The sequence below is a fragment of the Primulina eburnea genome, chromosome 1 (assembly GCF_022965805.1).
Source record: "Primulina eburnea isolate SZY01 chromosome 1, ASM2296580v1, whole genome shotgun sequence".
In the NCBI taxonomy this organism is placed as follows: Eukaryota; Viridiplantae; Streptophyta; class Magnoliopsida; order Lamiales; family Gesneriaceae; genus Primulina; species Primulina eburnea.
Genome location: NC_133101.1, coordinates 37,291,867 through 37,363,955, shown reverse-complemented (window position 1 = coordinate 37,363,955; position 72,089 = coordinate 37,291,867). Strand labels below are relative to the sequence as shown.

Genomic DNA, 72,089 nt, shown 5'->3' with positions numbered 1-72,089 from the left:
TGACTTCTATAAGGAGAATGTAACTTTTAATTTGAGGAAGTGTTCCTAAATTAAAAGTTGGCCAAACGAGTAATGTATTTGAAAATTGTGATTTTTCATATACATTATGATGGACTAAATTAAATTAATTCAAGTGTTGAATTAATTAAACACTAGTGGACCTAGTAGAGTCCAAATAATTAAATTAATTCAAGTCTTGGATTAATTAAATAACATTGGACCTTGTAGAGACCAATTAGAAATAATTATTAAACTAGTGGACTTGAGTAAAATCAAGTAATGTTTAATTGGTCTCAAATATGTTTGAGATATTTAAATTAAAGTCAATGGGCCTTGTAATTATCACAAGCCCAAGTAAAAATCATGCTAGGAAGGTGAAAGGTTGGACACAACTTTTGACTTAAAGGTATGACATGAACATTGTAATATCCAAGCTTGGTGATCGGTATGGTTTAGGATTTCTTATGTTTATTGACTATTTGGGTATGTTTAAGTATAGTTTTGATGTTAAGGATGACGATTTATGATTTATAGTATTGTTGATGATATATGTTGTGTAGTTCGATTGTAGCGTCGTTACGTTTAAATTCATGATAATTCGTATGTTGCGCCAATTGGTATGAGGCTAATTGGAGTGGTTAGATAAAACATAGAGGTATAACTTTCTTATTTAGAGTTTTGTTCAAATCATTGTGGAAGGTAAGCCAAAAGTGCCCCGAAGTGTGTCGTGTGTTTCGACGTTCCTCCAGTGACACATGTTGGGAGATTTAGCATAACTTTTTACTCAGACCTCCAAACGATCTGACATTTTGAGAGGATCAAGAAAAGACATAGAGCTATAACTTTGTAGTTTACCATTTTTCCAAATTATTGTCGGGAAGAGGCGTTTCGGATGCGATATTTGGAGAAGCTGTGCGCAGAGTGCAGACCGCACCCGCGCTCCAAAGTTGACCGCACCCGCAGTCTTTATTTTAATTTTTTGGTTGAGTTGCCGAAAGAACACCGCACCCGCGGTCTGTGAACAGTAAAGTCGTGTTTTTGGTGTTTTAAGGTATAAAATAGTTGGAGACTTCACTTTTCTCTCATTTCTTTCCCATTCTCTCAGTTTCTTCAGAGCAAGGAAGCTAGGGTTCCTTTTTCTTTCATTTCCTTCATTTGATTCAAGCATTTTGTTGGATTATTGAAGTGAGATCAAGATAGTTTTGGGTTCAAGGAAGCTAAGGTAAGCTTTTGGTCTAGTTTATTCTTAGTTTTTGGTGTTGGAGATGATATGGGTTTGTTGATGGTGTTGGTTTATGGATAAATTGATATGGGTTTTTTATTATTGAGATATTGATGGTATTATATATGGTTTATTGTTGTAGGAATTCAACCAAGGGTTTAGATTGAAGGTGTTCTTGTTTGTTGTATGTGGAATTTCATTCTTGTGATCACATGATAATATATGTATGGTATTTCAATGGTTTTAATGTGCTATTCCCTTTATTTGATTCATGATTATGTATTGATACACTTGTTATATATATTGGAGGCATTTTATGTCTCAATTGTGAAAAATAGAGAAAGAGTATACAAAGTGTTTGATAAAATGCCCAAGAGAGAGTTCAAATGTTTTATGGATTGATAGATACATAATCAGATATTGCATGCAATTAGTTGATCAACGACCATAGGCTTATATCACTCAGAGTTATCGATTTATATCGATGGGATATAGGTACAGAGACAGAGATACTATATAGATATCAATCCAACAGAGAAAAGAGAAATACCATCTTATTGTTATGTTATTGCTATGTTATTCATGTTTCTAGAGTTGATGGTATTTATTGATTTCAAAGCCTTTTTTTCAGAGTATGCTATGTATCATTGCTATATAAGAGTTCCACTTGCTGACTTTTATACTCATTTCAGTTATTCATGTGATGCAGATAAGAGTGACGGACCAGAACGTTGATTAGAGCCGATGTCATATGCATTAGAGAGGGAAGGAAGAAGAGTATTTTGCTAGCACTTTGGCATGATCATTAAAATGATGTTTTGTCTTTTGTTGCATCGTTTGATTGATCATGTATATATATACTTTTGGTTGTAAATATTGAAAATGTGTTTATGTCAAGAGAAGTTTTAAATCATTCCTTCGTATAAGAGTAAAATTTTTAAATTCCGCTGTTATTTTAAGAGATCAGAGTAAGAGGTGTTACATTTAGTGGTATCAGAGCCCCGTTCTTCGGACCAATGCATATGACTTCGTCTACTTTCAACGGTCCGGGTATGTCTTCTTGTTCATCTATTCATTGTTATTGGTTGATATCTATTATGTGAGCACATTGTAGGAGTTATGCCACCTAAGATAAAGGCTTCAGAGGGTGATGATAGTTCTTCATCTAGAGTTGTCGACGAGTTCGGCCAGTTATTGAAAGAGTAAGCCAAGGTCCATACTGAGCAGATCCAATAGTTACTTCGTATGCAAGGTACAGGTCAAGGTAGAGGCCAAGGAAGAGACCTAGTGGTTCAAACAGTTGGAACCGATGGGGTATTTACTGCTTTCAAGAGAATGGATCCGCCTGAGTTTCCAGGAAGCACTGACCCATTGGTGGCTGTAGAGTGGATCAAAGCACTTGAGGCGATTTTGATCATCTCAACTATGAAGACAATGATAGAGTTGGTTTTGCAGTGTTTATGCTAGTCAAGGCTGCACGTATATGGTGGAATGCTACCAAAGTAGGTGTTGATGTTCCGGCAATGAAGTGGCAAGAGTTCACTGATCTCTTCTATGACAAGTACTTTCCAGATGCACTTCGAGCTAGGAAGGTGACTGAATTTTTAGAGCTTCGCCAAGGAGATTTGAATGTTGGTGAGTACATTCTGAAGTTCGAGGAGGGCTGTCTGTTTGCCCCATATATTGCCTCCAATGACAAAGACAAATGTGCTCATTTCATTAGAGGCCTTCTAGCAGAGATCAGAAGGGACATTAATATGTCGAAGGCGGTAACATTCAAAGAGATAGTGGCTAAAGCACTGTTAGCCGAGCAAGATGAGAAAGATATTGCAAGAGAGAGACAGGCCAGGCAGCAGGCTATGGCTCAGAGAAGTCAAGGTTCAAGCCAAAGAGGAAAAGATAGATTCAAAGGGAAAAGTAAGATGAAACCGAGTTTTAAAGTACCAGCAATTCCATTTGATCCAGAGAAGCCATTGTGTTCCAAGTGCAATAGGCCTCATAGAGGTGAGTGCAGGTTTGGTTCTTATACTTGTTACCGATGTGGCACTGCAGGCCATATTGCCAAGGATTGTCCGAGAGGATCGAGTAAAGAGAAGGTGCAGGGTCGCGTCTTCACCATGACGAAGGAAGGTATAAATCTTGATTCTTCTGTGATCTCTAGTACTATTTTAATTTCAGGCAGAGTAGCTACGACATTGATAGATACAGATGTTACTCATTCTTTTATGTCTGAATTATTTTTGAGATATTTGGGTATAGTTCCTTCTATTATTCCCCTCCAGTTTAATGTTGTATTGCCTTCGGGAGATGTGTTGTGCCCGACGTCTATTGTGTATTCATGTTCTGTTCAAATCGATGAGCGGGTGGTTTATGCTGATTTGATTGTTATTCCGATGGTTGCGTTTGATATTGTACTTGGCATGGATTGGCTATCAACTTACCGTGCAGTGATTGATTGTGTTGCCAAGACGGTAAAATTTGCAGATGATGGTAATAAGGAAGGTATGCTTTCCAGTTCAGGTACTTCGCTGGTTCTTCCTTTTATTTCGTGCCTTGAGGCTAAGAAGTTGTTGTTTAGAGGTTGTGATGGGTTTTTGGCTTCGATTGTTGATATGGATAGAATTGTGAAGTTGAATATTGATGATATTGATGTTGTGAGAGAATTCCCTGATGTATTTGAGGATGATGTGCCGGGTTTACTGCCGAACAGAGATGTAGAGTTTGTGATTGATCTAGTTTCGAGTACAGTTCCTATTTCTAAGGCTCCGTATAGAATGGCCCCTACAGAGATGAAAGATTTGAAGACGCAGTTGCAAGATCTTTTGGATAAATGTTTCATTCGACCGAGTTCTTCGCCTTGGGGAGCTCCGGTTCTTTTTGTCAAGAAGAAAGATGGGTCCTTGCGTCTTTGCATTGATTATAGAGAGATCAACAAAGTGACTATCAAGAATAAATATCCGTTGCCACGGATAGATGATTTGTTTGATCAGCTGCAGGGGGCTACCGTGTTTTCAAAGATCGATCTGCGATCTGGCTACTATCAGTTGAAAGTTAGGGAGTCTGATATCCCTAAACGGCGTTCCGGACCAGGTACGGTCATTATGAATTTCTTGTGATGTCTTTTGGTATGACCAAATCTCCTTCAGTCTTTATGGATCTTATGAACCGAGTGTTCAAGTCGTATTTGGATAGCTTTGTCATTGGTTTTATCGATGACATATTGATTTATTCCAAGAACAGGGAGCTTCATTCAGAACACCTCAGAGTTGTTCTTCAGTTGTTGAGAGAGAAGAGGTTGTATGCTAAGTTGAAGAAATGTGAGTTCTGGTTGGAGCAGATTTCTTTCTTAGGCCATATTGTCTCGAAAGATGGTTTAGCTGTTTGTAATGCCCGAGAATTTAATTACCGTAATCTGAAACTGAATTGGGTATGATTACCGTAATTGATAATTAATCTGGAATGATTATTGAAGTAATTGAGATAATTATAGACGGAACGGATCGGACTAGAACTGTAAGGCCCGAGATGTTATCAATTTTATGAGATCCCGAAAAGAAAATAAATTTGATGGTATTTTTATAATTAAGTGGAAAAATACTTGATTTAATTTGATGGCAATTTTGTAATTAAGTAGAAAAATACTTGATTTAAATTTGATGGCAATTTCGTAATTATTGGGGGGCTGATTTGCAAATAGTGAAAAGTTGAGGGACTAAAGTGCAAATATGGAAAGTTGAGTGGGACACTTGGCATATCATGCTTGCTTGAGATATATATTCTTATCTCCCTTGGCATCTACATGAAGAAAGAAACGAGACTTTCCAAGAAAATTCCTCAAGCTTCATTTTGCTTTAGAAAATTGGTTGTGCAAGATCCGGCCATCCGATTTTTAATCCGAGCACAGTTTTGAGATCTCCTCGTCAAGAGCTACACAAGGACGTAAGTTTTGTTACGTTTTGAGATGTTTTGAAAATATGATGTTGTCAGAGTTGAATATGATTCAGATATGGTGTTTCTGCTGCAGTAGATAGTGTATAATCGAAGTCAGATTGAAGAATAAACTGTTTATACAATTGTTCTGATTTTCAGAAGATATTGATTGAGATGGAACACTAGAATTGTATTGTTCTTGATTCAAGAATAGAGAAATAATTATTCTCATGTATTCTGAATAGACTAGTCAGTAGATATGTGAAATCAGATCGAAGAAATTATACCGTATGTCTGTATTATGGATTTCAGTGTTTCTTGAGTTGAAATTGATAGATATTGATATGCTGGAATTAGAAGAATGATAATATGGTATTGATTATGAGTTCTGATATGATATCTGTGATATTGAGATTGACAGAGTTATAAGACTGTATTGCTATTTCCGTCGAAACGTCAGCTGATTCAGATTGATCAGATTCAGTTATGATTTCGATTATATCGTGATATCATTGATATGAATTAGATTATATATTGTTCAGATATTGATCAGATTATATACTGAGTTGAGTATTGATCAGAACAGCTTGTGAATGGAGTTATACATTGATTCAGTGTATTTGATATTGTCATTTCAGATTTGATATGGACAGATTCGAGACTTCGTCTTCGTCAGATCAGGAAGACAAAGGTATAATTCATGTGATATTCGGGAAGCCACAACTCAAATGAGATCTCATTTTGAGTTTCCCAATAAAATCACATACTAGACTGTTATTTATACTTTGAGATGTTTACGCTTTGATTATAGAATTGTATTCAAGCATGTAAGATAATTGTGATATTCAGTTATGAATATGATTATGCTTTGTTTACAGATAGTTATTCATTGCATCTAAGATAGGAAAGTCTTGACAGCCATTGTCAGACTTCTAGACGTTCGGTGTATCTCAACTTAGGAGTAGCCATTACTCCTATTGTCAGCCGTCGATACAGCTCGGACCGAAGTCTAGGAATAAGACGTACAGTCGCCCGAGTGGTTGGGTAGGTGACAGCCAGTGACGTCTTATTCACACCGGGATCCCTAGAGTTATAGTTGAGTCGAGTCTAGACATGATTTGACTAGAACTGCATGTGTTTATAGATGTGGGTTCATAGACTATGAAACCCATTATTATTGCTTTCAGTCATGATAGCATGTGTTTATGATTTAGATTGTATATGCATGCTTATCTGATTTGAGTTGCATGTTCAGCTAGATTAGATTTCATAGATGATGAACTCTATTACTATTGTTATTGCTTTTATGCATGACAGCATATTTCATGAATTATTATGTGTATATGCATTTTTACCATATTTTATACTGGGATTTATTCTCACCGGAGTTATCCGGCTGTTGTCTTGTTTTGTATGTGTGCATGACAACAGGTGGGAGAGGATCAGGGTCGAGAAGACGACGAGAGAAGACGAGTTTAGCGTGGTGATTCCGGACTTGGATAGATTTGATTTTAATACTTGAAATTAGTATTTGAACCTTAGATTTAGGTTGTACAGTGTTGTACCTTTATACTGAAATGTAGTTTTATACAGATATGTATATTATTAGATGTCATTACCTTCCGCATTTATATTTTAAAAAGAAAAATTTTTAGACCCTGTTTATCAGAACTGATAATTAAATCCCAACGATAATTAAGAAGATGATTAGCGTCCGGGTCCCCACAAGAACACATAAGAAAGGTGTAAATTATGTGTGCAAATTTATGTGTTGGCGCACATGCGCGATCAAGATTGGCGCACATGCGCGAGAATCACAGTAAGGTTGGAGCACATGCGCGAAGACATGCGCGCATATGCGCGACACCTCCAGAAGCCTTGGCGCATATGCGCGAGATTAGTGGCGCATATGCGCGGAAGGTCCAGAAGGATTGGCACATATGCGCGACTTAAATGGCGCATGTGCGCGGGTTAGGCAGAATGATTGGCGCATATGCGCGACATAAATGGCGCATATGCGCGAGTTGGCAAAATGCTGGTGTAAGCTACCGGCGCATATGCGCGACATTGTTGGCGCATATGCGCGCAACGTGCAGAACATGCACTCCGCCACTTGCCTTGCATGCATGAAATGTATATATATATGTACAAACCGATTCTCTCCATCAGAATAAGGAAGAAAGAAAAGAAATAGGGGAGAAGCTCCAAGTTCTTCCGAGGGAGAAATTTAGTATACGCAAAATCCGTCCGTTCGATTTTAAATCCGAGTACGGTACTGTCTTCCTAGCAACGCAGGTTACAACTGGACGTAAGTTTTATTACGTTTAGACAAGATTTGAATTTGTGATATTGTCAGAATTGAATATGAATCAGATATGATGTTTCTGCTACAGTAGACAGTATCGAATTGAAGTCAGATTAAAGAACAGACCGTTTCTGTAATTGTTATGATTTTTGGAAAGATATTGACTGAGATTCTATATCAGAATTATGTTATTATTCAGAGTATGAATTATATTAACACAGATTATGAAGTCCAGTATTATATTTGTGATGTTCAGAATGACGGGGTTATTCAGATTGTATTGCTATGCCGTCGAAACATCAGTTGATTTAGATTAATCAGATTTCGATATGATTCAGATTGTATTGTGATATCGATGATATGAATCAGATTATATCTTGTTCAGATATTGATCAGATTGTATACTGAGTTGGGTATTGATCAGAACAGATTGTATATTGAGTTATTCACTGATACAGCGTATTCGATATTGTCATTTCAGATTCGAGATGGACATATTTGAATACAGGACTTCGTCTTCATCAGACGGGGACGACAAAGGTATAATTAATGTCATATTCGGGAAGAAACAACTCAATCGAGATCATCCTTGAGTTGCCCAATAAATCACATACTATATTCTTGTTTATGTTTTATCTAATAATGCTTGGTTTACTGATTGTATTCATGCATTAAGATAGGAAAGTCTGAGAGATCATCCAGACTTCTAGATGTTCGGCGATATCACAGCTTAGGGGAAGATCACCGCCCCTATTGTAGATGTGGATACAGATCAGGCCGAAGTCTAGGAATAAGACATACCGTCACCCCGATTGGGAGGGTATGTGATAGATCGTCTTATTCACAACGAGATCCCTAGAGTTATAGATTGAGTCGAGTCTAGATATGATTTGATTAGGACTGCATGCCTACATGGATGTGGCTCCTAGATCATGGGACCCATCGTTATTGCTTTCAGTTGTGCTAGCATATTTTTATGATTTAGATGGTTTATATGCATGTTTATCTGATTTGAGTTGCATGCTTAATTTCATAGATTATGAAATATATTGTGTTTCTACATGACGGCATGTTTTATGAATTAGTTTATTTATATACATGCTTACCATGTTTTATACTGGGATTTATTCTCACCGGAGTTATCCGGCTGTTGTCTTGTTTTGTATGTGTGCATGACAACAGGTGGGGAAGGATCGGGGTCAAGATGAGAAAGAGGCTGGACTAGATAGCGTGGTGATTCCGGACTTACTGTAAACTTGGTTTTATTACTTGAATTTTTGTAGTTGAACCTTAGATCAGATTGTAGTATTTTAATACTGGAATGTATATTTTATACAGACATGTATAGTATTTAGATTCCATTACATTCCGCATTTACATTTTTAAAAAGAAAAATTTTTAGACCCTGTTTTATCTGAATTGATAATTAAATCCCAAATATGATTAAGAAGATGATTAGCGTCCGGGTCCCCACAACAGGTGGTATCAGAGCTGATAGTTCCTTTAGACTTAGATTATCAGAACGATAGATCCTTTAGATTGAGATAGTAAGAGTTGATAGATCTTTTAGACTGAGATAGTAGAGAATGAGCGGGGTAGATTGAATTTTCTCTCCTTGCATGTGATTGCTAGCATGAGATTTATTTCAATGTTGACTACATTGTGCGTGCTAGCATGACTTATTGCTTTCCCTATTACATGTTGTTTGTTATCTGAGTTGATCGCAGCATGTAATTATTAAGCCTGAATCAGAACCGAGTCTGAATCAGAGGTATATGATCAGAGGAGGGCTGAGACAGATTGTATAGATTGTGTACTAATTTGGGTGATATTCAGATATACCGCCGCGAAGAATTTCAGAAAAGGGCAGTACTTCGTCTGAACAGATGAATGCATCAGAAACTCGGTTAGAAGAAAAGATGAAAGAATTTGAGTTATTACAGCCGCCGGTTCTGAATGGTACCGAGACATCTGAAGACTGTCAGAATTGGTTTGATGATATAGATATCTTGTTTGATTTACTTGATTGTACAGATGAACAGAGGGTTAAAATGGTGCCTTACCAGTTACGAGAAGCCGCCAGGAGTTGGTGGATTACCAGTACAAGAATGTGGGCACAGAGAGGTACAGTGATTTCGTGGGAGATATTCAGAACTGAATTTTATCGACGATTTTTCTCAGTCTCGTACCGAGAGGACAAGAAATTAGAGTTTGAGAATTTGAGCCAAGGGCAGTTAAATATTGACGAATATATTGCTAAATTCTCGACTCTACTGCATTTTGCTCCTCATTTAGCTGGAAATGATGAAGCTATAGTAAATCAATTCATCAGAGAGTTGAATTCAGAGGTAGTTGCATTCATGAATTTGCAACGACCTTACCATTTTGCTGACATCCTGAGTAGAGCGAAGAGAGTGGAGGCGAGTCTGATTAGACAATTGACAAGGTTGTGTGTGAAACAACCCCAGACACAGCAATCCCCTCTTTGAATTGAGCGTGGCAGCACGAGTGGAAAGCAAGATCTGCTGAAAGCTCGAAAGAAACCGTTCAAGAAGTTGGGAAGTGGTTCCTCTAGCTCAAGTGGTTCCAGTCCAAGCCATACTGATGTCTATTGTAGGACTTGCGGAGGGAGACATCCTTCAGAGCAATGCCAAGGAGTGCTTGGTAGATGCAATATCTGTAAACAGCTAGGGCATTTTGCTAAAGTTTGTCCCCAGAGAGGCTTCCGAAAAGGTTAGGAAACAGAGTCATTGGTGGTAATGACAGAAGAACAGATTCAGAACACGTCATAGGTACTATTCTTTTATGATTATATTGCATATGTATTGATACGTACTAATGCATTTTTATGAGTATCTATGAGTGATTAGCATGGAGATATGCTGTACCTATTGGGTTTATTGTACTGTAGTATTACTTTCCTTGATGGTTGAGGAAAATGATGATATCTAAGATTTTTATGATATATATATACTACAGTAAGATAAGAATGAGGTGAGTAGATTGTGATGTACTTGTGTTGTTGATGATCTGATTTAATTGCATTACTGATATGGAAATGGTGAGCAAGTACAGAGATATCGTAGAAATTGTCCCAGAAACGGTAAGATTCAGACCAGATCTGGCTGATAAACGGAGATTTTCCGATAAGGATTCTAGATTCAGAATTCCTTTAATAATTGTATTGTTGATGACTCGATTATTACAGAAAGGAACAGATGGTATCCTTATGTATTCAGTAGACCTACTGAGATCGAGTTTAGCAACTACGGATTTGATAGTTACGTAAGGATTGATTGATATTTTCCTAGATAAGATTTCAGATATATTTGATATCAGAAAGGTAGATTTCAGAATTGAATCGATACTAGGTAATGGTTATATATTAGAATTCAGTACAGAATGATATTGAAGATTAAGAGAAGGGTACAGATTGCTAACTCTTAGATTCAGAGATATTCTGATGATTTTATGCTTGTTATATCTATGATATTTGATATGTTAACAGCATCTGATTGATTAAATGGAATATTTGAAGATTTTATTGAATATTCAGAGAACCGTGATTATTGTATACAGAAATTAGTCAGGTATGAATCATAATTGAAACAGATTGTATTCAGAATATGTGATATATGCAGTTTGTATACCGATTTATGTGCACAGTTGAGACAGAAATCAGCGACTGTAAACGACACAGGTAACAGATATATCAGAATTAGCAGAAATGTCAGAAAGTCAGAATTGCTGAGTTTTACAGATTTCTTATTCTCTTATTCCCTTATTATGTTATATCTGCTTGCGTATTGTGATTGATCTAAATCAGTATTTGAGACATCTTATATTGTTTGGGAGCATATTTGTGGGGACCCGGGCTCTAACTCAATTCTTTTGGGATTTAATTGGATCTTTATTAAAAATGACGGGTCAAATTTTCGCTTTCTAACATTTAATCGAATGTTAACATAAGCGTCTTTTTTTTTTAAACAAACATCAGTCATCAAACATTACATGTCGTGATCTAGTAGCCTTACTTGTTATACATGTGATAAGAACAATATAACATCTCTAGTATCAACATGAACTACTAGTACAACATAAGAAGTCTTCTGCTACACCCGGCATCACCACGCTATCAACTCTCTCGTCCTCGTCGTGACCCTGATCCTGCCCCACCTGTTGCCATGCACACATACAGACACGACAACAGCCGGATAACTCCGGTGAGAACATATCCCAGTATAAAACATGGATGCATGCAATGTCATAAATCATGTACAAATGCATAACATAAATCAAGTAACATGAATATACATCTAAACATGTAGTAGAATACAAATCTGTATTCGACAATTCAAATCTTGACTCGACTCTTTTCTAATCTAGGGATCCCGGTGTGAATAAGACGGTCTGTCACCTACCCAACCACTCGGGGCAACGGTACGTCTTATTCCTAGACTTCGGTCAACTCTGTATCGAGGGTCTACACATATAGCAAATCTGCTCCTATGCGACGATACACCGAAATGTCTAGTGTTGGCAAGTCTGCCAATCTCTCCTATCTCAGGACTCGAATATAAATCAATAAACAAGGCATTACATAATCAATGTAATAACAATCTAGTATGTGATTTAGGGAAACTCGTATCAAATCTGAATCGAGTTGTGCAATCCCGTGACCACATGAATTATAACTTTCTTGTCGAATCGTCTGTCGAGATCTCGAATTCAATGTCAAACCTGTCACCTCAAATCTGAAACGGCAATGTGTAGACACCCAATATCAATCTCTAACTCAAAGCAACATATATGCCAATCAATAATAAATCTCGGTACAAATCTACGGCATAACAGCGTATTCTCGCAATACCGATCAACTCAATCTCAACAAACAATATATACTATAGCCACAACTCATAATATACTCATCAACACAATATAATATGCTCAATTCTTCCAATCAATATCAATATACATGCTGGAAATTCGCAAGGCTCGTATACGATGTCCGAAAATCGATCTGATAACAAATATACGATGCTCTATATATCAAGAACATATATTCGCAACAAAATCATAAGTTCCCCAACATCCACAATCTGAATCATGCTGGAATTATATCAAACTTACGTCACTTTGTAGCCGTCAATGCAAGGAACACAAATCTTACCTCGGAATTAAAATCGGATGAACAACTCTTGCATAATTCTACTTTTTAGCATGAAGAAACTTGAAGGATTTCTTGGGAGCTCTCGGTTCTGAATTCTGAAGAATGAAGGAGTGATGTGTCAACATAACATATATATACCTCATGCCATGTGTCAAGACCAAAATCGAAGGTGGCAATTTCGCATGCAGACCGCGGGTGCGGTGTCTCAAGAGCGCGGGTGCGCTATGCTCACGGCGAATTCACCAAAAATTGCAACACTATGACCGCGGGTGCGATCCTTGCATGACCGCGGGTGTGGTCTCACACCGCGGGTGCGGTTGCGCTAATACCGCGGGTGCGGTGTCTGTTCGCACAAATTCCTCAATTTCTGTCACCTACACCGCGGGTGCGGTAGTCTTAGCACCGCGGGTGCAGTGTGGCTTCGGCCATACCTTCAAAATTCTCATTTAAATGTCATGTATTCTTACCTCTATGAGTCTAGCATCAATGGAAACTGATAATTCTCGAGCCTTACAATATTCTATTTGCAGATGAGGTATGACAGATGATTTGGGCACTGTGAAGATTGATCAGTAGTCAGAATTATCAGTATTGCCAGCAATCGTTGTTTATGAGTTTTCTTAAACTCACTAGATCTGTATAGGTTGTGTGTATTTCGATAATCATAACAGAGTTTCGATCAGAGCAACCGATATGTAATTTGTGTGTGTATCAGATTGATTATCTTATGATATCAGAATATTTCAGAATTGTATAACAGAATTTGATATCTGTAGTCAGTGCCTAATACCAGGTAGGTATTTCTTCTTTATTTTATGTTATTAACTGAATTGTTTATATAGAATAGTTCGAATCTGAAAGCACAGATAGTGTCAGAAATGCACAGTAGTGGGTTCAGTTTTCATTCAGATGTTTGTGAATGTATTATATTCGAACAGATAGTTGTGATATAAACAGAGTAGATCAGTTATGGCAGAAATTGTACAGAAAGGTTGGCAGAAATTGTACTGATAAGTCTGAATTGCTAACAGAAGAAGACAGAAAGATAGAAATCAGAAGATTTGTTACAGAATATGTATATTGCTGAATAGCAATGGGAGTACATTGCTATGGTTTTCGTAATGACATTACAGCCATTTCCTTTAGATTTTGATATGATATGATTATGATTGACAGATTTCTCGATCTATATCTATCAGTTTGTACCAGATTACGTACAAACAGAACTAGATGACATAGATCGATGTCAAAGAAATAATCAGATGGATTAGAATATTGAATTAGATGATATCAGATTGTGATTTTGATGGAGTTGTACTTGTGATAGACTATATCATAAGCTCTCTTGTGCAAATTTATTACAGAATGGCAGATAATCAGAAAGATTGACAGATAGTCAGGGTGTAGTAACCAAATATTGATAGATATTTGCAGAGCTTTAGTACTGGATGTTAGTACTAGTTTATATAGATTATTGTCATTGTGTGACTTACTGTATGACAATAGTTATTGAGATAGTTTAGAATGGACAAATTTAAGAAACCAAGGTCGGATGATGACGATTGGTATTAGAAGATGAAGATTGATTATGTCCTAGATTGGGATAAACAGATGGGATAACAACTACAGGTGGTATTGTTTGGTTATAGACTGCGGATTGGCATATACGGATGTTGTATAGCCAGTAATGCGGGATTGATTCGGCTAGAACGATTTGAAAAAGGATTATGATATTATAATTCTTGAATTTTGAGTTCAGATTAGAATCAGAGATTGACTAAAGAAAGACACCACAGAATGATATTAGTGAAACGAGTTTGGATGTTAAACTTTATTATACATTTCTTCTAATAGATTTGGATTGCTTATGGAGAGTTCGAGGACGAACTCAGATCTAAGAGGGGGAGAAATGTAATGCCCGAGAATTTAATTACCGTAATTTGAAACGAATTGGGTATGATTACCGTAATTGATAATTAATCTGGAATGATTATTGAAGTAATTGAGATAATTATAGACGGAACGGATCGGACTAGAACACATAAGAAAGGTGTAAATTATGTGTGCAAATTTATGTGTTGGCGCACATGCGCGATCAAGATTGGCGCACATGCACGAGAATGACAGTAAGGTTGGCGCACATGCGCGAAGACATGCGCGCATATGCGCGACACCTCCAGAAGCCTTGGCGCATATGCGCGAGATTAGTGGCGCATATGCGCGGAAGGTCCAGAAGGATTGGCGCATATGCGCGACTTAAATGGCGCATATGCGCGGGTTAGGCAGAATGATTGGCGCATATGCGCGACATAAATGGCGCATATGCGCGAGTTGGAAAAATGCTGGTGTAAGCTACCGGCGCATATGCGCGACATTGTAGGCGCATATGCGCGCAACGTGCAGAACATGCACTCCGCCACTTGCCTTGCATGCATGAAATGTATATATATATGTACAAACCGATTCTCTCCATCAGAATAAGGAAGAAAGAAAAGAAATAGGGGAGAAGCTCCAAGTTCTTCCGAGGGAGAAATTTAATATTACGCAAAATCCGTCCGTTCGATTTTAAATCCGAGTACGGTACTGTGTTCCTAGCAACGCAGGCTACAACTGGACGTTAGTTTTATTACGTTTAGACAAGATTTGAATTTGTGATATTGTCAGAATTGAATATGAATCAGTTATGATGTTTCTGCTACAGTAGACAGTATCGAATTGAAGTCAGATTAAAGAACAGACCGTTTCTGTAATTGTTATGATTTTTGGAAAGATATTGACTGAGATTCTATATCAGAATTATGTTAGTATTCAGAGTATGAATTATATTAACACAGATTATGAAGTCCAGTATTATATTTGTGATGTTCAGATTGACGGGGTTATTCAGATTGTATTGCTATGCCGTCGAAACATCAGTTGATTTAGATTAATCAGATTTCGATAGATTCAGATTGTATTGTGATATCGATGATATGAATCAGATTATATCTTGTTCAGATATTGATCAGATTGTATACTGAGTTGGGTATTGATCAGAACAGATTGTATATTGAATTATTCACTGATACAGCGTATTCGATATTGTCATTTCAGATTCGAGATGGACAGATTTGAATACAGGACTTCGTCTTCATCAGACGGGGACGACAAAGGTATAATTCATGTGATATTCGGGAAGAAACAACTCAATCGAGATCATCCTTGAGTTGCCCAATAAATCACATACTATATTCTTGTTTATGTTTTATCTAATAATGCTTGGGTTACTGATTGTATTCATGCATTAAGATAGGAAAGTCTGAGAGATCATCCAGACTTCTAGATGTTCGGCGATATCACAGCTTAGGGGAAGATCACCGCCCCTATTGTAGATGTGGATACAGATCAGGCCGAAGTCTAGGAATAAGACATACCGTCACCCCGATTGGGAGGGTAGGTGATAGATAGTCTTATTCACAACGGGATCCCTAGAGTTATAGATTGAGTCGAGTCTAGATATGATTTGATTAGGACTGCATGCCTACATGGATGTGGCTCCTAGATCATGGGACCAATCGTTATTGCTTTCAGTTGTGCTAGCATGTTTTTATGATTTAGATGGTTTATATGCATGTTTATCTGATTTGAGTTGCATGCTTAATTTCATAGATTATGAAATATATTGTGTTTCTACATGACGGCATGTTTTATGAATTAGTTTATTTATATACATGCTTACCATGTTTTATACTGGGATTTATTCTCACCGGAGTTATCCGGCTGTTGTCTTGTTTTGTATGTGTGCATGACAACAGGTGGGGAAGGATCGGGGTCAAGATGAGAAAGAGGCTGGACTAGATAGCGTGGTGATTCCGGACTTACTGTAAACTTGGTTTTATTACTTGAATTTTTGTAGTTGAACCTTAGATCAGATTGTAGTATTTTAATACTGGAATGTATATTTTATACAGACATGTATAGTATTTAGATTCCATTACATTCCGCATTTACATTTTTAAAAATAAAAATTTTTAGACCCTGTTTTATCTGAATTGATAATTAAATCCCAAATATGATTAAGAAGATGATTAGCGTCCGGGTCCCCACACTGTTGATCCAGCAAAGATAGAGGCGATACAGAAGTGGCCTATTCCTACCACTGTAACAGAGGTACGCAATTATCTTGGTTTGGCGGGTTATTATCGTCGCTTTATTTCAAATTTTTCCAAGATTGCCCTGCCGTTAACCAATTTGACGAGAAAGACAGTGAAGTTTGAGTGGTCCAATGATTGCCAAAGTGGATTCCAAGAGTTGAAAGATAAGTTGACGACAGCTCCGGTACTTGCATTGCCCAGTGGTACAGAGGACTTTGTTGTTTATACCGATGCGTCAAAGAAGGGTCTTGGTGCAGTGCTGATGCAACATGGAAATGTTATAGCTTATGCTTCTCGTCAATTGAAAGATTATGAGAAGAATTATCCTACGCATGATCTGGAGCTAGCAGCTGTGGTTTTCGCATTGAAAATCTGGAGACATTATTTATTTGGCGAAAAGTGTGAAATTTTCACGGATCACAAGATTTTAAAGTATTTGTTTTCCCAGAAAGAGCCCAATATGCGGCAGAGACGGTGGTTAGAGCTTGTTAAAGATTATGATGTGACGATTAGTTACCACCCAGGAAAGCGAATGTTGTAGCAGATGCTTTGAACTGTAAGTCAAGTTCTTCTTTGAGTTCTATGATTCAGAAGCCATTGTTGTTGGACTTGTAACGAGAGGAGATAGCTTTAGTAGTATTGGGAACCATTGCTCGCTTTTCAGCGTTGGTCATTAGGGCTACATTGACGGATAGGATCCGTAGAGAGCAGGCCATTGATGTTCAGTTGTTAGAGTTGAGAGCTAGAGCAGAGGAGAGAGGTAATTAAGAGTTTGGAGTGAATGGAGATGGTTTGACGACATTCAGAGGCCGTATTTTTGTTCCTACTAGTGATGATATTCGACGAGACGTCTTGACAGAGGCACATACCGCGCCATATTTGATACACCCAGGTAGTACCAAGATGTATCAGGATCTTCGTAGACTCTATTGGTGGCCAGGTTTGAAGAAAGATATTGCCATGTTTATTTCTCAGTTCCTAACTTGTCAGCATGTGAAGATTGAGCATCAGAGACATGCTGGGACATTGTTGTCATTACCGATTTCTCAATGGAAATGGGAGCATATTACGATGGATTTCGTGACTGGTCTTCTCAGGACGCAGAAAGGTTTCAACTCTATTTGAGTTATTGTTGATCGATTGACCAACTCAGCGCATTTTTTCCCAGTCAAGACGACGTATTTCATGAAGCAGTATGCCGAAGAGTACATAGCAGAGATTGTTAGACTTCATGGTGTTCCTGTGTCAATTGTGTCTGATCGTGACCCTAGATTTACTTCAGAGTTTTGGAAGAGTTTGCACAGAGCTATGGGTTCACGGTTAGCATTCAGTACAGCATATCATCCCCAGAGCGAGTTATTCAGATTTTAGAGGATATGTTCAGAGCTTGTACTATAGACTATCCAGGTAGTTGGGATTCTAAATTGCCTTTGGTTGAGTTCACGTACAATAATAGTTACCAAGCTACGATTGGCATGGCACCACATGAAGCACTTTATGGCAGAAAATGTAGATCTCCCTTATATTGGGATGAGATTGGTGAGAGAAAAATGTTGGGTCCAAAGTTGGTCCAACAGACGGCTGATGTTGTTGCTGTTATTCGAGAGAGGATGAAGACATCACAGTCGAGACAGAAAAGTTATGCTGATGTGAGACGAAGACCTTTGCAGTTTGAGGTTGGTGATCATGTGTTCTTAAAGATAGCACCTCTTAAGGGTGTAATGCGGTTTGACAAGAAGGGAAAGTTGAGTCCTCGATTTATTGGTCCATTTGAGATTTTGGATAGAGTTGGTGATCGAGCTTACAGATTAGCCTTGCCGCCAGATCTTGATAGAGTTCACAATGTTTTTCATGTTTCAATGCTCAGGAAGTATATTGCGAATCCTTCCCATTTTCTTCACCACGAGCCATTGGATTTGACGCTGAATTTAACAGTACCATGAGATTCATGTTCAAATTCTGGATAGCAAAGTTAAATTATTGAGAACCAAAGAGATCGGCATTGTTAAAATCCTTTGGAGGAATCATTTGATTGAAGAAGCCACGTGGGAACCAGAGGATGAGATGAAAGAGAAGTATCCTGAGTTGTTTGCGCAGTGACGTCAATTTCGGGGACGAAATTCCTCTAAGGAGGGGAGATTGTAATATCCAAGCTATGGTGATCGGTATGGTTTAGGACTTCTTATGTTTATTGACTATTTGGGTAAGTTTAAGTATAGTTTTGATGTTAAGGATGACAATTTATGATTTATAGTATTGTTGATGATAGATGTTGTGTAGTTCGATTGTAGCGTCGTTACGTTTAAATTCATGATAATTCGTATGTTGAGCCAATTAGTATGAGGCTAATTGGAGTGGTTAGATAAGACATAGAGGTATAACTTTCTTATTTAGAGTTTTGTTCAAATCATTGTGGAAGGTAAGCCAAAAGTGCCCCGAAGTGTGTCGTGTGTTTCAACGTTCCTCCAGTGACACATGTTGGGAGATTTAGCATAACTTTTTACTCAGACCTCCAAATGATCTGACATTTTGAGAGGATCAAGAAAAGACATAGAGCTACAACTTTGTAGTTTACCATTTTTCCAAATTATTGTCGGGAAGAGGCGTTTCGGAGGCTATCGTTGGAGAAGCTGTGCGCAGAGTTCAGAGCGCACCCGCGCTCCAAAGTTGACCACACCCGCGGTCTTTATTTAATTTTTTGGTTGAGTTGCCGAAAGAACACCGCACCCACGGTGTATGTTGGAGCGCACCCGCGGTCTGTGAACAGTAATGTCGTGTTTTTGGTGTTTTAAGGTATAAAATAGGTGGAGACTTCACTTTTCTCTCATTTATTTTCCATTCTCTCGGTTTCTTCGGAGCAAGGAACTAGGGTTCCTTTTCCTTTCATTTCCTTCCTTTGATTCAAGCATTTTGTTGGATTATTGAAGTGAGATCAAGATAGTTTTGGGTTCAAGGAAGCTAAGGTAAGCTTTTGGTCTAGTTTATTCTTAGTTTTTGGTGTTGGAGATGATATGAGTTTGTTGGTGGTGTTGGTTTATGGATTAATTGATATGGGTTTTTGATTATTGAGATATTGATGGTATTATATATGGTTTATTGTTGTAGGAATTCAACCAAGGGTTTAGATTGAAGGTGTTCTTGTTGGTTGTAAGTATAATTTCATTCTTGTGCTCACATGATAATATATGTATGGTATTTCAATGGTTTTAATGTGCTATTCCCTTCATTTGATTCATGATTATGTATTGATACACTTGTTATATATATTGGAGGCATTTTATGTCTCAATTGTGAAAAATAGAATACAAGAGAAAGAGTATGCAAAGTGTTTGATAAAATGCCCAAGAGAGAGTTCAAATGTTTTATGGATTGATAGATACATAGTCAGAGATTGCATGCAATTAGTTGATCAACGACCATAGGCTTTGTGACACCCTAAAAACAAAGGTGCATAAATGTATTTTTATTAGTATGAATTTTATTATTTTCACTTTTAAAATTTTATCACATTATTTTTCGGTACAAATTTTATTTGTCCAAAGTATCTAGAAATACATTAAAATACATCACAATACACTTAAAAATTCATCAAGCAGTATAAAGTTCTCATTCAAAAATCAAATACCCAAAATATAATAAAATATTATAACTAAACTCAACATATATGTTAAGTAATTAATTACAATAATTATTAAGTTCAATATAAGATAATTAAGTTCAATAATTAGATACACGAATATAATAATATTAAGTTTGGATAAACATGAGATTTTTTCTATTTAATAAATAAATAAATAATAATAATAATAAAATAATTAAATAAATAAATAATAATAATAAAATTAATAACGATAACTATTACCACTAGGCTATAAATACTGCACTCCATCGCACCAGCTGAGAGACAGTAGGAAAAGAAGAAAGCACCCGAGAGAGAGAAAAACAAAGGGAAGAAGGAAGAGGAAAGGGAGGAGAAAAGAAAGAAAAAATAGAAGAAAATCTATAAACCTTTCCGAAAATTCCCAATAAATCACCACTTATTCACCTCATATCATAAAACAATATAGCGTTGGAGGTGACGTAAGAGGATGGACTGAAAACAAGGAAATCCAACAAAGACATTCCGCAAAACGGCAATGGTACCCCGTATTCAAGCTAGGTACTTTTCGCTCATTTCTCTTATAGCTACACACCAAACTAGAGGTCAGCTTGAATAACAAAGTTGTACCCCTTGTTGCATAGATGAGGTACATACCGCCCGTCATACCAAAATATTGCCGGAACTAAGATTTCCAGAATGCCGGAGTACCTCCGTTAGCCATACGACGATATTTAATTCTGGTATCGTTCGGTTAGGAATTTGACAAAACTTTCAATAAGAGAATTCAAGATCATAAAAAGTTACACATGCTGGAAAAAAACGGGCCGCGCGTGGCCACCGGACGGCCAGCCACGTGCCGGCACCATCGGCGCGTGTACCTCACGCGCCGCCGGAACGGCGGTTTTCCGACGACCGAACATTCCTGAGGTTATTTCCGACTTTTTGGCCAAGTTTCGTAATATTTGGATATACCTTCTAATTAATATGAATTTTTGAAACTTAATTAAAATCCACCGGATTAAATTTTGAACAAAAAATAATCTGAAAATGATCAGATAGTTACTTAAAAACTCTAACATGTAAATATCATTCATAATATATTTTTAGGCCTTGCTCCAGGAACTCGGAGTATTAATCAAGCCTAAAATTGTAAGTTATCAGGTGAGGAAATTACTATTCATTCTTCTATTAAAGCCTTTGGCATTTGGCCTGGAAATTTCAATAGCATTTATTTAATGTTCAAATATCCTCCACTGTTCATTTCAATTACTGATATATTTTCTTGCATATTATGAATGGATTGATATATCATGAATGAATGGAGTCATGGACAACGGATTTCGGTCCGGAAATTGAGTCCACTGGACAACGTGGCTTCGGCCCGGAAAATGAGTCCAATAAACAACGGGTCAAAAGTCCCGGGTATATGGTTCATCTGAACAATGCGCACCGAATATTTCGGTCCGGAGAATGGTTCACCTAGCTCGCAAAAAGTGCTCGATTAGAGCCACCAATGTTAATTTATGGAATTTTCATTTATCTATTATTTCATTGCATATCATTCATAATATCTAAATTTTTATGCCTATTATTTCATGCACAATTATGATGAAGTGTTATTTAAAAGCCATATACTGATTTAAACTCACTAAGTCCTCAAAGACTTAACCCTCTGTTTATCTTCGTCTATTGTAATTTTCAGACACAGGAACCCCCGAATTGGAACAAGAGGAAAATAACTGAAGCTGAATTAAGAGTATTTGAAAGTTGAGATGATCTGTTTATAAATGAATGTTAAAATTCCGCAGTAACATTATTGTACATATGAATGTTAGACTTCCGCTGTAAAATAATTGTACATATTTGAAATAAGAATGTAAATATTTGTAGATAATCCTTAAATTAATTAAATTTTTATCTACAATATCTTTCTAATAATAATAATGGTAAAAATAAAAATAGAAGTTCAATATATAAAGATTGAAGGTAAATGTGGCACCTAGTAAGGGAATTGTGGGGACCCGGACGTTAATTCATTCCTTAATCGTCTTTAGGAATAAATAATCAAGTATAATAAACAGGGTCTAAATTTTTTTTAAAAATACGAAGCGGAAACGTAATGTAATTAAATTCAAATTACATATTACACATAACCTAACAATTATTGTAAGATCTACAATAATTCCACTAGGTTCAACTACATATCCGTACTGAATCCTAAGTTGCTTCTGAAGCCCGGATCTCCACGCTATCTACTCCAGCCTCGTTCTCTTCTTGACCCTTATCCTGTCCCACCTGTTGTCATGCACACATACAAACAAGACAACAGCCGGATAACTCCGGTGAGATATAAATATCTCAGTATAAATCATGTATACATGCAATCATATACACAATATAAAAGCATAAGACAACAATCATATCCAATATCGAAATCGTGACATGAATCAATAGCAAGAATAAGTCATATTCTAAATAAGTACCCTAATCCGGAACATAGTTCAATATCCAGAATAAATTCTATTCTAAGCATATACCAATATCAGGGACATACTCAATATAAAGAATAACTTCTATTCTAAACATGTGCCAATATCAGGAACATAATCAATATCAAGAATAGCTCCTATTCTAAACATGTACCAATATCAGGAACAGCAAGGAACATGAACCATATTCAGGAAGCATAATCAACATCAATAAATATAAATCAATATAATTGTCACTCAGACTCGTGACTCCACGTTTTAGACTAGACTCAGTCCTAGCCTAGGGATCCCGGTTTCCAAATGTGGTGATCCTATACCGAATTCCGTAATAGAAGGAACTCTGATCCTATTACTCGATATAACCAAATATGGTGTTCCTATATCGATTTACGATATAACCACTTATGGTGTTCCTATATCGAATTACGATATAACCAAATATGGTGTTCCTATATCGAATTACGATATAACCACTTATGGTGTTCCTATATCGAATTCCGTAATAGAAGAAATTTCAATTCTATTTACTCGATATAACCAAACATCCGGTGTCCTGACCTAACCGTCATGGTCTGTAGCTCCATCGCTAACATCCTATCTTGAGACATCGTGCAATGTGCCCGTGGCGATAACACCACTACCAGGCACTTCTGTCACAAGATTACTCGTCTAACACCTGTCATCTATAATTCAAGAGAACAAGTATATCAATCAACTCAATGCAAATATCAATGCAATAAGTAAAGTATGTGATTTAGGGAAACTCGAGTCAAACCTCACTCAAGTTGTGCAATCCCAACTCAACATTAATTTATACCTTTATCTTCTCGCTCAGAAGAAGAAGAAGAAGTCCCGACTCTATCTCGGTCCATTCTCAATCTGGTATTAACAATACCGAACAGATATAATATCAATATACAACTCAATTCAATACCCGTTCTGATCAATACTCAAATCAAAACACATAATCTGATCCATGTCAATTGAGATACAATCTAATCCTTATCGACGATATCACGATATAATCGAAATCACTAGTGAATCTGATCAATATCAATTAACTGATGTTTCGACGGTATAACAATACAGTCTCGATAACCCCGTCAGTCCAAACATCACAGATATAATACCAGAACTCATAATCAATGTCGATACCAGTCATAATTTCAATAACCATACATATCTGATATAAATTCTCAGTCAAATCGAATCCAAAAATCATAACAATTCCATAATCAATCCGTTTCTCAATCTGCCTTTGATTCTATGATGTCTAACTTGACAAGAACATCATATATGAATCCTATTTAATTCTGACAATATCATAATTTCAGAACATGTCTAAACGTAATAAAACTTACGTCCAATTGTAGCTGTCGTCGCTAGGAACACGGTGCTGTACTCAGATTCAAAATCAGACGGGCGGATTGAAGTAAAAAGGCGTAAGGATTTTCTAAGCTTCCTCGGCCCTTTCCTCTCGTTTCTGAGAGAATTTGCTTGTATATACGTTTATATATATACATAGATACATTGCATGCAAGGCAAGTGGCGTATTTTCGTGATGCATGCCTCGCGCATATGCGCCCATAATGCCGCGCATATGCGCCGAAGGTTCGGCCTTCCAATTCTCCACTCGCGCATATGCGCGACTCTATCCCGCGCATATGCGCCACACTTTCTGTCCATCTCGCGCAGGTGCGCGCATTGACGCCGCGCATGTGCGCGCAAGTTTCTGGACACTCCAGCGCAGGTGCGCGCAGGGCAGGACCCTTCTTGCACCTCTCGAACATATATTTCACGTCTTTTCTCGTCTTTCCCGATCTGATCCGATCCGTCTATAATTACCTTGATTAAACAATAAATCATTTCAGATAAATCTCAGATTACAGTAATTGTACTCAAATAATTTCGATTACAGTAATCACCTTCTCGGGCCTTACATTTCTCCCCCTCTAAGATATGATTTCGTCCTCGAAATCACAAGCAGGAGACATACCGCAACGACAATAATCTCACAAGATTATCCATAACTTAATATGAGATATACCGCAACGACAATAAGCAGGAGACATACCGCAACGACTATCCATAACTTAATATGGATAATCATATCATATCTCAAATTAGATATAAGAAGGAGACATACCGCAACGACAATAATCTCATATCAACGAAATCACTCGTGATAAAATTAATTTCAGAATAATGGCTATACCACATCCGTATATACCAATCAACAATTCATAACAATCAATATCCCGATCAGAGATATACTCAATCTTCGGTTTCAAATACCAACAGTCATCGTCCGACATTGGCTTAATAGTCTATGTATTCTGAGCTATCCTCATTTCTTCTAAATCAGTTTCATTTTCTTTATCAGATTTCTGATCTAATTAAATCCAATCTCAGGCATCACCGCAATATCATTCTCATACAAAGTAAATCCGCAGTTCTCATTGTACAATACCTCGACTAAAGCTATTTCGATATTCATCTGATAGCTATTATTGTACAATAATCCACAAGTGACAATGAATCATGTCAACTAGTGCTATAATCCAGCACTACCTTTCCTGGATATCCTCCAGTATGAGGATAGTTCACTCCGTCTATCCGTCAATCTACAAAACATAGATGAAAAATCATGTCATACACTCAGCCAAAAGTATAAAATCAAACGAAAATCACAGTCTGATAAAATAAACTCTGGCATTCAATACAATCTGACTCATGTTTCTGACATACCTTTCAGTCGTCTGGTCATATTTGTACGTCATCCTGTACAATATAACCTAGACAGATTTGAACAATCGTTCAATCATAATCACTATCTTGGCCAGATTGCAGTAGTGTCATCACACAATCCATAGAAATGTACTCCCATTTCTATTTAAAAAGCAATAATCAAGATCATTAATCTAAAAATTTCTATCTTTCTGTCTTCATCTATCAGTGATTTAGACATTCCAATACAAATTCTGACATAACTGATTTCATCTGTTTATATCAACACTGTCTATTCAAATTATCACACATTTCCTGTTACCAGAATAGTACTGAATCTACTACTGTGTGCATCTGGCAATACCTGTCATTTCAAATTCGAATATCTGACACAAACAAATCAGCTAATAAAATAAATTAAAGAAAAATACCTACCTGGTATTCAGTTCTGACTATAAAAATCAAGTTCTGACTAGTCTGATCAAACTTCTGAACTGCTTTAATTTTCAAAATCAGTTCTGCCTCGACTGAAATGTATATAAGCTCAACGGTTCATAACAATCGGTATCAAACACGGACTCAGAATGATAATAACATCGGATCAGATTCAAAATATCAGTACGCAATACTGATCTAATAACGGTATAGAACGCAATTCCTGACATTTTGAAATTTCTGCCATATTCAATGTCGTTTTCAGCCACTGATCACGGTCTCACAGTGCTACAATCAATCAGTATACTATCTTCCGATATCACAGACTCTGAATACAATCTGTTACAATCCCGATTCATATCCGAACAATTCTGTATACAACAATCTCAGTTCCCAGAACATTCAATACAATTTCAACTGTTCAATTCAATCAATCATCCTGCTGCGAATATATCAAAATGGCATAGATAAATCGAGCATAAAATCCTCAGAACACTTCCGAACACAGGATTTATCAATCCATCATCGGAACTGAAGTACTTTACAGAGAACACATAATCAGATGTAACTATAACTCTTCAGGCAATAAATCTTTCAACTGATATCCCAATTCTTTCAGTTTAATCAGTATCATTCTATAAAAAAATTCTAAAATGAAACCAATACCTGGAATCAAATCAAGGCTGAAATCACTCTCCCTTGATAGGCTCATCTTCAGTAATCAACTGAATATATGAGGAATTATTCCATTCCTTTCGATAATTATCGAATCTTATATAATACGGATATCAAGGAATTCAAAATCAAGAATCCTTACCGTATATCATTCATTCTTTGGCCATTTCAGGTCCGAATCTTACCATTTCCTGGCAAGACTCTATAATAGCTCTGTACTTGTTCGATATATCAATATCATCATGCAGTCATCATCAGACAATACAAGTACAATCTAGTCTAATTCAATCTCATTTTCAACTCACTGCAGTATACAATATGTCACAGAGTATCACTGATATCAATTTCTTTCCCCCAAAAGGTAAGGAATCAAGACTTACAGTAAATGCAGACCCAACAAGTAAAGCATATATCAATGCAACTCAATCAAGGATAATCATAAGGAATGCATTAGTATACATCAATACATATGCAACATAATCATAAAAGATCAATACATGTCACTGTATCATCAAGTGTGTCCTGGGTCTGTTTCTCGATCCCTCCCACCAGAGGATTCTGCTCCTTGAAATCGTCGGGGACCCCTCTGTGGACAAACTTTAGCAAAATGTCCTTACTGTTTACAGATATTGCACCTACCAGTTACTCCCCGGAATTGCTCTGTGGAATGTCTTCCACCGCAATTCCTGCTATAAACTCCAGTATAACTTGGGCTAGAACCACTGGAGCTAGATGAACCACTCAGTCCACTTCCTACTTTCTTGAATGGCTTCTTTCGAGCTTTCAGCAAATCCTGCTTTCCACTCGTACTACCGCGATCAACCCGGAGAGAAGGTTGATGTGTCTGGGGTTGCACCGCACATAACCTTTTTAGTTGTCTAATCAGACTCTTCTCCGCTCTCTTTGCTCTACTCAGGACATCAGCAAAATGGTAAGGCCGCTGCATATTCATCAATGCAACTATCTCCGAGTTCAATCCTCTGATGAACTGAGCCGTTACAGCTTCATCATTCCCAGCTACATGAAGAACAAAATGCAGCAGAGTAGAGAATTTATCAACATACCCTTCAATATTCAGTTGAACTTGGCTTAAATTCTCAAATTCTACTTTCTTGTCCTCTCGGTACGATCCTGAGAAGATTCTTCGATAAATTCAGCTTTAAAGACTTCCCATGTGATCACAGTACTACGTAGTTCTAATATTCCTTTGGTTGTAATCCACCAGCTCCTGGCATCCTCTTGTAACTGATGGGGACACCAGTTTAACTCTCTGTTCATCTCTACAATCAAGTAAATCGAACAGTATTTCGATGTGCATCAAACCTAGTTTTCACAACCTTCAAACGTCTCGATACCACTCAGAATCGGCGGTTGCAGTAACTGGAACTCTCCCAACTTTATTTCCATCGGAGTTTCTGATACATCTATCTGATCAGACGAAGTACTACCCCTTTCTGTAATTCTCCGAGGCGGTATATCTGAATATCAAACAAATCAACACCCAATCTATATAATCTGTCTCAGCCCTCCTCTGATCATATACCTCTGATTCAGACTCGGTTCTGATTCAGTCTTGGTAATTACATGCTGTAATCAACTCAGATAACAAACAACATGTAATAGGGAAAGCAATAAATCATGCTAGCACACACAATGTAAGTCAACATTGAAATAATTCTCATGCTAGCAATCACATGCAAGGAAAGAAAATTCAATCTACCCCGCTCATTCTCTTCTATCTCAGTATAAAGGATCTATCAGCTCTGACTATCTCAGCCTAAAGGATCTATCGCTCTGATACCACCTGTTGTGGGGACCCGGACGTTAATTCATTCCTTAATCGTCTTTAGGAATAAATAATCAAGTATAATAAACAGGGTCTAAATTTGTTTTTTAAATACGAAGCGGAAACGTAATGTAATTAAATTCAAATTACATATTACACATAACCTAACAATTATTGTATGATCTACAATAATTCCACTAGGTTCAACTACATATCCGTACTGAATCCTAAGTTGCTTCTGAAGCCCGGATCTCCACGCTATCTACTCCAGCCTCGTTCTCTTCTTGACCCTTATCCTGTCCCACCTGTTGTCATGCACACATACAAACAAGACAACAGCCGGATAACTCCGGTGAGATATAAATATCCCAGTATAAATCATGTATACATGCAATCATATACACAATATAAAAGCATAAGACAACAATCATATCCTATATCGAAATCGTGACATGAATCAATAGCAAGAATAAGTCATATTCTAAACATGTACCCTAATCCGGAACATAGTTCAATATCCAGAATAAATTCTATTCTAAGCATGTACCAATATCAGGAACATACTCAATATCAAGAATAACTTCTATTCTAAACATGTACCAATATCAGGAACATAATCAATATCAAGAATAACTCCTATTCTAAACATGTACCAATATCAGGAACAGCAAGGAACATGAACCATATTCAGGAACATAATCAACATAAATAAATATAAATCAATATAATTGTCACTCAGACTCGTGACTCCACGTTTTAGACTAGACTCAGTCCTAGCCTAGGGATCCCAGTTTCCAAATGTGGTGATCCTGTACCGAATTCCGTAATAGAAGGAACTCTGATCCTATTACTCGATATAACCAAATATGGTGTTCCTATATCTATTTACGATATAACCACTTATGGTGTTCCTATATCGAATTACGATATAACCAAATATGGTGTTCCTATATCGAATTACGATATAACCACTTATGGTGTTCCTATATCGAATTCCGTAATAGAAGAAATTCCAATTCTATTTACTCGATATAACCAAACATCCGGTGTCCTGACCTAACCGTCATGGTCTGTAGCTCCATCGCTAACATCCTATCTTGAGACATCGTGCAATGTGCCCGTGGCGATACAACCACTATCAGGCACTTGTCACAAGATTACTCGTCTAACACCTGTCATCTAAAATCAAGAGAACAAGTATATCAATCAACTCAATGGAAATATCAATGCAATAAGTAAAGTATGTGATTTAGGGAAACTCGAGTCAAACCTCACTCGAGTTGTGCAATCCCAACTCAACATTAATTTATACCTTTATCTTCTCGCTCAGAAGAAGAAGAAGAAGTCCCGACTCTATCTCGGTCCATTCTCAATCTGGTAATAACAATACCGAACAGATATAATATCAATATACAACTCAATTCAATACCCATTCTGATCAATACTCAAATCAAAACACATAATCTGATCCATGTCAATTGAGATACAATCTAATCCTTATCGACGATATCACGATATAATCGAAATCACTATTGAATCTGATCAATATCAATTAACTGATGTTTCGACGGTATAACAATACAGTCTCGATAACCCCGTCAGTCCAAACATCACGGATATAATACCAGAACTCATAATCAATGTCGATACCAGTAATAATTTCAATAACCATACATATCTGATATGAATTCTCAGTTAAATCTAATCCAAAAATCATAACAATTCCATAATCAATCCGTTTCTCAATCTTCCTTTGATTCTATGATGTCTAACTTGACAAGAACATCATATATGAATCCTATTTAATTCTGACAATATCATAATTTCAGAACATGTCTAAACGTAATAAAACTTACGTCCAATTGTAGCTGTCGTCGCTAGGAACACGATGCTGTACTCGGATTCAAAATCAGACGGGCGGATTGAAGTAAAAAGGCGTAAGGATTTTCTAAGCTTCCTCGGCCCTTTCCTCTCGTTTCTGAGAGAATTTGCTTGTATATACGTTTATATATATACATAGATACATTGCATGCAAGGCAAGTGGCGTATATGCGCCGAAGGTTCGGCCTTCCAATTCTCCACTCGCGCATATGCGCAACTCTATCCCGCGCATATGCGCCACACTTTCTGTCCATCTCGCGCAGGTGCGCGCATTGACGCCGCGCATGTGCGCGCAAGTTTCTGGACACTCCGCGCAGGTGCTGAAAGCGGACCGGTTACGGTGGCCGGAAAACGCAACGGAAGCATAAAATTCGAAATTTTGAAAGAATATTTTCGGCCACCATGTTTTGTTCTTGTGTAATATTTACAAAAATCAAACCAACATACATAGGATGTTAAAGAAATGTACCTATCAACTTTAAAAAGTTGATTGTGGCTCCAACTTTGTTGTTAAACAACAAAGCTCTTGAATGGATGAAGATCTTCAAGCCTCCTCCTTACTCCAAAATTAAGCCCACCACCAACTAGGTAAACCCCTTTTAGTTTTGCACTAGAAAAACTAAAAGATTTTTCAAAGAGAAGTGTAGTGTTCTCTCCAACAAATTGAAGAACACACAAGAAAAATTAGAGAGAAAAAGGAGAGGATGTTTCGGCCATATGCTATGTGAGAATGGGGGAGAATGAGTTGTCTTGGGGGTGCAAAAAGTAGATCCAAAAAAGTTGCATGCCATGTATTATTTTAATCAAAAGTATTCCCCAACTCTTCACCTCCCATGCATGTATATTATATAGTTTTTTATCAAATAAAAAAAAAACCATGGACTAAATTTAATTATCTCAAACATATTTGAGACAAATTAAATATTACTTGAATTTACTCAAGTCCCACTAGTTTAAATAATTATTTTAATTGAGCTCTACAAGACTCAATATTATATAATTAATCCAACACTTGAATTAATTTAATTATTTGACTCTACTAGGTCCACTAGTATTTAATTAATTCAACACTTGAATTAATTTATTTAGTCCATAATAATATTTATGAAAATCACAATTTTCAATTGCATTATTCTCTTGGCCAAATTTTAATTTAGGAACACTTCCATAAATCAAAATTTACATTTCTCTCATAGAAGTCATACTTCTATTTTTTCTTACACTTATAAACACATTTATAAGTCGTTCAACACTTTGAACTATTTTCTCCTTTATAGAAGTCATACTTCTAAATTTTACTTACGCTTATAAACACCTTTATAAGCCGTTCAACACATTGAACTAATTTACTTCTCATCGGGATTTACAAAGCTAGTACTTGTGTGGCCCTCAATGGTTCATTGATACAACTAGCCGTGGGTTCACATCTCCATGTGATTCGGACTAAACATGTCCTTATTCGAGCATACCCCAATTGCTCCATTCTTACTTATCAACTCCTTGATAGTAAGAACGTCAGAACTCAAGTCTGATAGTACCCAACCAATCACGTTAAACGCCTAGCAGCATCGCTTACGTGATTCCCTAGGTATCACATGATAGTGCCTGCAAGAACCATTCAATTATGGTTAGCGTACAGTACGGTCCCTTCAACTCATATATCCCGATCGATTCGACAACCATTGGTTTATCGAGAGTTGTCAATGAATCGATACTATGTGTCATGTCGTAGTTGCATCGATGGTGTAATCTATGAAACACCTTTCATAATTACAACCATACTCTGGCCAGAGATTTCGATCTACATACACATGATAACACATAGGATATCCATACCCGAAGGTAAGCGGTGAATCCCCGACTACAATGCATCGACTCCTATGTGTTTCGACAGAACACCCAACCTTGCCACCTGATGACCCCATGAGAGTCGGTAAACAAGTCAAAGTGTAATTCTAGCACATAGAGTCTCAATGTTGTTCCGGGTCATAAGGACTAATTCTGTACAACCATAAACCAGGACTTTTCCACTCGATAAGTGAGAACCACTTGGAAAGTCCTTTTATGGAGGGTTGTTCAGTGCACTCTACAAGGAGCACCTATCTGCATGTTCGGACATCACAATGTCCCCTACCAATGAAACATGGTACTCACATCGCAGATACTAGTCTCTAACTCGAGCGGCCTATATCCTTCTTAGTGGCGGCTGAATCGACTAGGAACCGTTTAGAATATACAGTATTACAAATATGAGTTTCATGATACTCATCATATGAGCATCTCATATTCTTTCTACTATTTGTATATTCAAGGGCTTTATCTATGCAGCTAGCATGGGTATACAGATAAAGATTTGCCAAAGTAATAATTTCAAATATTATTAAAATAAAGACTGCTTATTCATAGAGTTTCATTGTGAACACTCGGCCAACACTTGGCTCGACGGGCACCTACTCTAACAATCTCCCACTTGCACTAGAGCCAACTACCCATATGTTCAAAACCCATTGATTCGCGATGCTTGTTGAACAATGGTCCAGGTAAAGGCTTAGCTAGTGGATCAACAACATAATCTGCGGAGCCGACTTTGTCAATAGACACTACTCTTCTTTCCACAATCTCTCCGAGGATGTGGTACTTTCTCAATACGAGTTTGGATTTCTGATGAGACCTTGGCTCCTCTGCTTGAGCTACAGTTCCCGTGTTGTCACACAACACCGGGACAGGAGCAACTCCATTAGGAATGACGTCCAACTCTTGGACGAAATTCCTTATCCAAACAGCCTCTCTTGCTGCATCTGATGCAGCAATGTATTCGGCCTCTATGCTGGAATCCGTAATATTGTCTTGCTTGGAACTCTTCCAAGAGACAGCAGCACCTTTGAGCATGAATACAAACCTAGAGGTTGACTTCGAGTTATCGATATCGCTTTGGAAGCTAGAGTCGGTATAGCCTTCCAATTTCAGTTCTCTACCCCCATAGACCAAGAACAACTTATTGGTCCTTCTCAACAACTTGAGGATGTCTTTCACAGCTTTCTAGTTGTGGAAGACCGGGGTTCGATTGATATCTTTTCACTACACATAGTGAAAACGCCACGTCAGGACGTGTAGATATCATCCCATACATGATATTACCAATTGCCGAAGCATACGGAATGCGTGTCATCGTCACTATCTCTGCATCAGTCTCAGGAGACAGACTTGGATAGGGACACGCCATGACACATTGGTAGATGTCCTCTCAAGGACGCATCCATCGAGAACCGCTTCATGATGGTATCATGTATGTGGACTGGGTGAGACCAAGTCATCTTTTCGATCTATCTCAATAGATCTGTATCCCAATTCAAAAGATGCTTCACCCAAGTCCTTCATCGAGAACTTACTCGCTAACCATATCTTTGTTGATTGCAACATTCCTACATCATTCCCAAAGATTAGAATGTCATCAACATAAAGCACCAGGAATGTCACAACACTCCCACTGACCTTCTTATACACATAGGGTCCCTCATGATTCACAGTAAATCAAACTATTTGATTGTACTGTCGAATCTGAGGTTCCAACTCCTAGATGCCTGCTTTAGATCATAAATAGATCTTTGAAGTTTGCATACCATATGCTCACTTCCGATAGATGTAAACCCTTCAGGTTTAGACATGTAAATTTTCTTAAAATCCCCATTTAAGAAAGTTTGTCTTGACATCCATCTGCCATATCTCATAGTCATACTATGCAGCTATGGCTAATAAAATCCTTATGGACTTGAGCATTTCGATTGGGAAAAGGTTTCCTCAAAGTCAACTCCTTGTCTTTGAGTACACCCTTTTGCCACCAATCGCGCCTTGAAGGTCAACACCTTCCCATCCTCCCCAAGTCCCTGTGGGAACAGTTCCCACAGGTGGATCCACAAGATCCTACACTTGGTTCGAATGCATGGAATTCATCTCAGATTCCATTGCTTCAAGCCACTTGGATGAATCGGCATCAGATAACGCTTTCTTGAAGGTCCTTGGATCACATCCATGGTTAGGCTCATCATGGCCCTCTTCAAGAAGCAGACCATACCTCATAGGTGGTCTCGAGACTTTCTCGTATATGCTAGGAGCTTGTATCTCCTCTCTTGGCTCTTCGGGTGTGGGTTCTATCGTTGTGGGTGTCTCTCGAACCTCTTCGAGTTCTATCATCTCCCTTTTTCTATCTAATAGAAAATCCTTTTCCCAAAAAGGTTGCATTCCAAGAAACAAACACCTTTGTTTCTAGGGGATGATAGAAATGATATCCAATCTTAATTCCTTGGATATCCCACAAAGTAACATAAAATGGATCAACAATCCAATTTATCTCCCACTTACCTGCTTCACATAAGCAGGGCTCCCATATTCTAAGATAAGAATATTTGGGAGGCTTACCCATCCATATCTCATATGGTGTCTGCCTTTGAATGGACATTTAGTAGAATATCTTTTACTTTTAAGTTATAGAGATCGTTTTCAAGTTCTCAAGTACCAATTAAACATTCATTCTTGTAAATGTTGCAAACACCTTTGCTAAATAAACAAGAATATCCATTTTTATCACAATAGAAATGGAAACAATGTTTTACATCAAACAGGTACAAACAAAACATCTCTTAAAATTAACTTAAAGTCATTGTTCAACAATAAGTAAACATCCTTAATAGCCTTGGCAGCAACTCTTGCTCCATTGCCCATCCTCAAGAAGGTCACACCTTCCTTAAGCTTCCTACTTCTTCCCATCACATGTAACCCATTACAGAGATGTGAGTCACGACCGGTATCTAATACCCAAGAAGTAGAGTTAACTAAAATGTTTACTTAAATTTAGAACATACCGTTTCCAGAACACTTCTGGGCAAGATATTCTTTGCAATTACGCCTCCAATGTCCAGGCTTCTTGCAGTGATGACATACATCATTAGTCTTGTCAGCCTTAACTGGTCTGGCTGCCTCAACAGGGTTCGGAGATTGCCTCAACAAGGGCATGTTCTTCTCGGGACGTTGGAAAGAACTCTTCTTTCCCTTCCGATGTGGATCAATCTTCGTACCAGATGAAGAACCCACATAAAGAACCAACTTCTCTTTCTTGATGGTGGATTCAAACGTAACAAGCATGTTTACCAACTCCTCAAGGGTCGGTTCCATCTTGTTCATGTTGAAATTCACCACAAAAGGATCAAATGAGCTAGGCAGTGATAACAGCAACACGTCGGTGGTCAACTCCGAAGGCAAGATCAGATCCATGCCAACGAGCTTGTCCACGAGCCCGATCACCTTTAGGCCATGCTCATGGACCGAGGTCCCATCTCGCATGCGCAAAGTGATCAGCTCCTTGACGGTAGCATGCCTTAGAGGTCGTGTTTGCTCACCAAAGAGCTCTTTGAGATGCAAATGAATGTCAGCAGCACTCTTTGCACCCTCAAAACGCCTCTGTAGCTCATCGTTCATAGAAGTCAACATATAACACCGGGCTATCAAGTCATGGTCACACCATTCCTCGTAGGCCTTAAATTCCTCAGGAGTGCAGTCAGTCGGGGCCTCAACAGGGGGCGACTGAGTCAGTGTATATGTTACCCTTTCCGAATTTAAGACTATTTTCAAATTTCTTAGCCAAGTGAGGTAATTAGGTCCAGTTAATATGTGTTTGTCGAGTATTAAAGATATCGAATTGCGCATCGAAGACATTGTTGATTTGTACTGAAAAGTAAAAACAGATAAATGTTGATGACTATTTTAAAATATTTGGTAAGATATAAAGTATGGACTTTAACTTTATAAATATTTACTCCCACTGTTTTGACATCTTTCACTACCCTCTAGTGAAAACGGGAAACTCTTTCCTCAGTAGGTACGTAAGGTCCAATTAGCGAATTGTGATCCCGAATAATATCGGCCATCACAATTCCTAAAAGGTAGTTTCCAATTGCATCGCCATGCAACCCTCTACGTATACTTTTGTCTCACGTTTGATTAGGACCCAATAATATGACGTCGTTCATCTTTACGTGTCAAGCCTAACCCATCGATATTGAACCTTAATGGACGGTCGCCATGAGTTCCCTCAATAATATGAGCCGAAATCATGGGAGTTCCACGTAGTTCACATCACCATGTCAATGGATGTCACAGCTTTCCGGCACTCGAGGCTCCCCCAATAATATGAGCCGAGCCCCGAGTACGGGTAGCGTTCATCATGCACCCATTGTCGATGGAAGACAAGGAAATTATAAACAAATTTATAATTCCCCTTTTCGGACTTGATATTAATTTTGAATCTTATTCAAAATGAGGGTTTTTAATTTTGAAAGGTCTCATCATTAATTTTATTTTAAAAGCTCGCCATGTTTGATCGTATGTTTGCCGGATTCATGCAACTTTGTTATTATAATAATAATAACGCACATACTCATTATTTATAACATATCATGCATATATTATAAATAGAAAACAATACAAGGATGATCAATCGCCCCAAGTACTAATGGCCCGTGTGAGCCAAACACGGGCCTAGGTCCAATCCTAGGGTAAATGCACGGGATGCAATGCAACTATACTATTACATTAGCATCCAATATTACATGTCTTCGATCTTCATAATCACCAAGGCCACCATCTTCCAATCTTGATCTTCCACTATTCTAATATTTACAATTAAATATCCATGGCACATAGGGATACATCTCATGGGGGGTGGGAACGGGCCATAAACCAAGCCCACTTTAAATTGATAATTATTACAATCATACAACACAAATATCCTAGCATACACCTAGCAAATTGGGCTTGGGCTTTTGATCATCCTTCATGCATAATATCACATATCATACACCATCAATTAATTATCACTATAATTAATTGATCCAATATTATATATCTTGATCCAATCACTAACCGCCACAATTATAAATTAAATTAACAAAGTATACAAACACCTTTGTCTACTTTCAAATTAATTTATTTATAATCGAATTTCTTGTAAATCACAATTTACTATAAATAATTAAAGTCCTACTTCAATTATTTATTTTATGAGAAAATATGTGCAACAATTGTAAATTTAAACTTAAGGGCCCAAAAACCATTTTACACCAAAAATATTTTGGCCCATTTAAATTTCACAAATTATGTTGGCCATCCAATGGCCCAACATCTCAAGGCCCATGACACTTGGATTAACCAAAACACTTTTGGAAACCCTAGCCGTCATCGCCGTCGCCGGAGCTCCGTCGCCGGATTCCGGCAACAACAAAAAAAATTTTTTTTTTTTATTTTAAAACTGAACATTTCGGGCAGCCCCTTGGGCTGCCCCTCGGCTGCCCGAAAATTTCGGGCAGCCCCCTCGGGCAGCCCCTCGGGCTGCCCGAAAAACATTTTTTTTTTTTTTGTTTTTCCTCAAAAATTTTCGGCCCTATGATATATTTTGCACAAAAAATCTCAAACGGTTAGAAATCGATCTCAACATAATATTACGTAAATATTACACAAAATCCGTAACCTAAGCTCGGATACCACTTGAAAGCGGACCGGTTACGGTGGCCGGAAAACGCAACGGAAGCATAAAATTCGAAATTTTGAAAGAATATTTTCGGCCACCATGTTTTGTTCTTGTGTAATATTTACAAAAATCAAACCAACATACATAGGATGTTAAAGAAATGTACCTATCAACTTTAAAAAGTTGATTGTGGCTCCAACTTTGTTGTTAAACAACAAAGCTCTTGAATGGATGAAGATCTTCAAGCCTCCTCCTTACTCCAAAATTAAGCCCACCACCAACTAGGTAAACCCCTTTTAGTTTTGCACTAGAAAAACTAAAAGATTTTTCAAAGAGAAGTGTAGTGTTCTCTCCAACAAATTGAAGAACACACAAGAAAAATTAGAGAGAAAAAGGAGAGGATGTTTCGGCCATATGCTATGTGAGAATGGGGGAGAATGAGTTGTCTTGGGGGTGCAAAAAGTAGATCCAAAAAAGTTGCATGCCATGTATTATTTTAATCAAAAGTATTCCCCAACTCTTCACCTCCCATGCATGTATATTATATAGTTTTTTATCAAATAAAAAAAAACCATGGACTAAATTTAATTATCTCAAACATATTTGAGACAAATTAAATATTACTTGAATTTACTCAAGTCCCACTAGTTTAAATAATTATTTTAATTGAGCTCTACAAGACTCAATATTATATAATTAATCCAACACTTGAATTAATTTAATTATTTGACTCTACTAGGTCCACTAGTATTTAATTAATTCAACACTTGAATTAATTTATTTAGTCCATAATAATATTTATGAAAATCACAATTTTCAATTGCATTATTCTCTTGGCCAAATTTTAATTTAGGAACACTTCCATAAATCAAAATTTACATTTCTCTCATAGAAGTCATACTTCTATTTTTTCTTACACTTATAAACACATTTATAAGTCGTTCAACACTTTGAACTATTTTCTCCTTTATAGAAGTCATACTTCTAAATTTTACTTACGCTTATAAACACCTTTATAAGCCGTTCAACACATTGAACTAATTTACTTCTCATCGGGATTTACAAAGCTAGTACTTGTGTGGCCCTCAATGGTTCATTGATACAACTAGCCGTGGGTTCACATCTCCATGTGATTCGGACTAAACATGTCCTTATTCGAGCATACCCCAATTGCTCCATTCTTACTTATCAACTCCTTGATAGTAAGAACGTCAGAACTCAAGTCTGATAGTACCCAACCAATCACGTTAAACGCCTAGCAGCATCGCTTACGTGATTCCCTAGGTATCACATGATAGTGCCTGCAAGAACCATTCAATTATGGTTAGCGTACAGTACGGTCCCTTCAACTCATATATCCCGATCGATTCGACAACCATTGGTTTATCGAGAGTTGTCAATGAATCGATACTATGTGTCATGTCGTAGTTGCATCGATGGTGTAATCTATGAAACACCTTTCATAATTACAACCATACTCTGGCCAGAGATTTCGATCTACATACACATGATAACACATAGGATATCCATACCCGAAGGTAAGCGGTGAATCCCCGACTACAATGCATCGACTCCTATGTGTTTCGACAGAACACCCAACCTTGCCACCTGATGACCCCATGAGAGTCGGTAAACAAGTCAAAGTGTAATTCTAGCACATAGAGTCTCAATGTTGTTCCGGGTCATAAGGACTAATTCTGTACAACCATAAACCAGGACTTTTCCACTCGATAAGTGAGAACCACTTGGAAAGTCCTTTTATGGAGGGTTGTTCAGTGCACTCTACAAGGAGCACCTATCTGCATGTTCGGACATCACAATGTCCCCTACCAATGAAACATGGTACTCACATCGCAGATACTAGTCTCTAACTCGAGCGGCCTATATCCTTCTTAGTGGCGGCTGAATCGACTAGGAACCGTTTAGAATATACAGTATTACAAATATGAGTTTCATGATACTCATCATATGAGCATCTCATATTCTTTCTACTATTTGTATATTCAAGGGCTTTATCTATGCAGCTAGCATGGGTATACAGATAAAGATTTGCCAAAGTAATAATTTCAAATATTATTAAAATAAAGACTGCTTATTCATAGAGTTTCATTGTGAACACTCGGCCAACACTTGGCTCGACGGGCACCTACTCTAACAGGTGCGCGCATTGACGCCGCGCATGTGCGCGGGGACCCTTATTGCACCTCTCGCACATATATTTCACGTCTTTTCTCGTCTTTCCCGGTCTGATCCGATCCGTCTATAATTACCTTGATTAAATAATAAATCATTTCAGATAAATCTCAGATTACAGTAATTGTACTCAAATCATTTCTGATTACGGTAATCACCTTCTCGGGCCTTACAGGAATAATTATTAATTCCTAAACCGGGCGCCACAGAGGTGGTATCAGAGCCTAAGTTTCTTAAGAGCCTAGGTTTCTTAAAGCCAAGAGTATAGAGACAGGAGCCTAAGGTTTATTATAATGTAATACATTAATTTTCCTCATAATTGAAATGTCTCCTTTTAGGATGACTCAGTTTGCTTGTTATTGTAAATATTTGAAACATGTCTTGTTTATAAATAAAACTGATTGTTTACCCTCTGACATAACTATGTACATTCATTGCAAGATATTTTATATTTATGTGTTTAGAATGACGTCTTCACAAAATAATACTCCAGCCAGAATCGGACAAGACATCCCCCCTCAAGATGACCACAACTCGGCAACTGGTGGAAATTCCAGAAACGCTCAACACGAGCCCCCCCAAGAACAAAACATACAAAATATGTTTGAAATAATGCATCAATTTGTGCAGTTTTGTCAGCAAAATCAACAACGACCTCATGATCAAGCTCAAGAACATCACCTTGAGGAGAATGATAGAGCTCTTGAGAGATTTTTGAGATTCAAACCGCCAAAGTTTGAAGGAAAACCAGATGCTTATCAAGCAGAATCTTGGCTAAGCAAAATCAACAAAATATTCTCTATTCTCAATTATCCTGAAGAACAAAAGGTAAATTTTTCCCCTTACTTATTTGAAGAAGCAGCTCATAACTGGTGGCGTACAGTGGAACATAAGTGGACAAAGAATCACACCCCAAAAACATGGGAAAATTTTCTGCAAGAGTTCGAAGGTAAATATATAACTCAAGTTATATTAAATACCCGACAACGTGAATTTATGGATTTAGTCCAAGGTGACATGACCGTAGCTCAATATGAGGCAGAATTCCACCGTCTTATACATTATGCACCACACTACATGGAAGAAGAGGTAAGAAAAATGAAAAAATTTGTTCAATGGTTAAAGCTCGATATTCGTTGGGCAACACTGTCCACAAAAGTTACCAGTTATGTTTCTGCTGTTAATCAAGCCCTACGAGTGGAAGAAGACATCAAGACACTTCTTAAAAAACAGGAAGAAGAAAAGAAAATTGGGAAGTCCAACCTTTTTGAGGATAATCGGAAAAGAAAATTTGAAAAGAGAACACAACCAGTCAAGCAAGAAGAAGCTGTTAAAGGAAAAGTTCCAAGAAACAACAATAAAAAGTGTGGATATTGTGGATTACCAAATCACGAAGAAGAAAATTGCTGGAGAAAATGTGGGAAATGTCTTATTTGCGGAAGTGAGCAACACCGTATTCAAGATTGTCCGAAAAGAACGCAAAAGACTCAACTCACAACAAAGCCAAAGATACCTGCTCGAGCCTATGCCCTCTTAGGAAACCAAGAGGAGGAAGTTGACGCCACTGTAGTCGTGGAAGGTACTGTTACCATATTATCCAATTCTGCAAATACTTTATTTGATCCAGGAGCTACTCATTCTTTTATCTCAAAAGTTTTGAGCATAAATTACCACTTTTACCGGAGCAGCTACCATATAGCTTTGAAATTAGCTCACTTTTAGGGACAACAATGATTACTGACATCATTTACAGAAATTGTCCCTTAAACTTCCAAGAAAAAGAATATCTAACAGATTTGATTGAATTACCAATCAAGAACTATGATATTATTCTTGGAATGGACTGGTTATTTAGACACCAAGCCCAGCTCAATTGCTACACAAAAGAAGTTTATCTTCAAACTTCTCATCCAATCATTTCGAAACCTAACCAGACCATGGGAATAGTATCAACCGTAGAAGCTAGAGCTATACTAAAAGACAATGGACAAGGATTTCTAGCTTATTTGATAAATAAGCCAAAAGATCAACTCAAGATCTCAGAAATCTCAATTGTACAAGAATTTCCAGAGGTTTTTTCTGAAGAGATCAATACTTTACCTCCTCAGAGAGACGTAGAGTTTTCCATTGATCTAATACCTGGACCACAACTCAGATCTAAAACTCCATACAGAATGGCACCTCCAGAGTTAAAAGAATTAAAACTTCAATTACAAGAGCTCATGGACAAGAAGTACGTCCGGCCTAGTACATCTCCATGGGGTGCTCCTGTATTATTTGTCAAAAATAAAGATGGAACTCTAACGATGTGCATTGATTATCGAGAACTTAACAATGTTACCATCAAAAACAAATATCATCTCCCGCATATCGAAGAATTGTTTGATGTTTTACAAGGATCTCAAGTATATTCAAAACTTGATTTGCGACAAGGATATTACCAATTGAGAATTAAGGAGGGTGACATCTCCAAAACGGCTTTTAATACCCGTTATGGACACTATGAGTTTGTGGTAATGCCATTCGGATTAACCAACGATCCTGCAGCTTTCATGGATATGATGCATCAAATATTTCAACCATTCTTGGACAAATTCGTTGTCATATTCATAGATGACATTTTGATATTTTCAAGAAGTCATGAGGAACATGCTCAACATTTACGATTGATTCTCAAAACTTTGAAAGAACATCAATTATATGCCAAATTCAGTAAGTGTGAATTTTGGCTAGAAAAAGTGTCATTTCTTGGCCACTTTATCTCTAAGAAAGGACTGGAAGTAGATCCTGCAAAAATAGAAGCCATATCTCGTTGGAAACAACCAATCAACAACACAGAAATTAGAAGTTTTCTCGGCTTAGCAGGATACTACCGAAGATTCATTAAAGATTTTGCGAAAATTGCTGTTCCCCTGACACAACTAAGTCGCAAAGACAACCTTTCTTGTGGAATGATGAATGTGAGAAAATTTTTTGCAAATTAAAAGAAATGCTGACCAGTGCACCTGTATTAGCTTTACCAGAAGGAACAGAAGGATTTGTGGATTACACAGATGCCTCAAAAGAAGGCTTTGGATGTGTACTAATGCAAAACGATAAAGTTATTGCATATGCATCTAGAAAATTAAAGAATCACGAGTTAAATTATCCCACTCATGATCTGGAATTAGGAGCAATAGTGTTTGCATTAGCAAAATGGAGACACTACTTGTACGGTTCCACTTTTGATATTTATACAGACCACAAAAGCCTGAAGTATTTATTTACTCAAAAAGAGCTGAATATGAGGCAAAGAAGATGGATTGAATTTTTGGAAGATTACGATTGTTCCATTCTTTATCAATCAGGTAAAGCTAATGTAGTGGCTGATGCTTTAAGTAGAAAGATCAACATGGCTTGTTTGGAAATGAAAGAAGTAAGAAAATGGGTACACATCCATTCTCGTGGGCACTTGGCTGGATTGAGAATTGAACCTGAATTTCATACCAGAATTAAGCAAAATCAAGAATTGGATCAAGAAGTTTCTAAACTCCATACTGATACCAATTTCTTCACCAATTCACAAGGAATACTATGCTATCATGATCGTATTTGTGTGCCTAGCTCAATGAAAAAGGAAATAATGGAAAAATCACATCATTCGCGGATCAGCATTCATCCATGAGGATCTAAGATGTACCAAGAGATTAAAACACACTTCTGGTGGAAAGGAATGAAACGAGATATCGCAGATTTCATTTCACAATGCCTATCTTGCCAAATGATAAAGGCTGAACATCAAAGACCAGCAGGTCTTTTGCCACCACTTCCTATACCAGAATGGAAATGGGATCAAATAACTATGGACTTTGTGATCGGATTACCCCAGCTCCAAGGAGGTTTTAATAGCATATGGGTAATCGTTGATCGCTTGACCAAGTCAGCACATTTCATACCCATAAGTCACAAATATGGGGTAGAAAAACTGGCTGAACTCTAACAGAAAGAAATTATACGGTTACATAGTATTCCCACTATCATAGTATCTGATAGAGATCCGAAGTTTACGTCAAGATTATGAAAAACACTTCAGGAATGCCTTGGTACAAAATTAAATTTTAGCACAGCAGCACATCCGCAAACCGATGGTCAATCTGAACGAACCATTCAAATATTGGAAGACATGCTTCGCGCATGTGTGCTGGATTTTGGGGCAAATTGGATAAAACATTTGCCTCTAGTTGAATTTTCATACAACAGTAGTTATCAATCTTCAATAAAAATGGCCCCATATGAAGCATTATATGGAAGAAAATGTCGCTCTCCTCTTCACTGGGATATGGATGAATGGAGAGGCACAAAGAATGGACAAGAACGAGCAATCAGGCCTGACATTATACAAGAAGCTATCGACAAAATACAACTTATCAGGAAACGAATACAAACAACTCAAAGTCGACAGAAGAGTTATGCAGATAAGAGGCGAAAAGATTTGAAATTTGAAGTCGGAGATTACGTATTACTAAAAGTATCACCAAGAAAAGGAATCAAGCGTACTGGAAAGAAGGGAAAGTTGCATCCTCGATTTGTTGGACCCTTTGAAGTGATAGAATGAATAGGCACTGTGGCTTATCGTCTATCTCTACCTGAAAATATCTCTGGTATACATGACGTATTCCACGTATCACAATTAAGGAAATGTAAAGTAGACTCAGCTCAATTGATTGACCACCAACAAATAGATCTGGAAGAAAATCTAACATTTGAAGAACAACCTGTGAAGATTTTGGACCAAAGAATAAAGGAACTTCGTGGTCGACCAATTCAGTTGGTAAAAGTCTTATGGAAAAACCACAACATTGAAGAAGCAACGTGGGAAACAGAGAAAGATATGAGATGTCAATATCCTCATTTATTCCAATAACTCCTAAATCTGGGGACCAGATTTTTAAAAAGGAGGGGATATTGTGACACCCTAAAAACAAAGGTGCATAAATGCATTTTTATTAGTATAAATTTTATTATTTTCACTTTTAAAATTTTATCACATTATTTTTCGGTACAAATTTTATTTGTCCAAAGTATCTAGAAATACATTAAAATACATCACAATACACTTAAAAATTCATCAAGCAGTATAAAGTTCTCATTCAAAAATCAAATACCCAAATATATAAATATAAAATATTATAACTAAACTCAACATATATGTTAAGTAATTAATTACAATAATTATTAAGTTCAATATAAGATAATTAAGTTCAATAATTAGATACACGAATATAATAATATTAAGTTTGGATAAACATGAGATTTTTTCTATTTAATAAATAAATAAATAATAATAATAATAATAAAATAATTAAATAAATAAATAAATAATAATAAAATTAATAACGATAACTATTACCACTCGGCTATAAATACTGCACTCCACCGCACCAGCTGAGAGACAGTAGGAAAAGATGAAAGCACCCGAGAGAGAGAAAAACAAAGGGAAGAAGGAAGAGGAAAGGGAGGAGAAAAGAAAGAAAAAATAGAAGAAAATCCATAAACCTTTCCGAAAATTCCCAATAAATCATCAACTATTCACCTCATATTATAAAACAATATAGCGCTGGAGGTGACGTAAGAGGATCGACCGAAAACAAGGAAATCCAACAAAGACATTCCGCAAAACGGCAACGGTACCCCGTATTCAAGCTAGGTACTTTTCGCTCATTTCTCTTATAGCTACACACCAAACTAGAGGTCGGCTTGAATAACAAAGTTGTACCCCTTGTTGCATAGATGAGGTACATACCGCCCGTCATATCCAAAATATTGCCGGAACTAAGATTTCCGGAATGCCGAAGTACCTCCGTTAGCCATACGACGATATTTAATTCTGGTATCGTTCGGTTAGGAATTTGACAAAACTTTCAATAAGAGAATTCAAGATCATAAAAAGTTACACATGCTGGAAAAAAACGGGCCGCGCGTGGCCATCGGACGGCCAGCTACGCGCCGGCACCATCGGCGCGTGTACCACACGCGCCGCCGGAACGGCGGTTTTCCGACGGCCGAACATTCCTGAGGTTATTTCCGACTTTTTGGCCAAGTTTCGTAATATTTGGATATACCTTCTAATTAATATGAATTTTTGAAACTTAATTAAAATCCACCGGATTAAATTTTGAACAAAAAATAATCTGAAAATGATCAGATAGTTACTTAAAAACTCTAACATATAAATATCATTTATAATATATTTTTAGGCCTTGCTCCAGGAACTCGGAGTATTAATCAAGCCTAAAATTGTAAGTTATCAGGTGAGGAAATTACTATTCATTCTTATATTAAAGCCTTTGGCATTTGCCTGGAAATTTCAATAGCATTTATTTAATGTTCAAATATCCTCCACTGTTCATTTCAATTACTGATATATTTTCTTGCATATTTATGAATGGATTGATATATCATGAATGAATGGAGTCATGGACAACGGATTTCAGTCCGGAAATTGAGTCCACTGGACAACGTGGCTTCGGCCCGGAAAATGAGTCCAATGAACAACAGGTCAAAAGTCCCGGGTATATGCTTCATCTGAACAACGCGCACCGAATATTTCGGTCCGGAGAATGGTTCACCTGGCTCGCAAAAAGTGCTCGATTAGAGCCACCAATGTTAATTTATGGAATTTTCATTTATCTATTATTTCATTGCATATCATTCATAATATCTAAATTTTTATGCCTATTATTTCATGCACAATTATGATGAAGTGTTATTTAAAAGCCATATACTGATTTAAACTCACTAAGTCCTCAAAGACTTAACCCTCTGTTTCTCTTCGTCTATTGTAATTTCCAGACACAGGAACCCCCGAATTGGAACAAGAGGAAAATAAATGAAGCTGAATTAAGAGTATTTGAAAGTTGAGATGATCTGTTTATAAATGAATGTTAAACTTCCGCTGTAACATAATTGTACATATGAATGTTAGACTTCCGCTGTAAAATAATTGTACATATTTGAAATAAGAATGTAAATATTTGTAGATAATCCTTAAATTAATTAAATTTTTATCTACAATATCTTTCTAATAATAATAATGGCAAAAATAAAAATAGAAGTTCAATATAGAAAGATTGAAGGTAAATGTGGCACATAGTAAGGGAATAATTATGAATTCCTAAACCGGGCGCCACAGGCTTATATCCCTCAGAGTTATCGATTTATATCGATGGGATATAGGTACAGAGACAGAGATACTATATAGATATCAATGCAACAGGAGAAAAGAGAAATATCATCTTATTGTTATGTTATTGCTATGTTATTCATGTTTCTAGAGTTGATGGTATTTATTGATTTCAAAGCCTTGTTTTCAGAGTATGCTATGTATCATTGCTATATAAGAGTTTCACTTGCTGACTTTTATACTCATTTCAGTTATTCATGTGATGCATATAAGAGTGACGGACCAGGACGTTGATTGGAGCCGATGTCATATGCATAAGAGAGGGAAGGAAGAACAGTTTTTTGCTAGCACTTTTGCATGATCATTAAAATGATGTATTGTCTTTTGTTGCATCATTTGATTGATCATGCATATATATACTTTTGGTTGTAAATATTGAAAATGTGTTTATGTCAAGAGAAGTTTTAAATCATTCCTTCCTATAAGAGTAAAATTTTTAAATTCCGCTGTTATTTTAAGAGATCAGAGTAAGAGGTGTTACAAACATGCAATTTTTTGCTTCAACTTTTTCCACAACCAAGAAAAGTCTCATCCTTCTCTCCTACACATGCATATGGCCGAAATTTTAAGGAAAAATTCTCCCAATTTTGCGTCTTAAATTGTTGAAGATTGCACACACTTCTCAAAGAAAAATGCTCTAATTTTTCTAGTGCAAAATTAGAGTGGATCTATCTTGTTAGTGGTGGACCTAATTTATAGAAAAAAGTCCAAAAGAAAGATGAAGCTTGAAGCTTGTCTTGCCATTCAAGAGCTTATTTGTATATCAACTAAGTTGGAGCCAACATCAATCTTTTAAGATTGATAGGTATATTTTCTTAATACACCCTATGTCTGACATTGTGTTTTGTATTTGCTACACGTCTTAGAAGAGTTGTTCGATTTTTTTCCTTGAAAATAATTTTTGAACTTCCGTTCCGTATTTGAACACCTAAAATCGATCCCATTCATTTATCATCAACCATAACTGAAGGATTCTAACTGATGCTTCAAACTAGTCATTTTGAACTGATCTTTCAGTTGGGCTGGTGAAATCAGTTGACTCGTCAGTGGAACTTATTTCACACTCGTTCAGTTGGACTGATCAGCTGGGTTTCTTCATCAGTTGAACACTCCTTCGGCTTGCCAGGCTTCTGAGGTTTTCCTGCTGAGTCACCTATCAACTGGTTAATCAGCTATACTGCTCAAATGACGTAGCCAGTTATACTGATTCATTTTGTGCGATCAATTGGGTCTTCAGTTTTGCGATGTAAACACCTCGTGAGTGAACCTGGATTCTGCACAACTAAGGTAGTTCATTATTAACACAAATAACAAGTTTTTTTATCATCAAAATCAAGATTGCGAACTTGAAAAGTTCCAACACAATGGTTATGGTCTTATGGATGTTTATGAATTTTTATATTTTAATATGTCAATTTTAAATGTTTGTGCATTTTTAGGATGTTAATGTTTATGGATTTTTAATATTTCAAAATGATATTTTAAATGTTATGATTTAATATGTTAAAATGTTGGTTCTAAATGTTTATGGATGTTTTTATGATTTTATATGTCGAAACGTTTATTTTAAATATTTTTGATTTAATAGGTCGAAACGTTTATTTTAAATGTTTATTTTAAATGTTTATGATGTTAAAATATTTATTTTAAAACGTTTATGGCTTTTTATTATTTTTATATGTTAAAACGTTTATTTTAATTTTTTACGGATTTTTATGATTTAATATGAACATTTAAAAGATATGTTGCATGCTTGGTTTAAAAGAAAAACGATATTTTATGCATGTTTTTATTACGTGATGGAAATACGAAATGTTGAAGGACGTGAAGGGATTGTGACTAAATACGATGATATGTTGGAAATATCGTGAGGGTTACAGTCCCAGTGGGAGCCCAACGATCTGGTTTCCTTGGATACGGATACGGATACGAATACAAATATAATAATATGTTAATATGTTGGCCAAGGCCCAGTTGACCGGTGAGAGTGTCGCTGTTGTTCCCGTCGTCCAGTACTGTGGTTTTCTCTAGATGGATCCATCGCCCAATACGAATACGAATACGCGTCACAATCACGATCTGAATTCAACAAACACGAATATGGATATGATGTTATGAATATGTTGGTATGAAAATTTTTATGAATATGTTTATGTTTAAAGTTGATTCATCATTATGAAAATGTTTTTATTTAAAGTTTATGCATCATGAAAATGTTTACACAAAAGTTATTGTTTAAATTTTATGCATCTTCATGAAAACGATATTTTAAGTACAAGTATTTTTACGGTATTAGGACTAGAACTCTTGGTGCAGAAAAATTCAGTAGCTTCCTAGACATGTTCAAGGGACTTAATGGGCTTGATTTGGGTAGAAAATGGTTTATTAGGTGTTGTTAAGCTTTGGTTCAAGTTTGGTGAAATTTGGTTAAGTTTCGAGTACATACGAGTCACAACCAGGAAGTACGCCTAAGTATAAAAACGAATCGGAGAATCTAACAAAAAGCTAAGTTTTATGCCGAAGGAATATTTATACGAGTGTTTTAATGTTATATGTTAACTTTGGAATGATTTAGGATGTCGTTTCGAGGTCTAAAGATAAATACGAAAAATTATGCTGCTAGGGGTAAAACGGTCATTTTACACCCAAAATTAGTAAACATCATGGCAGTGTCCTGAATGTTGTTTTATATGCTACTATGATTATTTTAAATTTTTATGGATTTTTATGATGTTTATATGATAAAAAATATATTTTTAATGTTTATGGATTTAATATATAAAATGTTATTTTAAATATTTATGGATTTAATATGTCAAAGTGTTATTTTAAATGTTTATGATGTACTATGTTAAAAGGTTGATTTTAAAACGTTTATGGCTTTTTATGATTTTTATTTGTTAAAACATTTGTTTAAATGTTTGCAGATTTTTAATATGTTAAAATGTTTATTTTAAAATGTTCAGGATGTTTATGATTTTTAATATGTTAAATTATGATTTTTAAATATTTACGGATTTATATGAATTAATATTGACATTTAATATATGTTGTATGCTTGGATTAAAAGAAAAACGTTATATGCATCTTTAATTTTTATTAAGTGATGAGAATACGAAATATTGAAGAAAGTGAGGCAATTGTGACTAAATATGTTGGAGATATCGTGAGGATGAAGGTCCCAGTGGGAGCTCGACGATCGTATTTCCATTTATACGAATACGAATACTGAAACGTCTGTCCTTTTTATTGCTTTAAAAGTACTAGAATTTTTTTTAAAAAAAGTAATTTTTGCCCTTTAAAATAAGTAATCAACCAACTAGCATTTTAAAATCAAATGAAATAGTCATAAAACTGAAATCGTCTACTGTTTACTAAACCTAAAAAGCAATAATTTGAAAGTTAAAGCACATACTAAACCTCCCAAAAATCTCTCAAAAATCATAAATAAATAGTCTTAAAATCTTTAACATAATTCATAAGTTACAATCGTAAATGCGGAAAAGTAGAAGCGCTGGTCCTCGGGTTGTGTGCACCGACAGTCCAGTAGAATCACCCATCAAGACCTCCATTTAACTCACCTGCATCCATCACACCTAGTGAGTCTAAAGACTCAACACCCCATCATCTTTATAGCAAATGATATATATAAAACCACATGCAACAGTGAAAATACTTTTAGGTAAAAATAACATTTCATGATATGCATAAATAACCTTAATCTTTTTCTTTATCATGACATAAAAGCATTTTAACATGATCATAAACATTTTCCTTTTCCTTTTCCTTTTCTTTTGTTGAATTTGATCGTTAATTGTGACTTTCCTCAACATGACATGAAAATCGATGGATCCATCTACATATAACCACAGTACTGGGCGGCGGGGACATTAGCGACACTCTCACCGGTCAACTGAGCCTTGGCTTATCATGATCGAATAGAAATACGATCGTCGGGGTTCTCTCGGGGGCCTTTTCCCATAAATGGGTTCCCTCTGGGGCCTTTTCCCCTCACGATATTCTCATTCTTTCCGTTACCACATATTCGCAATAATGGAAACACGATCGTCGGGCTCCCACTGGGAACATAACACTCACAACGTCGCCACCATTAACGAATTAGTCACAATCAAATTCACATCCTTCAACATTTTTCATTCACATCACTTAGATAAATCATGAATAATATTTACATTTTTCATTTTCGAAACCAAGCATGCAACATGTATTTTAAATGTCTTCTTAAAATCATAAAAACCCTTAGACATTTAAAAATCATAATTTAATCATGAACAATTCATAAACATTTAAAAATAATCATATTTCCATAAAACAGCATCTAGGGCACTGCCATGACCTTAACAAATTTCTAGGTGTAAAAAGACTGTTTTACCTCTAGACTCGACATTTTACGTTTTCGACTTTTTTCTTGATTTCATGACTCTAACATGTCCCAAATAATTATTTAAGCTTACATGAATTTTTCATAATTTTATTTAGCTTAAATGTTAGACATTTTCATTTATCTTCAATTAATTGTTTTATCGGTGTTTTAACCCCTGAAAAATCCCAAACTTTAATATAAAATTCATAACTTCTAAATTTAGTCTTTTTATATTATATTAGCCCTTATGGACCATGAATCGACCCCCGTGAGCCGTTTTCCAATTTTGCATAATTAAAAACACCCTATTTGACACCTAAACTTCGACCCCGAGCCATCTCTTAATTTTATCGAGTTACCCTCGGACCATAATGAACCAGAACGTGCCACATCCCAAAGTACCCTACTAGACTCTAAGTTTGCCAAGACAACCCACGTAAAGTCAAAAACGAAGGCCCCCTCTACTGCCCATAAGCTGGCCGAGAGTTTACACATGCATGGACTCTATGTTTTGAACCCTTAGGGACCTAGCTGCCCCTCTAGCCGTGAACCGAGCTTATGTGCACTCCCTAAGGACCCTAAGGACTAGACCTAACTCGGCCCAGACCCCCTGAACCGCGTGCCCAAGCTTGCGCAAAGATCAGAACCCTGCACAAGATTGCTTTGCTTCTCGGGTGGGAGTCCTCTTGTTCCAGGACTCCTCCCCGCCCTCAATCTGGAGTCCTAGCTTGGCTAGGACTCTACCCTAGACTCAACCAAGCCCCTGGCCGATACCTTGGCTCAAGCCAAAGCACAGCCAGCCCCTGGAACAAGGAACCCGATCCCCTAAACCATGACAGCAAGTTCACGCTATCTGCCTGTTCTTGTTTCCGTTTTCCTGCTACATTTCGGCCGGTTGTGTGTGGTGTGTGGGACTCCAAGACCAGAATAAACTTTACTTAAACAAACCTAGACATCATGGCAGCCCGTAGTATCATGAAACGCGAATCAAAGCATCAACCATGTTAGCATAAAGATCATGCAAAGGAAGAAAACGTGAGCATCAAGGTTTTGTGCTTCACGCTTCATACAAACCAACTTTAAAAATATAAATATGACATGATGGATGAGAAAAGGACGATTAAGGTGTGTCCTTTGCGTTAAATACGCTCCAATATCCGTTGACGACGAAGAACGGGAGAAGCTTTGGCTTGTTTCCTCTTGGATACCTTCGAAAACCCTCCTCCAAGTGTATTGTGTGTGCAGCCATGAGATAGTGGAGTGTTTTCAGAATTTTTTTCTCTCAAAGTGTGGCCGATAATTTGATGAGTAACAATTATAGGGTTTTGAGATTTTTAACACTTCAAATATTGGTTATAACCTACAAAGCATGTTAGGCCTATTAAGCCATCTAATTAGGTCCATTAGTTTAATTAGGATTTAATAAAATAATATCAAAGTTTTCTTTTATTAAACATATGAATTTATTAGTCGGGTTGCCAAAAAGCTCGCATTTCAGTTGAAAAAGCAACACCGATAAAATTTACGTCCCGGCGTATAAAATCACCTCAAGACCCCTTTATTTTCAAAAATACTGAAAAGCATCGACCAAATTTTTAAAAATAATTATTTAACAAAAACATTTTACATTTTCTTCAGCCTTTGGTCCCCGTTCCTCGATCGTCGCTTGAATATTCCTTAAAATATCATTTTATGCATGATGACAATAAAAATCTCAAAGAACAACTAAATAAGTATGTCACATAATTAATTAGCAATTAAAGTCAATTAATTACCCATTTTTTTCATATTTCCTAGATTTGCATGCAGTTGGATTACGTCGTCTTAATTTTGGACCTTACAAATACGTTAATATGTTAATGCATTGGCCAATGCCCAGTTGACCGGTGAGAGTGTTACCGGTGTCCCCGTCGCCCAATACTGTAGTATTATAGATGGATCCATCACTCAATACGAAAACGATTCACAATTATCGATCTGAATTCAACGAAAGGAATATGAATATGAATATGAATATGAATATGTTGATACGAATATGGATATGGATATGAATATGAATATGTTTATGATGATGTGAAAATGTTATGTAAAAGTATACGAATATGTTGATGAAAATGTTCGTGTTTAAAGATGATGCATCATTATGACAATGTTTTTGTTTAAAGGTCATGCATCATGAAAATGTTTACGAAAATATGCATGTTTAAAGTTTATGCATCTTCATGAAAACGATATTTTAAGTACAAATATTTTCACTGTTGCATGTGATCTGTATATGTAGTACTTGTTATCAAGATTATGATTTGTTGAGTATTTAGACTCACTATGTGTGGTGAACCGGACGCTAATTAATTTCTTAATCGTTCTTGGGAATAATTGGATCAATTAAATAAACTAGGTCTAATTTTTTTTAAATATAAGTGCGGAACATAACATTATCCATCTTATATACATGTCAACATAAAAGTATATGTCTTGTACACTTACATTAAAATCAAACTAGGGTTCAACTACTATATATCAAGTGTTGAATCCTATTCTACTTCTGAGCCTGGATCTCCACGCTAAATTTTGATCTCTCATCCTCGTCTTGACCCGGATCATTTCCACATGTTGTCATGCACACATGCAAACACAACAACAGCCGGATAACTCCGGTGAAAATACATTTCAAGTATAAACAACGTAAGCATGCAATCATATAAAAAAGCATATAATAGTATCAATCACATGTATCAATCTGAAATATGAAATGATAATAAATTGTAAATCAAACTCATATCTCTGACATATTTGACAGAACTCTGATCTAATCTAGTCTAGGGATCCCGGTTCCCGGACGTTGGCATATCATATCTAATATCAGCAACAAAAGTCGATCTACTCCTAAGCAACATCGCTATAAACCAATCATCCAATGTCTAGGCACATCTGCCCCAGACTTGGCACCTCTGCCAATGACTCGTTCTCGACCTATATCTTCTATTCTCTGCTTTTCTATAAATCAATAGATAAGCATATTCATTCAGTAATACAAAGGTATTAAAACAATAACAAACAAGTATGTGGTTTAGGAAAACTCAAGTCAAGTCTAACTCGAGTCGATCTCTTGGTTAACATTGATTTATACCTTTCTTCGTCGATTTGACAAAGTCGAAATCTTGGATTTAAAGCTGTCAATACTCAATCTGGCAATGACAATCAAATATAATTTATCAATATACAACTCAACTCAAGACATCTCAGTCTTATCAAATTATGACGGCATAACAGTTCAATTTCGAAGTACATGTAATACAAAAACAGTATATACCAATCCCAATAACTCATAATCAATCAACAAACATAATCTGATACAAAATCTGTATAATCTCAATCAATTCAATTCTAAAAATAATAACAATTTCCTACGGTATCCGTTCTTCCATCTGATTTCAGTTATACGATGTCTAATATATCAAGAACACCATATATTAATCATATCTGATTCCTTCAATAGCATAATTTCAAATCATATTAAAACATAAGAAAACTTACGTCTTGTCAAATCCTGTAACGAGAAAAACACGGTACTAAACTCGGATCGAAATTCTGAGGGGCGGACCTTGCACAATCACAAATCTAAAATATGAAAAGGCGTAAGGATTTTCACGGAGCTTCTCGTTCTTCCTCTTTCTGAATTTGCTAAAGGAATTGCAACATTTATATATATACACGTTGCATAAAAGAACATGTGGCTAACTCTATGCATTGCACGTCTCGCGCATATGCACGACCCTCCTCGGCGCATATGCGCGAGACTTACTGGTCTTGGCCCTTAATCTTCTCAGCAGCTCGTGCATATGCGCACACCACATCCGCGCATATGCGCGAGACCTACTGTCTCCGCACAAATCTTCCTGCACAGCTCGCGCTATGCGCGAGCTATGCGCTCACACTCTTCGCGCATATGCGGGAGGTCCTTTGCCCATCTCGCACATATGCGCACATAGGTGCCGTGCATATGCGCGAGGTGTTCTGTCCTCGCACATTCGATATCACATGCCAACTCAAATCAAGTCTCGGAGGGCTCCTTCATAATCATATCAATTTAAAATCAATAATCGCAGATTAACATGATATAAAATCTCGGGCATTACACTATGTGTGATTGATGCAGGTGATTATGATAATAATGTTAAATGAGGTCTTGATGGTTAATCTGACTGAACTGAAAGTGCACATAACCCGAGGAATGACGTTAGTTATGATTTATGATTTTATGTTATGTTAAAGATATTTTTATGATTTGAACTATGACCTTTGGGTGTCAAATGTTAGTTTGTTGTTTTATTTTGAAGATGATACAAAGTATTTTTAAATTATTTATATATATGTACATTTTGAGTTATGGAGATTAAAGAGGAAAAAAAAATTTCTAGTACTTTTAAAGAAAACGAGTAGCAGACGTTTCAGTTTCAAGGGTAGAAGGCTAGGGTTTTTCGAAATAGGAGCAAAAAAATTTAGTTGCTGGTTTATGCTTTTCCATTGGTTTAATGGCCTTGAATTGGGTTATATATGGTTTAGTTAGGTGTAATAAGTTGTGGTTCAAGTTTGGTTAAGTTTCAAGTCCATACAAGTCAAAATCGTTATGTACGTCTATGTTTGAGAAATTAGTCGAGAAGCTTAAGTTTACGTCTAAGAAATATTTATGGGGGTATTTTAAGGTGATATGTTAAGTTTGAAATAATTTGGGTCGTCGTTTTAAGATCAAAGAATAAATTGAGAAATTTAGGGCTTCAGGGGCAAAACAGTCATTTTACACCTGATAAATATTAGACGTCCTGCAGTGCCCTGAATGCTATAGTATATGTTAAAATTTTATTTCAAATGTTTATGAAATTTTGTGATTAAACGTTAATGCTAAAAGACATGTTGCATGATTGGTTTAAAATAAAGATGATTTATATGTGTATGAATTTTTATAAGTGATGAAAATATGAAAAGTCACCATTGAGAATCTGAATTCAATAAAAAAGGAAACATATACGTATATGATGAAAGAAAATATGAGAGGTTATGTTGAAACGAAAACGTTGAAGTTTATGTTCATGAAAAGCTATTTTAAATAAAACTATTTTCATTGTTGCTTGTGAATGTATATGTATTACTTGTTATCTTGATTAAGGTTTATTGAGTCAATTTAATCACTAGGTGTGATCGATACAGATGAGTTTTATAATTAGGGTGGCCTTGATGATTGATCTTGCCGGACTAAAGGTGCACATACAACCCATGGACCGTCGCTAGTTTCCCGCAAAATCATATTTAAGATTTAAGCTACTTTAAAAAATTTATGAATTATGATACTTTTGAGATGTTTTGAGAAGATGTTAAAGTTAAGCTTTTTTTGAAATAATGTTAGTTTAGGTTGGTTGACGTTTTACGATTTTATGCTTTGAGTTATTTTCTTTTTGATTTTTAAATAATAATTGGTTGGTTTATTTTTAAATGATGCAAAATATTCATATATTCAATGCTTGATGTTTCGGCCGAATGAATTAGAAAGAATTTTTTTTAAAATATTTTAAAAAAAAACGAGTAGTGAACAGTTTCAATTTTTCATATATATTTATATCTATTAATTAATAATTACATAAATTTTAATTCATCATCTAATTCAAAATTTAATGAATCTAAGTCAAATAGTTTATTTATTGAATATTATTTTCCTTTTTAATCAAATATTTTAAAAATTACAATTTTATTTATCTATAGCATGTCACCTTGAAGACAAAAATTTCGTTGGTCGTAATTTTGTAAGATTTTGTATTTAGGAGCATCTTTTAAAAAATATTGTGGACTGGAAATAAATATATAGAGATATTTATTTTTATGTGTCATTATTATATTTTTACTAAAGATTGAAATCTAAGTGGTCAATTTTGTAACATCAATTAATTTGATATTTATTTTTATGTGTTCATTATTTTATTTTTACGAAAGATTGAAGTCTAAGTGGTCAATTTTGTAACATCAATTAATTTTTATGAAAATATCTTGAATCAAAGAGGAATCTGATACGTGGCATTGTTTTACCAAACTTTTCCTTAGTGGCTTTCGCACACATGGAAGTTATTGGTTTCCAGCCTATATACCATTTTCAACTCAAATTGAGCTAAGAAAAGGAGAAATTTAAACTCCAGAATAATAATGAATATAAGATTCTTGTTTGGAATTTTACGAAACATAAAAGGATTTACGAAAGATATTCCAGAGAAATTTAACAACAGAGGATTTATCGAGGGCCCAAAGAATCATAAATTCATAAAAAATCACCCATAAACGCCTTAAACGCCATTTCTCGGCTAAGCAGGCTGAAGGGCTACAACATGAATTTATTCTTCCCGGATAAACTCGAACCTTGTGTTAACTATTTCCTGGTTCATCTTCTTACCTTATGTTCTAACCAAAGATTCTTATATTACATTAGATTCCAGAAATTTAAATAAATCTTTTATTATATCAATCTGATTCCAAGTTACAAATAAATATAGATCATGTCATAGTAAGGAAAATAATTTAGCACGAATATTTTAGCCTGTCATTCAGGCTAATTACTGAAATATTTAAATTAAAAAAAAAAATAAAAACAAAAAATAAAAACAATAAACTTACAAGGTTGTAGGCAGAACTTCAAACTTTTATTGATTTACTTCAGAAGGGTTGTATACAAGAGAGAGTAGAGAGGGGAGCAAACTCAACCGTGTCCTTCTAAGAACACAGAAATAACCTATATATAGATAGAAGAGCCGGACATCAAACCCCGGATTCCATCTCAAAATAAAAATAGTAAATGCTTTATTAAAGCAAAAGTAACATGGTTACAAAATTCAAAAAGTAAATAGTGATATGCCACCCACTTTTTGTCATGATATGCCATGATGATGTGTTATTCCACCAACTCTTGAATAGTGATATTCCACTTTCAACGATTCTAATCATCTTTGGTATTATCTTTGAGAGATTTCTTCAAACTTTCAAATATATCCTCAATTTGAGATAATTTAGGAATATCCTCATCTGGATCCTGTGCATCATGCATCTTCATTAGATGTATGAATTGATTATCACTGGAATCTGAAGCCATTGATTGGTCTGATTTTGAATCGGAACATCCCATATTCTTATAAAGATCTTTTTTCATTTCATCAATGTAGATTTCTACCATCTTCTCTTTAGAATAGATCTCTGAATATTTTTGAGTCAGAATTTTAAATGGACTCATTGCATCTTTTTCTTTTTGTTGTTGATTCAACAAATCTTTCTGATATGAAGAAATTTTTTCTTCCATTTGAAGTAAGGTGTCATGACCATGAAGTTTTCCAGATACTGGATCTTCTCGTAACATTTTATCCCAAAATTTTGTAAAGCTAGTTCTCCATAGACAAGGGATACCTTCATCTGTATAACCAAATTCTGGCTGCCATTTCCTGATCCATGGAATACCGAATTCCATGAAGAATAGACATAAAGTCTTTCCATCAATCCAATGTTCAGAAAAACTTTTTGTAATAATTGGTGCAACATTCCACCAAGTATCGAATGGTTTTATAAAAACCTCTGGCAAAATCTTTGCTGATGGACCAAATATTTTCCACCAAATAAAAAACCAATTTGGAATAGGATAATGGAAAACATTTTCACAAATCTTAAGAAACCATGTATGTTTCCTTTTTTCATTTTCATATAATAAAGTTTTATTAAAACTTTCAATATAATCCCAGAAATTGAATTTAAAACTGGTTTTATGATTTTCTGAGTAAAACTCTTTTTCAACCAATGGAGATATACCCCATTCTTCAATAGATATAATCTTTTTGATAATAAACTTAGAGAAGTTATAACTTCCTTTTTGTTGAGTATTACTGAAAAAGTGAGTAATATCAACACTTTTTGTAGATATGAGAAGATTCTCATAATATCCTCTTTGCTTATAAGCACCATATACATATGATGTATTGGTAAAATATCTTTCCATAATAATCCAAGGAGTTTTTTTCCCATTGGATATCTTTTTCTTCTATAAGAAGAATTAATTCTTTATGTTTTGACTCTGTATAAAGAGCTGTATCATTATCATCTTCTTTGATGATATTAGCATATGATGCTGAAGACTGAGAATCAGAATTATTTTTTTGCTTTTGTTTCAAGAATTCTTGAAATTCATTGTATAACTCATTCTGCTCAGTATTACTGGCTGATGACGAATTAGATAAATTCTGGGCTATTAGCCTCTGTTTACCATGTTGAGTAATAATATTAGGGGGTTTTCCCCTGCCACCTCGCCCTCTATAAGAGGACTCTCCTCTGCCTCGAGAGTACATATCTGTAGATGAAAATATTAAGATAAATATTCTCGAGTTAAGAAATCTGGTAGATGATTATCTTCACCTTTTTTATAAATGATCTCAAAATCAAAAGGAGCTAAATGAGCCTGCCATCTAGCAAACATTTGCTTAGACACATCATGTTTAAAATCTTTATTAAACATAAACTTTGCAGATTTGCAATCAGTTTTTATAATAAACTTTTGATTATATAAATCATCTTGAAATTTTAAAATACATCTAACAATAGCTAAGATTTCTTTTGCTACTGTGGAGTAATTTTTCTGAGCATTATTCCACTTCCCAGAATAAAATCTTATAAGATATTCTTGTTTTGTTTGAGGATCTTTTTGTTTTAAAATTCCTCCAAAACCTATATCCGAGGCATCAGTTTCTACAATTTTATCCCATAAAGGATTTGCCAGTATAAGACAAGGAAGATTTTTAACTTTATCCTTAATAGTTTGAACAGCTTTAGTATGCTTATCTGTCCAATGTAAAGGATTTTTCTTCAGTCTATCATATAAGATAGCAGAATCTTTAGTAAGATTTTGAATATAAGGAGAAATATAATTTAAACTTCCTAAAAATCTTTGCAACTGAGTTTTATCAGTAATTATATCAGGAAATTTTGAACCAAATTCAATACTTCTTTGAATAGGAATTATTTTTCCTTTTTCAATCATGTGACCAAGAAATCTAATATTAGTTTGAAATAAAATCATTTTAGATTTTGAAATAACAAGACCATTTTGAATAACAATATTTTTAAACATTTCTAAATGTTTAAAATGTGTTTCAATATCATTAGAAAAAACTAAGATATCATCTATATAAACAATTATAAAATTGCTATAATTATAAAAAATATCACTCATAATTTGTTGAAATTCTGAAGGGGCATTTTTAAGGCCAAATGGCATTACTGTCCATTCATAATGTCCTATAGGAACATTAAAAGCAGTTTTATACCTATCAGATTCTTTTACTTGAATCTGCCAAAATCCTGATTTTAAATCAAATTTTGAGAATATAATTGCATGAACTAATCTGTCTAATAAATCTTTTTTATTAGGAATAGGATGCCTAATCCATTTCAAAACCTTATTAAGAGGTTTATAATTTATTACTAATCTAGGAACTCCTCTTTCCTGCTCTGAATGTTTATTAACATAAAAAGCAGTACATGACCAAGGAGATTGAGAAGGTTTTATTAAACCTTTGTCTAACAAAGAATGAATTTCATTCTTACATAATTCTAAATATTCAGAATTCATTTGACAAGGACGAGCCTTGGTAGGAATATTTCTCTCATCAAAATTTTCTTCATATGGAAGAGATATAATATGCTTCTTTCTATTCCAAAAAGCATTTGGAAGATCATTACATATTTCTAATGAAAATTTATTATAAATAATTTTTATTTTTTCCTGTAATTTAGGATTTTGTAATTTTTCATCAATTGTAAGAAATTTTATTTCTTCTTTTAAAGAGTTTATTTGAAAGGTTTTTCTTTCAATCTGTTCTTGTAGTTCATTTAAAATTCTATGAACAGATTTGGTTATAAACTGAAAAGAAATAGGATTACCTTGATAAGTTCCTATTATACCTGTTTCATCAACATATGTTAAAGGATAAATTTGATAAATAAAAGGGAGACCAAGTATAAATTGGCTAGAAATATCCTTAGCTAATAAAAAACTGGTTTGAATACAGTTTTTATCTTTGCAAATATAAGCTTTAGGTAATTTATAATTTATTTCTAAAGGTTCTCCTCCTGCATGAGAGAGAGAATGAGTAGTTTTATGAAAATATTTTGTAGGAATTAATCCTTCCTGTATAACATTTAAATCTGCACCACTATCTATCATAGCAATGAAATTCTTTTTATAAGAATTATCAATTAATAAAGTAATATTAGTATACCATTTTTGAGATATAATCATACTCAAAACAGATAAATGTTTCTGATTATTATCAGGAAAGGAAATATCTTGAATGTTTTCAAAACTTTCAGAAATTAAATTATTATGATTTTCAATGACTGAAATACGATAATTTAAACTATTATTATTATCATGTAAAAATTTTATTTGTTGTTTAAGATTATCAATCTCTTTAACTAAATCCTGTATAGTAACTGGATTTTGTTGACTATATTTTTTCTGTAAAAGATTTTTAACTTCTTTCATAGAATAAGCTTGTTCTTGTTTAACAAGAATATTATTATCATTATTGCTTGTTGAAGCAGTATTTTCCATTTGATCAATAATTGTAGATTTTAATATTGGGTCCTTAATCATTTTAAGAAATTCTAAAATATTATTGTTAGTTAAAACATTAATATTTAAATCTTGAAATTGAGACATAAGTTTATAAAACTCATCATTTTTATTATTATTATCCTCTATAGGATTTATACAAGATTTTCCTTGTATACAATTATTGCATTCTTCTAAATCAGAAATATCTGATTCATTATCCAGAATTTCTTCTGAATTATAGGATTCTGAAGAATTCTCAGTTTCACTATTAGAATTATTATTTGAATCCATTATTATTTTAAATAATGTTTCTTTTAGATTATCATCTATATCTAAATTATTAATTTTGTTTTTAGCCCAACATTGATTAGCATAATGTCCTGGCTTTTTACATTTTCTACAAATTATTAATTTGTTTTTGTATTTATCTTTTTTCCTATCAGCTTTAGCTGCTTCACGAATTTCTTTTCGTTTCTTTTTTCTTTCTTTTTGTCTTTCAGACAAATGTCTTTTCTTATAAATCTTATCATCCTTATCTTTAATTTTCTTCTTACCTTTATTAGGTAAGTCCATACCAAATTGATCACAAAATTTACCTAATTGTTTTTTCTCAAGTAAATTCTGTCTTTTAATTTGATTATTTAATTTTAATTCATTACAGAGAGCTAAACCCTCTTGAATACAAGTGTTAATTAAATTACCATAAGTATAACTGTCATAAGAGATATTTATATCATCTTTTCTTAATACTTTTCTAACCCTTTCAGCAAATAAGAAAGGTAAGCCATCTATGAATTTAGCTTTCCAAAGACTATTATTACAGTCTGGAATCTCATAAATACGAGATAAGAAAGTATCTTTATACCATCTAAAATCAGTAAGTGTTTTACATTTTAGATTACTTAATAAAGTTCTAATTTGTTCACTATTATCAGTGAATTTTCCTGTAAAATGTTCAATCATAGTTAGTATTAATGTATACACTACATTTTCTGATTGAATATTATTTTCCATTTCTATGGAATTAAAGATTTCATCTTTTTGAGAATAATGTAAATAATTATCCCACCAACCTTTAAGTTGGCCAGTAAATCCTGCTGTTATCATTTTAGCAATATTCTTATCAGTATTACCTGATGATTTACACACAGTACTATACATTAGCATTCTGTGAGCAGTATTATAAATTTGCCTATCACTATAACCATCAATATTCCATTCATAAATGTTTTTCTCATTATAACTATTAGAATAAATATATTCATTTTCTTCAATGAGAACATCCATGGGAGTAGGTTTATTATAATAATATTTGGATGTAGTAGGTCTATCAGCCCATTTGATTTTATTAATTTCATTATCAGAATGATTATTAATCTTATCTAATTCTTCAAACTCTTCATTAAGAGTATTTAAATTAAGATTTCTAAATTTTTCTTCTAATAATTTTTCTATATCAGAAACAGAAGATTTAAATTTAAAATCCTTAATATCAGGAGGGGATTGAATGGATGAGGTAGCAACAGAAACAATATTATTTTCTGGTTCTTCTATATGAACATCAGGTTTAATTTTATTAATAGCTAAAATAATTTTATCAATGCGATCTTTAAGAGAATTTATTTCTTCTCCTATAATCGTGAGATATAAATTTGTATAATTCTGTTTTTCTATTATCTGATTAATATGTTTAACAGTAATTTGTAACATATCATTCTCAAATAATTTTGAAAAAGCAGAAAAATTTAAAATTTTATTATTCTTTTCTATAATAAAAGATTGTTGAGGAGGATAAACAGATTTTTGAATCTGTCCTGAAGCAAGTTTATAATTTCTTTCAAGAATAGAAATATAATCTATAATAAATGTTTTAAAAAACCAAGGAACAAAATGTATCAATTTATTCTGGTTTTCACAATATTTATAAAATGTTGAAACAATGTATTCAAACTCTTCTTCAGAAAAACTTTTAAAGTACCAATCTCTGAAAGATTCCCATTTGGGTAAATAAAATTCTGCATTGATCTTTGCCCTAGCAGAAGATCCTTTAGTAAAATCAATTTTAGGTTTATTATCCATTAAATACTAAAATTCATTTCTGAAACTGTATCAGTTTCTCTAACTTTTTGAAAGTTACCTTTATGAACTATATTATTTTGATTTATAATTAAATCATCTACTGTATTAGTAGATTCTAATTCTTCTCTAACTTGAGAAGTAGAAGCTCTAGAATTTTGTGGTATATTGATCATATAATCTAGAGGAGAAATAAATGAATGACTAGATCTTAATCTAGCATAAACAGAAGAGGGTAATAATCTTCTTTGTTCATTATTAAACTGTATTTGAACAGATCCTTCATTAGTTTGTATGACTTGTTCTAAATCTCTATTTATTATAGGATTTCTAGGAACAGCTTGTTCAATTATCCAGTTTTCTGGAAATTCTATTTCTTCCCATTTTATAGATCTACGAGTTGTAATGTTAGATCTATTAAAATTAGTTTCTATTAGAATAGTTTCATTTAATTTTTTATCTATTTTTTTACACATAGGATTTAGTGTAAATAATGGTTTATAATAAATACGATAACAGATACATATTACTTCTGTTCCAGGAGTATAATTATAACCATGAGTTTTAACATTTAATGTTAAAGCATCTAATATATTAGGATCAAACAAAGATAAAGATAAATTTGGATAAACATCAAAATATACTGGACCATGTGCCAGACTAGATTGAATTATTCCCATAAGGGATTGTTTCCAATTTAGATTTCTTCCATCTCTTAAAGCTGCTATGAAGCTTTCTGGTAAACCTTCTAATGTTAAAGGTCTAAAAGCAATTTGAATTAAACCTATATGAATAAATTTATAATTTTTCCTATAAGGTATAATATCTTTATTGTTTAACAATCTTATTACCATTTCATTATTATGAAGAGGTACAGATGATTCTGTAGTTTTAACTACTTGTTTAAAACCAATTCTTTCAAAAGTTCCTAACTTATAGATCATTTTAGATTCTATCTTAGGAATAGTCCATTTATTCAATAAATCTAAATTTTCAGGTAAATTATATTCTTCATTTAAACTGTTATGAACAGTTTCTTTCATACTGAAAATATTCATTTGAATAAAAAGTGCTAAATTATTAACCAGACTATTTTCATGGCTCTGATAACATAATTAATATATTTAATCATCTTTATTTTATATCTTCCGTTTGCGTAGCTCATTGTTTACAATTATATTTTTAAGAAAGTAAATATTGTGAGATTTGAAAGGTGTGATAGGTGGGTTAAAGGGAAGTAGAGTGGCAGTGATGTTGGGGTAGGGGAAGGGCAGCAAAGTAAATATGAGTTTGCTTCTTACGTTATTGCACCGTCAACCCCGGGGGTGTATGGCGGTTAACTCCTGCTCTATCCATCCAATCACATCACCAATCTTTAATCAATATCTTTCAAATTTTATGAGTAATTAGAGTAAAATGTACATATCAATTTTTTTAAAAAAATTCAAGGAAAAATTTGTAATCACTCTCTTTTCTCATACTCAACTTTCTCCCCACTTACCGTCTTCTTATTTTTTTTATTTAAACTCCCCATTTTTCAAAAAATTTCAAAAACATCCTTAAACTCTATGATTTTGATACTTGTTATTGTTATATCTATCGAGCCTAAATTTCAAAAACATCCTTAAACTCTATGATTTTGGTATTTGTTATTGTTATATCTATCGAGCCTGTTTTTAAAGACATATAGGCTCAAGACATACAGCTACGCAAGGTTTCCAACCTACATACCATTCAAATGATCGATTTTTTTTTAATAAAAGGGTCATCATGCTTCCGTATAATAAATTGAACTATTTACCTCTTTGACATGAATGTTGTAAGGCCCGAGAATTTGAGTACCGTAATCTGAAATGATTTTGGGTATGATTACCGTAATTTGGAAGTAATCTGGAAATGATTTATTAATTAATTACGGTAAATATAGACGGAACGGATCGGACCAAAACACATGAGAAAGGTGTAGAGTGTGTGTGCAAATAAAGAAGGGCGCACATGCGCGTGGAGGTGCGCGAGCAAGACCGAACCCTTCGCGCATATGCGCGACTTTACTGCGCGCATATGCGCGGCACGTACAGTGGCTCGGGCGCATATGCGCGGGAGAGTAACGCGCATATGCGCGGCGATACCAGAACCTTGGGCGCATATGCGCCGAGACAATGCGCGCATATGCGCCGGCATGCAAAACGGGGTGGTGCCATTTGGCCTCATCGTGCGACGTGTATATATATATATATACATACAAACGTAATAATCAGAAGGAAAGGAACAGAAGAAATCGAGGAAAGGGTTTGGGAAAGGAGTGGAAAATCCTTACGCCTTTTGTGAGAAATCCGTCCGTCTGATTTTAAATCCGACTTCAGTACCGAGTTCCTATCAACGTAGGCTACGACTGGACGTAAGTTTTGCTACGTTTTGACATGTTTTGAAATTAGACTATTGTCAGAATTGAATAGGATTCATATATGATGTTCTTGTCATGTTAGACATCATAGAATTGAAGTCAGATTAAAGAACGGACTGGTTATGTAATTGTTATGATTTTCGGAGTCGATGTGACTGAGAATTCATATCAGATATGTATTGTTATTGAGATTATGACTGGTATCGATATTGATTATGAGTTCTGATATTATATCTGTGATGTTTGGACTGACGAGGTTATCCAGACAGTATTGTTATGCCGTCGAAACATCAGTTGGTTGATATTGATCAGATTCGGTATTGATTTAGATTGGATTGTGATACCGTATGTCGATTGACATTAATCAGATTATGTGTTTTGATTTGAGTATTAATCAGAACAGGTATTGAATTGAATTGTGTATTGATATTATACCTATTCAACTGTTATTACCAGATTGGGAATGGACCGAGATAGAGTCGGGATTTCATTTTCTTCTTCGTCAGACCGAGAAGATAAAGGTATAAATTAATGTTTGAGTTGGGATTGCACAACTCGAGGGAGGTTTGACTCGAGTTTCCCTAAATCACATACTTTACCTTATTGCATTGATATTTGCATGAAGTTGATTGATATACTTGTTCTCTTGATATTAGATGACAGGTATTAGACGAGTTATCTTGTGACAGAAGTGCCGGATAGTGGTGGTATCGCCACGGCACATTGCACGATGTCTCAAGATAGGATATTAGCGATAGAGCTACAGTCCTTGACGGTTAGGTCAGGACACTGGATGTTTGGTTATATCGAGTAATGGAATCTATTACGGAATTCGATATAGGAACACCATATTTGGTTATATCGAGTAAAGGGTATTGGAATTCTTCTATTACGGAATTCGATATAGGAATACCAGTGATATGAATCTTGACACGAATAAATAGCAAACACGATTAAAAATAAATCGCACCCTCTATTCAATTACGATATTAAGATTCGTGTGTTTTTCCCGATCTTTTGAATCAAGTATGGTGTGATATTCACCTCTAAACTAGCAAGAGTTTAGCAACAAATAAACACGAGGATAAACAATCGAAAACTATACGAACCTTCGAAGAACTTTGCCTACGACAATCCGCACAAGCAACGATCGACAAACGCCACAAAGTTGAAAACTTTGATAAGTTTGATTTGATTTTGACAAAGCTTGGCTTTGAATAGTTGAGAGAAAATTCTCAAAGTTTTGATAAACTCAAAATAAAATATGTATTGTGTTAATTGCCTAATGAATTTCGTCCAAAACATAGACCTTATATCAAAAGATTACTAAAATCTAGACTCCAAAATAATTAAAACTCTAAATAAGGTAAATTTTTCTCGCCCAAAACTCTAGGACACGGACCCCGTGCCCACCTCCGTGTGTGGGTCCGTGTACACTCGGTAAGAAAACTTCAGCTGGAAAGCATAGGCACGGACCCCGTGCTCACCTCCGTGTACGGGTCCGTGTAGGCTCGGTTTTCTTCATTCTCGATTGTGATGGGCACGGACCCCGTGTACAGGTCCGTGTACTCGTCCGTGTAGCCTCGGTCATCCTCTACTTGATTGTGATGCAACCCGAACCCTTCGAGCCTTGTTTCCAAGTCTTCATTGGTTGGATGAAGGGCAACATTCAACATCTTCAAGCGTACTCTCGGGCTTGGTTCTGGGAACGCATAGTGGCTGGCTAGATTCGTATCATTCTCCCTTTCTTTAAAAAGATTTGTCCTCAAATCTTGTCTTTCTTGATAGCTAGGAAGATCAACACATTTTATGCCATTTCCACAATCCTGCAAGTAGAGTTTAACAATGCTCGGGGTGGAACCGGCTATTTCATTAAAATAAAATAAACCAACTTTGCACAGATGTACATGAAGTGGCTTATTCAAAACAAAGAAATGCTCATCCTCACTCTTTTGGGCCATACATATAATTTCTTCTTTTGTTTTTTCGGCCTCTTTTTCTTTTTCTTTTCTTTCTATGGCCATCTCACTCTTTTGATCACTCTTTCTTTCGGCCATTTTAAATTCTTTTTCTCTCAACTCGTAACAAATTGAGTCATCAATACAAATGACATTCGTAGACAGCGGAGCAAAAGAAACAACTTGCATATCATCTAATAACTCACCCTCCACAGCACAACACTCAATACTCACTTGAGACACAATTGAAGTATCAACCTCAACATTCAAATCATCCACAAGTTTGGTTTCAAGGTTGGAAGTGGAATCCACTACCTTCATATCCTCAATTGGACATTGGCTAATATGATGTCCAAACTCTAGACACCAAACACATTGAATATCATAAGTACTAATATTTGAGATTTTAGATGTACCTTGATATTCATATTTGCTAGCTTCACGTCTCGACTCCTTCTTTGGCGTATCACTGATCTTCTCTCCCAAGCTCCTCCGCCAAGTGGATGTCAAGGACTCCCTATCCACATCTCTCCTACCACCTCTCATATTAATGTGTTTTGGAGCAAATTGCTTCCTCATCACCCTTTTCATCTCATCCCACGTAACTATAGGGTCATCCCAACATCGTCTCCTACGCAATACTAACTTATCCCACCAAGTACTAGCATAGTCGGTAAACTCACTGCAAGCTCGTCTTACCTTCATTGCTTCGGTATAATACTCCCGTCTCTCAAATACACACTCCATTCTCTCTTCCCACTCAAGGTACACCTTTGGATCGGCTTCCCCACTGAAAAATGGAATTGTCATCTTCGTACCACTCCGTCTATACCCTTCTCGGCTTCTATACCCCTTATCCTCATCAAATCTCCTATAACGATCCATGTTCAACAACGTATCTCCTCCGACTCTACTACCTCGCCTATTCTCATCAATATGCACATCATACATCTCCTCTTCTTCACACCTCCGATATTTTTTTTGTTGAGGCTTAAACTCCTTCTCCCACCTTCTATCCAACCCTCCTAACATCGTTTTAAATTGACGTCCGTCAATCATTATACCTGCAAGAAAAAGGTTAGTATAAAACAATAAAGAATAAAGTTTCCTCACCACAAATCCTCACTAGTCACTCCAATGAAAATTCACTCGCACTCGTCTTTTTCCCTCACCACAAAACCTCACAATTCACTCCAATGAAAAATTCACTCCACTCAAATATTTTCACTCAAGTGAGAATTCTCAAGGGGCGCTTAAGTCACGTGGCTTCCACGTATCAAACTTATGAGATCAATCCTGTGACGTCTGAAATTCGACTCACTTAGACCACACAAGAACAAGCAACTTTGAAAATTGACTAGAATGCGACTAAACGATAAGGACAAACTTAACGCTGAAATATAAGCGCTAAAATTCCAACAAACACCCGATTCAAAACTAGAATTTTTTTTTTTTCTTCTTTCTTTTTTTTTTTTTTTCGGGTGAACAGTACCGTGAATAGTAACTCCGGCGTGAACAGTAACTCCGATGAACAGTAAATCCGATATTGAATAGAATCCGATCGGATGAATAGTGCCGGCGATGAACAGTAAAAACGGCGGATGAACAGTAACCCCGGCAGATGAATAGTAATTTCCGATATGAACAGTACTTCCGATGAATAGTAACTCCGACGTGAACAGTGCTCCCGACTTGAACAGTAATTCCGACGTGAACAGTGCTCCGAGTGTGAGGAACAGTGTCGTGAACAGTAATTTCGGAAACGATGAATAGTACCTCCGGCGATGAACAGTAATCGCGATTTTTTTTTTTTTTTTTTTTTTTTTTTTTTTGTAGATTCAACAAATCGGTAGAAATCGCTACACGAAAATCCAACGAAGAATTGAATGGATACGCTTACTTGAATCAAAAACCTCGAGCTCTGATACCAAATGACGTGAATCTTGACACGAATAAATAGCAAACACGATTAAAAATAAATCGCACCCTCTATTCAATTACGATATTAAGATTCGTGTGTTTTTCCCGATCTTTTGAATCAAGTATGGTGTGATATTCACCTCTAAACTAGCAAGAGTTTAGCAACAAATAAACACGAGGATAAACAATCGAAAACTATACGAACCTTCGAAGAACTTTGCCTACGACAATCCGCACAAGCAACGATCGACAAACGCCACAAAGTTGAAAACTTTGATAAGTTTGATTTGATTTTGACAAAGCTTGGCTTTGAAAAGTTGAGAGAAAATTCTCAAAGTTTTGATAAACTCAAAATAAAATATGTATTGTGTTAATTGCCTAATGAATTTCGTCCAAAACATAGACCTTATATCAAAAGATTACTAAAATCTAGACTCCAAAATAATTAAAACTCTAAATAAGGTAAATTTTTCTCGCCCAAAACTCTAGGACACGGACCCCGTGCCCACCTCCGTGTGTGGGTCCGTGTACACTCGGTAAGAAAACTTCAGCTGGAAAGCATAGGCACGGACCCCGTGCTCACCTCCGTGTACGGGTCCGTGTAGGCTCGGTTTTCTTCATTCTCGATTGTGATGGGCACGGACCCCGTGTACAGGTCCGTGTACTCGTCCGTGTAGCCTCGGTCATCCTCTACTTGATTGTGATGCAACCCGAACCCTTCGAGCCTTGTTTTCAAGTCTTCATTGGTTGGATGAAGGGCAACATTCAACATCTTCAAGCGTACTCTCGGGCTTGGTTCTGGGAACGCATAGTGGCTGGCTAGATTCGTATCAACCAGGGCACTGGTTATATCGAGTAATAGAGATTATGGTTCCATCCTTTACGGAATTCGATATAGGAATACCACATCTGGAAACCGGGATCCCTAGACTAGGATTGAGTCTAGTCTAAAATGTAGAGTCACTAGCCTGAGTGACAGCTAGATTGAGTGGTATTGATTGATATTGAATTATGTTCCTGATATTGGTACATGTTTAGAATAGGAATTATTCTTGATATTGATTTATGTTCCTGATATTGGTACATGCTTAGAATAGGATTTATTCTAGAGATTGAATTATGTTCCTGATTAGGGTACATGTTTAGAATATGATTTATGCTTGTTATTGATTTATATCATGAGGTTGATATAGGATATGATTTTTGTTATATGCTCTTATATGATTTATATGATTGCATGTATACATGATTTATACTGAGAATGTAATTCTCACCGGAGTTATCCGGCTGTTGTCTTGTCTGTATGTGTGCATGGCAACAGGTGGGATAGGAGCGGGGTCAAGACGAGAACGAGGCTGGATTAGATAGCGTGGAGATCCGGGCTTCAGAAGCAACTTAGGATTCATCACCGACATGTAGTTGAACC

The 72,089-nt window shown here is 35.6% G+C and overlaps 1 protein-coding gene across 1 annotated transcript; it reads left to right on the top strand.

Annotated features, from left to right (window-relative positions):
• The first annotated feature begins 43,055 nt into the window (after positions 1 to 43,055).
• Positions 43,056 to 43,730, top strand: LOC140806848 (uncharacterized). The gene is made up of 2 exons (XM_073163369.1): positions 43,056 to 43,281; positions 43,414 to 43,730. The coding sequence occupies exons 1-2, from the start codon at positions 43,056 to 43,058 to the stop codon at positions 43,728 to 43,730; spliced, it is 543 nt and encodes a 180-aa protein (XP_073019470.1).
• The last annotated feature ends 28,359 nt before the right edge of the window (positions 43,731 to 72,089 follow it).

What these genes read in the sequence shown, in the direction of transcription:
- LOC140806848 (XM_073163369.1), top strand. Translation starts at nt 43,056, where the DNA reads ATGCTGACCAGTGCACCTGTATTAGCTTTACCAGAAGGAACAGAAGGA. An exon ending in ATGGAGACACTACTTGTACG is followed by an intron (nt 43,282 to 43,413) that starts GTTCCACTTTTG and finishes TTTATCAATCAG; the next exon opens with GTAAAGCTAATGTAGTGGCT.